Source organism: Juglans microcarpa x Juglans regia, chromosome 5D (genome assembly GCF_004785595.1).
Source record: "Juglans microcarpa x Juglans regia isolate MS1-56 chromosome 5D, Jm3101_v1.0, whole genome shotgun sequence".
NCBI classification, from domain to species: Eukaryota; Viridiplantae; Streptophyta; class Magnoliopsida; order Fagales; family Juglandaceae; genus Juglans; species Juglans microcarpa x Juglans regia.
Genome location: NC_054602.1, coordinates 18,557,097 through 18,629,185, shown reverse-complemented (window position 1 = coordinate 18,629,185; position 72,089 = coordinate 18,557,097). Strand labels below are relative to the sequence as shown.

General features: G+C 37.1%; 2 protein-coding genes and 2 pseudogenes across 2 annotated transcripts; 3 read left to right on the top strand and 1 right to left on the bottom strand.

Moving 5' to 3' along the window:
* Positions 1–17,455: 17,455 nt before the first annotated feature.
* Positions 17,456–17,992, top strand: LOC121265774. Its single transcript, XM_041169444.1, has one exon. It carries the CDS (start codon positions 17,456–17,458, stop codon positions 17,990–17,992), a length of 537 nt encoding a protein of 178 aa, XP_041025378.1.
* A 9,730-nt stretch (positions 17,993–27,722) lies between these two features.
* On the top strand, positions 27,723–36,638 carry LOC121265773 (annotated as a pseudogene).
* A 9,140-nt stretch (positions 36,639–45,778) lies between these two features.
* On the top strand, positions 45,779–49,069 carry LOC121265772 (annotated as a pseudogene).
* Positions 49,070–64,058: 14,989 nt separating this feature from the next.
* Positions 64,059–65,241, bottom strand: LOC121265770. Its single transcript, XM_041169441.1, has 3 exons — positions 65,148–65,241; positions 64,723–65,090; positions 64,059–64,613 (listed from the first exon to the last, which is right to left on the bottom strand). Exons 1-3 carry the CDS (start codon positions 65,239–65,241, stop codon positions 64,059–64,061), a joined length of 1,017 nt encoding a protein of 338 aa, XP_041025375.1.
* Between the last annotated feature and the right edge of the window lie 6,848 nt (positions 65,242–72,089).

Below are 72,089 nucleotides of genomic sequence, written 5' to 3'. Positions count from 1 at the left end.
CTTACAACGTCATTAGTTACATTTTGACTATGAAAAGTCGCAACAACTTCCTCAAACTCCCTAATATGCACATATAGATTTTCATTTTCCAAGCCATGAAAAGTATGGAGTAACTGTATCATCCCTATTTTAAAATCTAGTTGGCGAGTATTAGCTGGAAAAATAATGCATGATTGTGTGGCTGTGTGTGTTGGGTGGAAGGAATCATAAAGAGTTCTAATGGGTTGATCCTCGTGTTCACTCATTTATTTAGGACTAGATAGATTGTCAAATAAACAATTTAAAAAATTTGATTCTAACTCTTCCATAGGCCTACAAGCAAATCTACCCAAGGTGTCTCTATATTTGTACATGCAAGCTAATAAAATAGTAAAAGAATAAAAATACAATAAAAAGAAGGAAGAAAAAAAAATAATAATGCAGCAAGCTAAAAGAAGAAACGAAATTACCCCCTTTACAAACAGCTGAAAAGAAAAACAATCTAGCAATTCTTCTACCGTCTCCCCAGCAACGGTGCCAAAATTTAATTACACCCAAAGATTAATACGGTAGTTATAGCACAACTTTGGGTGTCAATTCAACTGAGAGACAAATTAAAAGAATTGTAGAATGAACAAAAAAACTAAAGAAATAGATTAAATTATTAATGAAAAACAAAGATTAATTTTAAATGCAAAGTAAACTGAAGCAAAGTGATTAATAGAAATAGTACTCAAGTTTGACAAACAGTAAAGTGTTGGGAATCCCTTGCACAAATATGATATTTTAATTATTCTCAATTCATTGAATAACTCAATTGGGAACTCAATTCCTAATATTCCTAATCGGAAGGTATATATTTATAAACTATGATTAAACCAAATGTGTCCCTTTAAAAAATCATTCACCACTTTTTAAATACGTAAATTATTATCACTATTGAGAAAATCCAATGACGAAAATATACTCAGGAAGCGATATTGCAGCAAAGAATTAAATCAATATAGAAAAATAATTAATCTAAATATAATCAAAGAGTCAATCCATTCAACAGAAAAAGCATGATTGAATCTATAAACAGAATAAATTCTATGATTATTTGGAGAAGAAAACATCAACAATGAATTGAGAATGATAAAACATAAAGTATTTTCAAATACATAAATCAAAAATAAATTAAAAATACCATCTAATGTGCAAGTTCATCCCTAGCCCTACTTGAAAATTTAGTTACCCATAAATATAATGAACAACCAAAATCTCTAGAGAAAAATAGAGCAAACGGAGGCCATGAAAATTAATTTCTGGTCTTCCTCCTTCAAACTGAGCCATCTCCCCTCCTCTGCACTCTCCAATTTCGTGCTAATGATACGCTTAAATAGGATAGGAAAGAAACCCTAATGTCTTCATATTCCCGCACATAAAATCACCTAAATTTTAGGACTCAACTTGGCAGCCACGTATGTACTTCAGAATTTCGAATTTGGAAATCCTTATTAGAGATAACTTTGTAGCCCTTTAAGATAGATTTCCAACGCATCAAGAATTGCATCAATCCGATATTTGAGCGAAAAGTTGTGGTTAAAATACTAAAGTATGTCCATTTTGTCTCCTAGCGCATTTTTTACTCTGATCCAAATTATTCTCAAATCCCATCATTATCCTTATTTGAAGAGTCCTACATTCGTTAAAAGTTCTTAGGTTGTTCCAACGTCTTACCCACTTGAAAATACTTTGAATTTGAATGGGTTTAGACTTGCTCTTTTATAGACTCTGAAATTAAACATAAAAATCTGCTTAGGAGTATCCCAAAGTAAATAAAAACTCAATTCAAGAATACACATTAATTTCAATACGTTTCCCGTTTCAATTTTGGGCTTATATACATGAAATGTTCGAACGTCATTCTGAGTCACGTTCGAACGTTTTATGATTTAATTCCCAAAAATATATTAGTAATATATTTTATTATTAATATATGTTTTATATTATAATGCATATTATAACATATCTAATCTAATATTATATTATATTATAATATATATACTATATATATTATATATATAACGTATATTATATATAGTTAATAGTATAGTATAGTATATATAGCATTATTGTATAGCTATACTATATATAGCATTATATATAGTATTGTATATTGTTGTTGTTAGTATAGTAATACTATATAGTAATGCTAATAGTATATAACATATAATATTAAACTAATACTATACTAATATATTATAGGGTATAATGTTATAATATATAACATAATATATTAAGTATTATATATATTATAGTAAATACTAATTAGTATTTATTCTAATACTATTAGATATATACTAATAGTATACACTAATACTATATATATAATGGAAAAACAATTCACAGCATAATTAAATTCATGTATGCATTTATAACAAGACATACAATCATTCTTATAATCTTTTCGTAGAACAAATTTTATTGACTATAAGTTAGATTATTACTAACAACATTAACATATATAATTTTTCGTTGTTTTGTTAAAAATGTAAAAATTAATTCCCAATAATTGATATTTGATTTTAAGAATATATTATGTTCTTAATAAGTTGTCTAAAATAACATTACATCAAACACATCAAGTGATTTAACATAAATATGTGATATTATTATTATATTCATAAAGCCTAGTATTGCTATTTTTATTAATTATATCGTTTTTCCCATTAACAAACCTTAATTCTCGGTTAGTTGTCTAATATTACTATTAGTATTACTATATAGTATATAATACTAATACTATATAGCAATGCTATTAGTATATAACATATAATATTAAACTAATATTATACTAATATATTATACGGTATAATATTATAATATATAACATTATCCTAATACCATTAGTACTTATCCTAATACTATTAGATATATACTAATACTATACACTAATACTATATATATAATGGAAAAACAATTCACAGTATAATTAAATTCATGTATGCATTTATAACACGGTATACAATCATTCTTATAATCTTTTCATAGACCATATTTTATGACGATAAGTTAGAATATTACTAACAACATGAACATATATGTTTTGTTAAAATTGTAAAAATTAACATATATATTTTTTCATTGTTTTACATGCTTTTATGCATATGGCTGGTTATAGCACCTATTATTATTAAGCTATTAATAGTAGTTATTTATTACCTGGGATTTACCTCTTAGGTATCAGAATCATTGGCGATGATGCCCAAATATACACCTTGAGTAAAGAAGAATTTAAAATTAACAAAGAATATATCAAATAAGATTATATGAAAGCAGAAAATAGTCACAAAAGATTAGTATTTTTCTCAACTTTTCAAAAATAAAAAGAGATTATATTCAAATGTATATTATAAAAAGAGATTATATACCCAAATATATACATTCACGTTCAAAGGTACATTATTGGAGTTCAAACGTAAAATAAAATGCGGCATTTTCCCGCCCGATTTCCTCAGATCTGTGATGAGCTTTTCACGTTCGAAGGTTCCAATTTAACGTTCGAACGTGGATCGATGAAATATGAGAGAAAATTGATTTACGTTCTAATGTTAAATTATAATACATTTGAACACGAGAAGAAAAATGCGAGAAATTTTCCGCTCGATTTTCTCACCTCTGAGATGAGTTGAAACATTCAAACATTAAAATTTTTAGTTTGAACGTGAATCGATGAAATTTGCAAGGAAATTGATTTACGTTCGAACATTAAATTTTTGTACGTTCAAACATGAAAATAAAATTGTGAAAAATTTCCCGCTCGATTTCAGGCTCTGTCATAGGAAGTAAAGTTCGAATGTGTATATTTAACGTCCAAACGTTATCTGCCTAAAATTTAGCATAAATTTATTTATATTCGAACGTACAACTTCAACGTTCAAATGTTCTATCTAACGATGATTTAGTTTTTGATAAATACACGCATGGGAGGAAGCATAGTCATTTCTGCTGCTTCTCCCGTGTGTGAAAATAACCGAGAGAGAGAGGGTGAGAGAGGGTCGTGGGTTAGAGAGAGAGAGAGGGTTAAGAGTGAGAGAAAGTTGAGTGAGAGAGGATTAGAGTGAGAGAGAGTTGAGTGAGAGAGGGTTAATATTTTGGAACTCTAGCTCCATTGATTTTGGGAAGGAAAGATTCTTTTTCTTTTTTATTTTTTTATTTTTTTTGAATTTTATGATATTTGTCTTGTGTTTTTTTATATATATGTCTCTAACAAGTTAGTGTTGTATTTTTTTGAAGGATTGGTTGTCTGGGCAAGTTCAAAACTTTTGATTTGTAAGAGGATATTGTGAGTGCTAGGTATATTTCTAAACTTTAGCAATATCTTTATACATTTTGTTGTGATTTTATTGTGGATAATGATGAATATGGAATGTGTATAATGAAAGTTTCTTTAAGGACTTTGATGAATTGGATATGTGTAGAGTATTTTGAGTTAAGTACTGAATTTTGATTGTATATATACATAGTGAATATGTATCAATTGGGTATTGAGGAATGAGAAGGAATTAAATTATTTATATTGATGAATTAGAATGAAATATTTGTGATATGGATTGTGTAATATGATGAATTAATATGGAAAATTGTGTTATGTTTATGGTTACTATTAAAATGAAAAATTGTCCTGTGTTTATGCTTACTCTTGAAATATTGTGATTATTGTTTGTGAATTTTGTGAATATTTTGTGAGTTTATGGTGTTTATTGATAAATTAATATGTTTAGAAATATTGAAAAAAATTTAATAAACATTTAATATGAGAATTAATATTTAATATTTAATAAGTATATATAATATATTCATATTAATTTAGTTAGGATATGATTATTATGCAAATTATAAGTATATAACTTAACCATATATAAAGTATAATATACATATAATAACTATAATTAATAATAATTTAATTAAATATTCTTACCATTGTGAGGTTTCAAACTATTATATTATTAAATATATATATATATATAAATAAAGAAAGTAAAATACTCTTCAAGAAAAAAGTCTTGAACACACCAAATAAGTAGAGAGTTGGAATAATAAAATATACTTATTTAAAATAAAATAGAGAGTAAATAAATAAGGGTCAAATAAATGCTTATTTAGAAATTATATAGTTATTATCGATATAAATAAATAACTTACTCAATTAAGTATAACAATTAAAGTTATAATTTAGGAATGATAATAATTAAAATTATATAATAACAATTATAAAAACAACTATATAATAATAATTAAAATTACATAGGTATCAATTAACAATGTCCTAAGATATATAATAACAATTAAAATTATAATTTAGGAATGATAATACTAAATGATCTTGACTAAATTTTAGTCTAATTGCTTGACTGTCGTAGTCTCTCCGACCTTGAGAGTTGTCAAGGCCAGAGAGTTTGTGATAGTTAAGTAATTAGACTAAAATTTAGACATTTCTTCAATATCATTCTCTCTCGTTATCTACTCATGATAGAAAACTTGTGAACATATTCTTCCATCTCTCCAGTTTAACAATATAACACTACTATTTGTTTGACATTGTTAATTCAAACAACATGGGGATATTGTTTGTAGTGTTTTTTTATAGATATTGTGTGACATTGCATAAATAACCTTAGACTCGTTGGGAAATTAGTGTACATTTACATGTCCACTAATTCCTGAATTGTCCAGTGTGGACAGTTTGGGATTATATTATCTGTATTGTACATTTTTGTTGCTCCTACTCTCCACGTTTAATATGAAGTTTCGGTGTCTTCCTCTACTATTCTTTGGGTATACTGTTCGTAAGATCACAATCCCATTATGTGAACATATATACTTGGAGAACTATGAGGAGGTGCTGCCGAAAATTCTACTAACGTGGAAACTAGTAGAGTGACAAGATTTGTGCAATATGGATAATATAATTTCGAATGGGATAGGACCAACTACCTTATAAAAAAAACAATGAGAATTGGAGCATGACATGCATGTGAATTTTCTATGTACGTGTTATTAATAAATTGATGTTTTTAGAAATAGACAAAAGTTGGATGCGTCTGGGCGATAGACTTGGAATGGATTACGTACCTATGCGCGTGGAGTAAGAACATTCATTGATTTTCACAAGCCTCTACTGATAGTTGTGGTTACATTAAATGTCAATGTCGAGGGTATTTATGAGCGATAGGATTGGATGAAGTTGAAATTCATATATTTGTGAACGGTATGAATCTGGGATATACCCGATGGGTACTGCATGGTGAGCCGTATGAGCAGTCAGCGGATGTCTTGATTGATCATCCAAATTATTTGCAACACATGAATGATGATTATGAGTAGAATGAGATGGAGGAGATGTTGGGTGAGATTGGAGCTGGGATGTTTATGGATGAGGTTGACAACAATGCCTCAAGTGGCTGATGGACTGATTGTGAAAATTTCGTTGCAATGTGGGAAGATACAAAACACGAGCTTTATCCAGGCTGTACAAAACATTCCAAAATGTCGTTTATTGTGTGGTTGCTTCACATTAAGTCATTGTGTGGGATGTCGACGAAAGCAACAAATATGGTATTGGACTTCTTTAACAAGGTATTTCCTGAAGGATCTGCATTGCCGAAGAATTTTTATGAAGTGAAACAGTTAAGAAAGAGATTAGGATTTGAGTACAAGTCCATACATGCATACAAGAATGATTGTGTTTTGTTTTGAAAGAAGAACGAGGAGAAACAAGCATGTCTTGTATGTGGAGAGTCGAGGTGGAAGGGTAAGAAAAACATGCCGGTTAAGGTGTTGTGGTATTTTTCCTTGAGACCTAGGTTGCAAAGACTATATATGTATAAGAAAACAGCTCACGATATGAGGTGGCGCGAGGATAAAAGAGTTAAAGATGACGCATATATGAGGCACTCAGCTGACTCACTTGCATGGTAATCTTTCGATAATCAATATCTAGAGTTTGGGATAGAAGCTCGGAATGTGCGCTTGGGACTCACAACCGATGGATTCAATCCTTTTAGAAATATGAGTACAAGTTATAGCACTTGGCCCGTAGTGTTGATTCCGTACAATCTTCCACCATGGAGGTGCATGAATGTACCCAACTTTTTGTTAACTTTACTTATCCCAGGCCCGAGATCACCTAGGAATGACATTGACGTATTCATGCAGCCATCGATTGAAAAGCTAAAAGAGTTATGTGAAACAGGCGTCAGAACTTATGATGCATCCACGTCGACATCTTTTCAAATGCATGCTGCGGTAATGTGGATGATAAATGACTTTCCGGCATATGAGAATCTTTCCGGCTGGAGTACGAAAGGGAAGTTAGCGTGTCCGACGTGTAATAAGGAAACTGCTAGTGAGTGGTTAAAATATTCTTAGAAGTTGTGTTTCATGGGTCATTGACGTTATCTACCAGTAAATCATGCATGGAGAAGAGAATGTGCTAAGTTTGATGGGAAAGTAGAGGACAGAATTGCACCAAATGAGTTTTCTGTGGAAGAGATAGTGGAACAACTGGTACATGTTAGGGCGAACAATTTTGGCAAGGGTCAGGGAAAGAACAAGAGAAAACGAGGCGCAGCAGAATTGAATTAGACAAAGCGTAGTATTTTTTTTGACTTATCGTATTGGTCATCCTGCATGTTGCAACATAGTTTGGATGTAATGCACATAAGGAAGAATATTTGTGATAATATACTGGGTATATTGATGAGTATTAACAAAAAGACGAAGGATACGATCAAGACGAGGAAAGATCTTGAGAGAATAAAAATTAAGCATAATCTACATTTGCGGGTGGATGGTGATGCCGCATGCATGTTTTACGATGACGAAGGAGGAGAGGATGGACTTCAACAAATGGTTGCAAGGTGTGAAGTTTCCATATGGTTATGCTTCAAATATTGGTAGATGCGTGAGTCTTGATAACTGGAAAATCAATGGATTAAAAAGTCATAACTGTCACGTATTTTTGTAGAAGTTATTACCTGTGGGAATTTGTGGGAAGCTGACATCTAATGTACGTGTCGCCATATCTGAACTTTGTATGTTTTTTAAGGATTTGTGCGCTCGGGTAGTAAATCGAGATATGTTGCAGAAACTGGAAGAAGACATTGCTACTATACTATGTAAATTCGAGCAGGTCTTTCCACCATCATTTTTTGATGCCATGGTCCATTTAGCAATACATTTACATTGAGATGTACTGTTGGGTGGACCAGTACAGTTCCGTTGGATGTATCCAGTTGAAAGATATTTGCGTTGACTGAAGCGTACTGTTGGGAATAAAGCCGGAGCTAAGGGTTCAATAACAGAGGCCAACATACACGATGAATGGTTAACATTTTTCTCTCTATATCTTCATCGTATTGAGACACGATTTAATCGTCAAGAGTCAAATGCTAATCTTGCTGCTCTGCCCCTCGTGAGCTATCAGTATTTTTCCAGAATGTACGATCATTGAGTGTACAAATGGGTTACGATTTAATTGATGAAAAGTTGGGTAAAGTTCGGTGATATGTGCTAAATAATTGCAGGGAGATTGATGACTATCTCAGGTATGTCGTTGCATGCTTCGAATAATTCTAGTTTCTTGAAGTTTAACTATAACTGTTGTGCTCAAAATATACTTCTTTTGAACTTATATATAATGAGCACATGGACAAACTTAGGATGGAAGACGTAGAGAATATAGAGGCAAGACACGAGGAAGAATTTTCTGGATGGTTTGAACAACGTGTATGAACTAAAATTATATATATGTTACATTTTGAAACTTTTAACTCTGGGTAACTTTTAATAAATATATACTATTTCAATTGTTAGATTTTGGAACAACGTGCTCGTGGTCTCGAATCAGTTTCTCTTGAATTGTATGCATTGGCCCATGGTGCCTCAAATAGAGCACTTCGATACATTGCATGCATGGTTCGAGGTTATAGATTCCATACTCTGGACAGTGACTGTAATAAAAAGACTCAAAACTCTGGTGTGTTGGTCGAGGGGAGTCATGGAACAAATGATATTGACTATTATGGTGTCATACGTGAAATTATCGGATTGAAATATTTAGGTAGGTCTGTAACATATCATTAAATATGATTGGTGAGATCTAGGCAGTGGTCAGGTTTCGATACATAGGGATAATTACTTTACGAGTGTCAATATTGCATCTAAATGATATGAAGATGATCCATTCGTATTGGTTTGCAAGTTACCCAAGTCTATTACTTGATTGATCCAATGAAAAGCTGATGAAGATAGTGGAGAGATAACTTAGCGAGTTGTACAAAAATTTGTCTCTCAAAATATCTATGAAGTAGGAGCGAGTGCAGATTACGAGAATAGTGGAGATGAAGATGACACTCCGATTGTAAAGGCATACCAGGAAGATGGAGAGGGTATTAACTTGTTTGTTAACTTCGGTGCACTCGAGTTACTCCCCTTGTGTAGAGATGATGTTGTCCATTAGTCAACATATACAGAAAAAGTCTTGAATCAGTTTTACATGAACAAAGTTCATCCTTTAAATACTTCAAAGGTTGTCTGGTCACTTGATGTGAAAGAGGATCCCTATTGCTCATAAGAAGATGGCAAAAAAATTCTTGGTCCTGAAGTGCCATATCTAAGTACAATTGTTGTTTTGATATATCTTGCAAATTGTACACAACCAAATATTACATTTTCAATTAACTTACAAGCAAGATACATCTCTGCACCAACTTGAAGGCCTTGGAATGGGATCAAAGATATTCTACACTACATTTGTGGAATAGTTGACATGGGATTATTTTATCCAAAAGGGTTGAATCCTCGACTAATTGGTTATGCAGACTCGAGTTACCTTTTTAATCTACATAAAGGTAGATCACAAACAAGATACCTATTCACTTGTGGCGGTACTGCTATTTCATAGAAATCTATCAAGCAAATATTAGGTTCTACTTCTTCGAACTAGTCATAGATTATTGCAATTCATGGAATAAGTCGGGAATGCATTTGGTTAAGATTAGTAATTCAACACATTTGAGAAAAGTGTGGTTTATTCATAATAAAAAAATAGTCCACCAACATTATATGAAGATAATGCTACTTGTATCACACTGATCAATGGAGGCTATAACAAAGGTGATAGAATCAAACATATTTCACCAAAGTCCTTTTATACACATGAGCTTCAAAATAGTGGTGATATTGATGTCAAGCAAATGCAATCAAGTGATAACTTGACAACTATTCACTAAAGTACTACCAACTGCAACATTTAAGAAGTTGGTACACAACATTGGAATGTGTCAATTCAAATATCTTTTATTATAAACTATTGAAGCTCTACATACTTTTGCGGGAGAGAAAATGATTGTAGCGCCTTGTCCCTCATGTAGAGGTTCTAGTGAGGTTTTGTGGTGCCAAGGTTGCCAGCCAAATGGTCAACACCCAAGGTTTGGTTGTGAATTGGCGTGTATCATCCAAATGGAAGTGAACGTGTTGGATACCGATATAAATTTGCAGTGGAAAAGATAGAGGTTTAGTTGGTAAACTAGACCTTATAGTACCTAAAGTGTAAAAAGCATCATGGAAATAGTTTTTCGACATTCCTTATAAACAAGCAGCAGACAAAATACAAGTGGTCACCCCTTGGCAAGTACTAAGTAAAACTCAAAATGATGCACGACTCCAATGATAGAGACAAGCCTCCATCCTTAGGGTGCAGGTATGTCTGGCTCTTTTTCATCGGGCATCACTCCTGGTTCTAAATCTGCATCAAAGTTTATGGCTCTGAGAATGAAATTGTATGCAGGTTAGGTAGCTATGACAAAGACTGCTAATAAGAGATAATGTTCCTAAAGATACAATGAACAGTTCATGTAGACAGGGAAAAACACACACATATATACTTGGCGAGGAATCACCCTTTCTTGCATAAATACATGGCTCCATAAACACAGTGAGGAATCACCCTCATAGTGAAATACATATATGTAAGCAGGATGAAGAGTCACCCTATGAGGAATTACCCTCTTATGTAAGGTATCCTTTAAAGTGCAATCAATAATATGGCGAGGAATCACCCTTCGCTCCAGTAGATCAAATATATAACTTGACATTGGTTCTAGGGGCACAATCATCATCACATAGACATTCGCCGCCTGATGGGTGATTAGGGGATGAGCTGCTCCATCGTCAGACCTAGGGAAATCCCTTCTACCCGTCCAACCTGGTGCAAGTCTGTTCTCCATGACCCCAATGCAAGTTAACTCTCACACAAAGATCACATGTTGCACAGGGGAAATGTCTACCTAGCCAACCAACTCAAAGACACCATCAGGTGATGCTAGGGGATTCTTCATCCCGTCTATCAGGGGAGGACTAGCATGATACGGCACCACCCCAATCACTCGTGGGGAATCCCCTCTACCCATTTGAAATTTATGGCATTGTCACGCAGGAATGGAGAACTTCATTCCGTCCCATGATAATTAAAGCACAATACATTTACTCACATAGAGATACAAATATTCACACCTCGATTATAGTTCAGTGAAAAACAACCCATTCAAAGTCTCAAAAACAGGAAATGAACATAAGATAAACATAATGATTAGAAATAGATTTATCCATGTACAAAAAGAGGAAAGTTATAGAATATACAAATGCCTCTTGCATACAATATTCACTCCATATTCTCCAGTATTGTCTTAGAAGCTAATCTACCGAACAATGTCAGGTTCATTAAATCGTTGCGCCACTCCTTCCTTGCTTCCATAGGAGAGTCTGGCTATCAGACGTCCTCCAGACATGCTTATGACTCTAGGTATGCTAGGTAGGAGTCCTTTAGCCTTGACTATTATACTGCAGGATGACAGAGACAGATAACAAGGGCATAGTCTGCACTTCCTTATGGTCTGCATACTCATCAGTCCTTCCTTGAATGAGTGTCTTCCACATGACATTGGGCCATACCTCTGGTTTCAGAAGATATGACTTCCCGAGTCGTACTCCCTTAATAGACCCACAACGAATGGTCATCCATCATATATCAACTCTTGAAATTTTCCTTTGAAGAACAAAAATATTATACTCTTTTTCCTTCGCCAATGGTTTTTTCCCCATCGGATTTTTCCATAGGAAGATTTTAACTAGGTATGTTCTTTGTATAAATATATACATGAACTTGGTGGATGACCATTTAGATTTATCTCTTAGAATTCTAGCCAATTCATATATCAATTCATACATTGTTTTGGATCAATGTATAAAGTAATCTCCACAACAATCGTATGCAAACATAGTGGAGCTCAACTCAATCCTAATCCTAGATGCTCAACTCAATCCCAATCCTAGAGATTCCCTTGCCTTTAAAATAGTCTCATACCAAAAAGGACAAGCCGACAATCTAGAAAGTCTAGTGACCTAAAGCAACATTGATATCTACAATTATTGCAAAGTTCTCAAAGGGGAGGCCACATATGGATGCCATCTGAAGCCATCTTATAGAAAAATGGAACCATGATCATATCAAGGTCCCCCTACTGTGGGACCCAACAATTCACAACATGTTCTAATTAAATTTCAATTTGTTGAGGATCTAGCCAAAGATTGGACTCAGCGATACTCACATCAAGGAGGGCACCATATCTAGATTGTTCGCATGGACAAGATTTTACATCAAAAGAGGAATCACCCATTGCTCCAGCTTAGATATGACTTCCCCTACTCCCTCTTAAAATTTTTGTTAAATCTTACTTCAAAGCAATTGTTCACCTTGTTGTCAAATTCTTAATCACGGATTTGCTAATAGTTAAGCATGCTCACCTTTGGCTTGTGTGTATTTGTACTGCAATGGTTCTTTCTGTCACCAAACAAGACATGATGATCTGATTGGAATAAGGGATAAGGGCTTGTGGCAAAAGATCGACTATGAAAAGCTACCTAGTTTTAGTAAGCATTGTACATTTCAAGGAAGCGAAATCATTGTAGTGAGTTATATAGAAATGTCTCCATGATAGTGACTACCACGCCTGTCGTTGACAACCTGGTGGCCCTAATGCAAGAAAACACCGGCACCCACGGACAAACATGTTGTTCCTCCTACTGCCTCATCCACTCAACAAAATACTACTAGTGGGAGCTTTGACTCCCTTCCCCATCCCTCCCTCTCTTCCCCTCCCTCATTCTCTGTGTAGTGTTTTGTTGTGTGTTTTTGTCTTTTATTAGGCCAAATAAGGGAGAATCAAAGATCTGGAACCTTCCGTCTACCAGAGACCAACACGCGCCCTTCCATGGTGTTGCCCAGCCACCAATCTTCAAGACTGCCGAATGCGGCACCAAATGGAGCGGTGAGTAGCCCACACATGCAGGTTGAAGTTCTTGGAGACGTTTCTCGAGTGGCTCTCATGCGCCACCGAGAAGCCCTCTGCTAATGCCACGTGTGGCGTTTCTAGAGCCTGTGAGTTCGGGACTTCCAAGATCGACTGTTGGCTTTCCTCCCAGAGTGGCGTGTGTACTGCACACGCTACAGAAGCCTCTTTGGGCATTATTTTTATAGTTTTCACTGTGTTTCCCAATGTATTTTATTTTGTATCCTGTCTTTATTATTTAGAAAAATAAAGATCCAAAAAATAGTGCACTTGGACCTTAGTCCGAATGGAATGGTCCCCCCTTGCTTAGGCGGTGCTTATGGTGGGGTTTGGTGCACCCTACTCCGCTTAGTTGGGGTATGAGGTTTTGTCACCTGGTTACTGTGAACTCTGTCATAGACAGAGTTGTGCTATCTCCTAGACTTAGGTCTTTAGAGATCTGCAGTCTGGACTAGACCATGTCAGTCACGGAAGTGTGTTGGGAAGGTATTAACGATTGTAACTGGCTTGTTTTTAAGTCAACTTTGTAATGTTCCCTTTAATGAATGGAATGTGATCCGTTATTATCAAAAAAAAAAAAAAAAAAAAAGATGGTGAGAAGGTAGGGTATGTTCCTTCCTCTCAATATTCTAAAGTTGATTTTTGTAACACCCGGACAAACCAAGCACTATTTTTACCTATTTATTTATTTTTAGTTCTTTTATTTTATTATATTTTCTTCACATGTTTTTTTTATTTATTTTAAACACCAGATTTAATTTTGTTTTCTTTTCTTTCCATTTTTATTTTTCTTTTTCCCCTAGGTTTGCCTCTCATCCTCAGCATGCATACACAAGCATTTTTCGTTCACGGCATGCATGCACCTACACATCTCTCTCGTCTCTCTAGGGTTTCACCTCACATATATATAGATGCATATGTTTTTCCCATGTAATGAGAAACTATCCAAACACTGCCGCCGCTTGAAACTCCTCCACACGCAACAGCAACCGCAGCGTTGCATGCCCTCCCACCGTCCAACTTCAGTGCCTCCTCTCACCCGCTTGAAGACCAGCCGTAGCGCAGCATCCCACCCACTGCCTCGATCAAACCCAGCCCGAAACACACGAACCACCGTGCGATAGCACTGCCCAAGCCCCACGAGAAACCGAACAACCACCGCACTGTCTTAGCCTGCATCCTTGAATGTTTGCAGCAAACTCCTCCGCATCGCCACCTCCATCTCCGCGTAAAACCGAAGTAACCCGTGCACACTGTGTCTCCACGGATCGCAGCTCCACCTCGCCGTGCATCACCTCCACTTGACCATCACTGGAAGTCCAGCTCCCCCGCAGTACACCACTGCACCACCACCAAAGTATCGAGAACAACCATCTCGAGAGTGATCCGAAATTCCCCTGTTTTAGCCACCAAAAGTAGAGCATCACAGCCCAGAGCCTCCACACAGTTACCACTGGCACAAAGAACTCCGATGATCACCCCCACGCCAATCCTTTTCCGTCGTGTCCCTTTCGGTAAGCCACCGACAGCTCCTCCGTGTCATTCTCTCGGCTTACTCTTGTCGTTCATTGTTTTTCCTCGTTCGTTGTCTCTCTCTCTCTCGTCCAGTGCTCCGCAGTTATCACCGCCGTCTGCTTGGCCCCTCGCTACGTTGCACGTTGCCGCATGATTTCCTCCGTGAGTAAGCCCCGCCGTGCATGTTCTGTAGATTTACGTAGGTTTTGTTTGGTTTTCAAAGAATTACTTGAAATTACCTTATTACCCTCTAATACAGGATATATTAATTAGCTTTTAATTTATATTATGTAATAGTACACTCTTATATATTTAGGATTTCATAAAATTACTTAAGTATTTTTCAACATGTTATTAAGTAAAGATTTATTTTAAGAGTAAATAATATTGGAGTAATGTTGCTTTTACACTTTAGATATGATTTAGTCTATTTAAAAATAGTTATGTTTATGTTAAAATATTTTAGGATAATTATATATTCTAGTATGAAACTTTATAGTTTGTTTTCAATAATAAATAGATCAAACTTTTAAATGTGTTAATCATAGTTATTAAAGTAACAATGACAATTTTAGAAAGTGATTATTTGAATTTTAGGTTTTGAGGATTTTAATAGGCTATTTTAGAAGTTTATGATTAAATATCGAAATGTGTGATTAATTGGAAATTTACGAGAATTACGTGATTATTTTATAGGTGACAATTAATTATTTTTCGACATTTTGAGGAAAATTCTGAAAAAGCTATGAAGTCCAGGTAAGCGGGGTTCCTATGCTAGACTTTGCATAAAATAAAATCAGTTGAGGTCCTTTTTGGGAAATGTGCTTGTTTTGTTATGAAAAGAAATCTGAAAACAACCTCGGATATTTGTTCTGCATTACTCATGAGATTCTGTTTAAGAAGAAATTATTTTCTGTCATGACTGGTGTAGACATGAGCTTATTTTTTACTTTTTGTTTCTGAACTATGAAAAGAGAGCAAATATGAAATTTGTGCATAAATATTGTAAATATGGTTTGGATCTGTTTTGATTACGAAGATAATATGATTTTGTTCAGTACTCTGTTTGGATAGGATGTGATCTGTGAAAACATTTGGCATGACTCTTTGATTCTGAATTTGATTCTGTTTCCGTTCTGTTTAGTACGGACCTGCAGCGGGTTATAATAGTGGATATGGCCCAACTACGGGTAATAATAGTGGATACGGCCCAACCACGGGTTACAACAGTGGATACGGCCCAACCACGGGTAATAATAGTGGATACGGCCCAACCACGGGTTACAATAGTGGATATGGCACAACCACTGGTAATAATAGTGGATACGGCCCAACCATGGGTTATAATAGTGGATACGGCCCTCCACGGGTTATAGTAGTGGTCTTTGTTTTGAATGCACACCTTGGTGACAGAGTGATTGATGTTTTGCTTGGTTATCTGCAGATTGCACAACCCTTCCACGGCGGTTATACATGGCTTCTGTTCTGATATGATGTTCTGATGATGATGATGATCATTTATGCTATGCTAAAAAGGATATTTTGGAATGAAATTATTTCTAAATCTTCGCTCTGATATTTTGATAACATGTTTTGCTTCCGCACTCTGAAAATGAAAATGTTTTGTTATACATTCTGATTTCTGTAAATGTTCATGTTTACATACTAATATATGTCCTCTGCTTATTGAATTGTTGATAACTCACCCCTTATCTCCATATATTTTTCAGATAATTTTGATGGTTCAGCTGGAGAACAAGAGTTGGAAGTTTTAGCAAGTTGTGATGATCGATGTGGAATAAGTGCCTGAGGGTACATAAGTGCATGAGGGTACAAGTGCTTATTTCAGAGTCGTAGTTAGTAAACTGATTTTATTTTTTGGGTATTTTGATTTGATGAGTTAAGGACAATTTCGCGTTTTGGAGAATTTTTAAGTTATGTTATTGAGATTCTCTTTATTGTCCCCATCGAGAAACTTAGACATTTGGATTGATTAAATGAATTAGCATTGTTTCGAATTTTCTGGATTTTTAGTTGTTATTTAAGTTGATTTTAGATATTAAGAGTTAACTTTCCGTACCTCCAGGATCGGAGTGTTACAGTTGGTATCAGAGATAGGTTTGAATTCTGCATACTATAAACCATGGAGGTTTAGATATCTGTGGGTTTAGGAAGAAATTTTCAGAGTTGTGGTGTGGACATTTGTGGACTGTAGGAGGTGATCTTTATTGGTACTTAGGGTATTAGAAGTTTCAGGTGTTAGGCAAGATATCTTATGGAATTTGAAGGGTAGGATTTTTATAGATATTCTGAGTTGTTCATGTTGATTGAGGTTCGTTTCGGTTTTTTGGATCGCTTATAAGGCTTTTGGCAGGATGGAAGGTTTAGAGTCTGGAGTTATATAGAGTTACTACTGTTGCTTGTACAATTTTTTTATATGTACTTATGTTTGTTTTACTATTATCATCATTTGCTTATTTTGTACAAACCCTTTATTCTTGTACTATTTTTTAATAATCCAAGTTGTCAGGATGCCACCTTGTCGTCGGGAAAGAAGTCTGTCGGGTATGAATGCGACAAATGATGAATGGGGATGTACCGTAGAACAGTTTAATCGAATGCATCCTCCCACTTTCGATGGTCGGGGTGACGCAACCCTAGCAAAAGACTGGATCCAAGATATCAAGGAGATACTCTGCGTTATAAACTGCACGGACGAACAGAAGGTTCTATACTCTACTTTCAAACTAATGGGAGAAGCAAAAAGATGGTGGATTTCTGAAAGAACCATCAGAGAAGTAGAAGGGATGGAAATAGTCCGTTGGGTGCACTTCAAGCAGATCTTTCTGGAATGCTTTTTCCCAACCTCAGTTCGAGATGACAAGGCTATGGAGTTCGCTAATTTGGTACAGGGAACTTTGACAGTACACCAGTACGCAGCTAGATTTATCGAGTTATCACGTTTTACTGCATATTTGATCCCTCATGAGGAGAAGAAGGCTCGTAAGTTTGAACAGGGGCTGAATGAAAAGATTTATGAACGAATTGTGGGCTTTCAAATCCGGAACTTCTCAGAGTTGGTGAATAAGGCCACAGTTTTTTAGCGGAGTCTTCAAAGAGGCGCAGCACTGCTGGATCAAAGGAAGAGGACTGCGTCACAGGGGTCTTATTCTGTGATGGATCAAGGGCCATGGAAGAAGAGAAATGATGGGAACAGCTCGGGGCAAAAGCAAGTGCAGGGGATATCGATCAAATAACCCCTGGAAGTTTGGTAACCACATACACACTGGGGAGTGTAGAAAGGAAAATGGGTCATGTTTTCGATGTAGAAAGGCTGGCCATTTCATCTTAGAATGCCGATTACTGTTAGACGACAAGAATAAGTTCAAGACACCCCTAGGTCCCCGACAAACGACACAGGGAAACAATCAACGTCGAATGGGACCAGTTTGAGTGTATGCATTGACAGCTGAAGATGCTGAGGGCGATAACAATGAGATCACAGGTACCTCACTCTGTTTATCCGAGATCACAGGTACCTCACTCTATTTATCCTTGAAATCCTTTTATTTGAGTCAAGGTTAATCACGCTTGCATGGTACTGTTTTAATCATATAGCTCAGAATATTGAAGTTGGTTGAGAGTAGATTTTCTAAGGATTTGAAATTTGCGAATCGAGGTTAGTCAAGACTTAAGCTCGAAACTTTTGATTATACTATACTGTTTTAGGAGTTCTCTATTAGTTAGTTGTGACGAAAAAAAATGTACGGACTGCTTAAATGTGGAGGTTAGTTTTTTTCTGATGTATGAGATTCAATGTTTGTAGGACTATAAGTTGTTAGAGTGAGCAGCGGAAGTTTGGATTTTGGTGAGTGATAATTAGAGAGTTATTTCATTATTTATTGAGGTTTTATATTAGGTGGAGATTTTGGAATTTATTATTTGGTTGTAAATTGCATTATTGAGGTTTTAATTTTGGACTTGAAATGGCAGTGTGCGCGAACGTGTATGGCTAGGGAAAATATGGAAGAATACGATCGATAATATTGGAGAGTTAGAATTTGGAATATTAGGTTCGACAATTCTGGAATATTAATTAAGTTCGACTATATGACTGACTTTTGGGGTATGCATAGAGTGTTTTTAGCGGATAAATATTTGGGCTTTACTTGTGTTACTAGCAAATTTCGAGGACGAAATTTTTTTAAGGGGGAGAATATAACACCCGGACCCAACCAAGCACTATTTTTATCTATTTATTTATTTTTAGTTCTTTTATTTTATTATATTTTCTTCACATGTTTATTTTTTTTAAACACCAGATTTAATTTTGTTTTCTTTTCTTTCTGTTTTTATTTTTCTTTTTCCCCTAGGTCTGCCTCTCATCCTCGGCATGCATACACACGAATTTTTCGTTCACGGCGTGCACACACACGTCTCTCTCATCTATCTAGGGTTTCACCTCACATATATATAGATGCAAATATTTTTCCCATGCAATGAAAAACTATCCAAACACTGTCGCCGCTTGGAACTCCTCCCCACGCAAACAGCAACTGCAGCGTTGCATGCCCTCCCACCGTCCAACTTCAGTGCGTCCTCTCACCCGCTTGAAGACCAGCCGTAGCGCAGCATCCCACCCACTGCCTCTATCAAACCCAGCCTGAAACACACGAACCACCGTGCGATAGCACTGCCCAAGCCCCACGAGAAACCGAACAACCACCGCACTGTCTTAGCCTGCGTCCTTGAACGTTTGCAGCAACCTCCTCTGCACTGCCACCTCCATCTCCGCGTAAAACCGAAGTAACCCGTGCACACTGCGTCTCCACGGATCGCAGCTCCACCTCGCCGTGCATCACCTCCACTTGACCATCACTGGAAGTCCAGCTCCCCCGCCATACACCACTGCACCACCACCAAAGTATCGAGAACAACCATCTGCGGAGTGATTCGAAATTCCCCTGTTTTAGCCACCGAAAACAAAGTGCTCTTGTCTTTCATCGCCACCACACATGGTGCCAGTGCCTCCATGCAGTTACCACCGGCACAGAGAACTCCGACGGTCACTCCACGCCACTCCTTTTCCGCTGCGTCCCTTTTAGTAAGCCACCGACAGCGCCTCTGTGTCACTCTCTCGGCGCACTCTTGTCGTTCATTGTTTTTCCTCATTCGTTGGTCTCTCTCTCTCTTTCTCTCTCTCGTCCAGTGCTCCGTCGTGATCACCGCCGTCTACTTAGCCCCTCGCTATGTCGCACGTTGTCGCGTGATTTCCTCCGTGAGTAAGCCCTGCCATGCATGTTCTGTAGATTTACGTAGGTTTTGTTTAGTTTTCAAAGAATTACTTGAAATTTCCTTATTACCCTCTAATACAGGATATATTAATTAGCTTTTAATTTATATTATGTAATAGTACACTCTTATATATTTAGGATTTCATAAAATTACTTAAGTATTTTTCAACATGTTATTAAGTAAAGATTTATTTTAAGAGTAAATAATATTGGAGTAATGTTGTTTTTACACTTTATATATGATTTAGTCTATTTAAAAATATTTATGTTTATTTAAAAATATTTTAGGATAATTATATATTCTAGTATTAAACTTTATAGTTTGTTTTCAATAATAAATAGATCAAACTTTTAAATGTGTTAATCATAGTGATTAAAGCAACAATGAGGATTTTAGAAAGTGATTATTTGAATTTTAGGTTTTGAGGATTTTAATAGGCTATTTTAGAAGTTTAGGATTAAATATCGAAATGTGTGATTAATTGAAAATTTACTAGAATTACGTGATTATTTTATAGGTGACGATTAATTATTGTTCTATATTTTGAGAAAAATTCTGAAAAAGCTAAGAAGTCTAGGTAAGCGGGGTTTCTATGCTAGACTTCGCACAAAATAAAATGAGCCGAGGTCCTTTTTGGAAAATGTGCATGTTTTGTTATGAAAAGAAATTTGAAAACAACCTCGGATATTTGTTCTGCATTATTCATGAGATTCTGTTTAAGAAGAAATTATTTTCTGTCATGACTGGTGTAGATATGAGCTTATTTTTGACTTTCTGTTTTTGAACTTTGAAATGAGAGCGGATATGAAATTTGTGCATAAATATTGTAAATATGGTTTGGATTTGTTTTGATTACGAAGATAATATGATTTTGTTCAGTATTCTGTTTGGATAAGATGTGATCTCTGAAAACATTTGGCATGACTCTTTAATTCTGAATTTGATTCTGTTTCCGTTCTATTCAGTACAGCCCTGCCGCGGGTTATAATATTGGATATGACCCAACCACTAGTAATAATAGTGGATACGGCCCAACCACGGGTTACAATAGTGGATATGGCCCTGCCACGAGTTATAGTAGTGGTCTCTGTTTTGAGTGCACACCTTGGTGACAGAGTGATTTATGTTCTACTTGGTTATCCGCAGATTGCACAACCCTACCACGGGGGTTATACATGGCTTCTGTTCTGATATGATGTTCTGATGATGATGATGATCATTTATGCTATGCTAAAAAGGATATTTTTGAATGAAATTGTTTCTAAATCTTCGCTCTAATATTTTGATAACATATTTTGCTTCCGCACTCTGAAAATGAAAATGTTTTGTTATGCATTCTGATTTCTGTAAATGCTCATGTTTACATACTAGTATATGTCCTCTGCTTACTGAGTTGTTGATAACTCATCCCTCATCTCCATATATTTTTTAGATAATTTTGATGGTTTAGCTGGAGAACAAGAGTAGGAAGTTTTAGCAAGTTGTGATGATTGAAGTGGAATAAGTGCCTGAGGGTACTAGTGCTTATTTGAGAGTCGTAGTTGGTAAACTGATTTTATTTTTCGGGTATTTTGATTTGATGAGTTAAGGATAATTTCGCGTTTTGGAGAATTTTTAAGTTATGTTATTGAGATTCTCTTTATTGTCCCCACGGAGTTACTTAGATATTTGGATTGATTAAATGAATTAGCATTGTTTCGGATTTTCTGGATTTTTAGTTGTGTTATTTAAGTTGATTTTAGATCTTAAGAGTTAACTCTCCGGACCTCCGGGATTGGGGCGTTACAATTTTAGTGAGTTTAATAATGATAGTTCTCTTTATGATTTCTTGTTCTTGGGCTCTAAATTCATTTACCTTGTAAAATAGATGTCCTTTACTCCTAGGAAAGGCTTAACCAAGCCTTTGTTAGCCATTCTTTGATGTTCAATTTTTCTCATGTCATTTTTACACACTTAGAAAAGAAAAATCCATCTGATCAGTACACATTTTTGCTTCAAAATAAAAAATGCTTCTAAATTTGGCCCTTTCTCCTTCAAATTTCGAACTTTGTTTCTACTAACAGGAGATTTTTTTTTAAGAAGAGGACGGTACCCCAATATTATTGATAGCCCTCACTTATAGCGGAGGAATACCGTGGTTACAACCGGATGCCGAGGGGTTACATATAATCATGAAACCGATACCCAAGCATCAAAATAAGATATAGACTAGCTCAAACACTATACAGTATTAAATAAAAAGCAAAACTGAATTTAGACCTTAATAAATCAACTAAATCTAAATAAATCTGCATAAAACCAGATAATAGTCGAATAGCTGTCTAAAAACCTGCATAATCCAATTTGATCTTGTCAAATAGCTCCAATAAAGAATAAGAATAGGAAGATAGTTGTGGTATTAAAGAATCACAAAACCAGCCAGCTACAACTTGCACGCACTAAATAATCCTCAATCTCAAATAAGGTAAAGAGCATTTGTCAAGGCGCAACAAACCTTTATGTCTTTTAGGAATAAGACTATGAGCACGAAGATCCATACAACAATTACGGGCTCCTTCTTTGGCAAAAAAATCAACAACCATATTGCATTCTCGAAAAACATGACAAATGAGACAATTAAGAGTCCGAATAAGCTCAATCACCTATTCCCAAAAGTCTCATAAATACCAGTGGGAACATTCACCACGATGAATCCATGAAAGCAACAACATAGAATCTGTCTCAACTAATATATCTGATAACCCCAGTTCTTTACAAAGTCTAAGTCCATCTCTTAATGCCCAAAATTCAGCTACAATATTAGTCTGAATTTGATAGTGATGAGAAAATCCTGCAAATAGATCTCCTCTATGATCTCGAATCACACCACCACCACCAGAAAAAATGAACTAATTTGGGCAGAGATAAAATGCATGAAAGAGAAGTGCAAGAGATAGGAAACAGTTAACGTCGGCATGAGAGAACATAAGATGAAGGGGGGTTTTGAGAATTAAAAGAACAAGAGAAGGCAAATGTTTTTTTTTTTCTTTTTTTTTTTTTGAGTAACGGTTGAGATTAGGGTGTAAAAAAACTAGAAAACCGGTTGAACCAAACCGGATCGGACCGAAATCATTCGTTTGGTCCGGTTTGTAAGTGGTCTCATGCAGTACTGGTTCTTAAGAGTCGAAATCGGTCGTAAATTAGTGCAGTACGGATTTTTATATTTTGAAAATCGGTTTAAACCAAACCAAACCGGTATATATATTTATAATTTTTTGTATTATATTATATATATTATATACTAAATTGCTAATTAATATAATATGAAATTCTAATCTTATTATTCAAGTATATTATTCTTTTAACATGAAATTAATATAACATGTCATATAACATAAAATTAATCTAATAATTTTTAATATAACATTTGATATAATATATAAATTTTAATTTTATAATATAACATAAAACTTTAATGTTATACATCAACATTAATATTATATATATTATATACTAAATTGCTAATTAATATAATATGAAATTCTAATCTTATTATTCAAGTATATTATTCTTTTAACCTGAAATTAATATAACATGTCATATAACATAAAATTAATCTAATAATTTTTAATAGAACATTTGATATAATATATAAATTTTAATTTTATAATATAACATAAAACTTTAATGTTATACATCAACATTAATATTAAGTTATTACTATAAACTGACTTTTGTTATTTATATATAATGCATTTATACTATAATATAAATAGACTAATAGTTTAGTATATGTAAATATCATATTATTACTAACATAGATATTCTGTAAAATCAGAAAAATTAGATTGGACAGGACTGAAACCAAAAGTTTCGGTTTCGGTAGTGAATCGGTCCGGTATTGGTTCTTAAATTTTCAAAGTTGTAAAAAATGTACAAAATCAGAATAAACTGAATCGGTTACACCCTTAGTTGAGATGACTTAATAAGAAGAAAGGAAATGTTGTCCATGAACGACGAAGATGACAAGAAGATCAGAGCCGCTGATCTCAAGAATGATATCTTGCCTGATCTGGGCTAACGTCGTAGGTGTTGCATGCAGATTGAGTTTCAATTAAGGTGGCATGTATAACACACGGGCTCTAGGCCCAGCCCGTTTGGAGTCAGCCCGGATGCTTGGAGTCCAGCCCACAAGCGAATGATGTGAGACCCGAGTGACGTCGTTTGGGTGAAGGTTACTTTTCCCTTTCACGCTGCACTGTTCTTCGTCTTCACGGTTACAGCCTCTGCATTTCATTTTCGTATCTCACTCACCCGTGCGCACCAACCCACGACTCCAGCAGTTGATTTTCATCTCCTTTCACACTCAAGGTTCGGTTTCACTCACTTTTACAGATTTCTCAATCGGGTTCTCTCATTGTTTTCTTCTTCTTCATCTCTTCACCGTGCGCTCAACTCAAGGTTTTGAAACTACAAATTGTTTTTCCACTGCAGATTTGTTCGACTTCTTGAACAGAGATTGGTAACTCCTCTCTTTTGTTTTATTTTATTTTACTTCTTCTCCTTCCTTCTTCTTTCGGTTTTACTCGTACGGGTCTCCTTACTATTTTCGGTTCCTTCCCTGTTTTGATCACACGCACACACTCAGATTCTCAAACTTTCCTTGTGTAGGTCACTTTCTCTTTCACTAGAGATTGCTGTGAATATTTTTGGACGTGAATTTGTAGTGACCCATTCGAAGCGGTTTGGAGTTTTGGGATTTGTTTTTCTCTTGGGGTAAGTTCCCCGAAGCTTTTGGTAGCTTTTGAATGATAGGTGTGGATTGTGAAATGTAATAGAGTTACTGTTTTAATGGTGGTTGAGTGTGATGGAAATTTTTATGTTGAGGAGTATGATTTTTGGATGGATTTGTGAGAATGTTTTGGACTATTATTTGAAACTATTTAGTGTAAATTGATGGGTGTTTTGGAGCTAGTTGTATTGGATTTTTATGCAAGTCTTCAATTGTTCAATGACTAGAATATTGATGCTTGCACTGAAATTATTTTATTCGAAGGTTGGAAGTGAAGTTTGGTTTGGGTTATGTTTTAATTATTGGAGTTGATGTTGTTGGTTTTGGAAATAATTATAGTTGGTTTGGTGTTAATAGAAGGTGATGGCTGTTTTGGGTTTTTAATGCGAATGGGTGAAGAGAGTTGTTCGGGTTTAATTATTAGGATAGTTATTGAGTTGTGAATGGACTGTTTTGATTTATTACTCAATAAATAGCAGTCTACTAGATTGATTATTAATTGTTGGATATATGTTCTTTTTGGTTAGGTGGTGTTACTATTAGAGTTCCGGCTCAAGGTGTTGATAATACGAAGAAGTCAGGTAAGCGGGGTTCATGTACTAGTTTTGCATAAAATAAATAAAAGGAGGTTGACTTTGAGAATAAATGTGTTTATTTTCTTTTAAAAGAGATGATCTGAAAACAACTTCAGATGTTTATTCTGCATATGCATAAATTCTATATAAGAGAGAGTGTTTTTCTGTCATGACTAGTGTAGACATGAGCTAGTTTTGTGTACTGTACTTCTGAACTATGTAAAAGAGCGAATAAGGAATTCTAAAAGTTTTGTTATGAACAAATGAGAATACTTTGTTTATGTTTATCTCGAACATGTGAAATGATCTGAAACTTTTAGTGATTTGTTTTGATATGATGTGTCATCTGAAAATCTTGGCATGGAGTTCTGATTCTGTATATGTGTGTAACTGGATTTTCGATGAAATCCGTTCTGTTTCTGTTAAGGCCCAGCCACGGGTATAATGGTGGTTTATAACCTTACCACGGGGGTGAAACATGGAATATGGCCCAGCCACGGGTATAATGGTGGTTTATAACCCTACCACGGGGATGAAATATGGAAAATGGCCCAGCCACGGGTATAATGGTGGTTTATAACCCTACCACGGGGGTTAAACATGGTATTGTCCCGTTGTGTTATTAATCGATGATAAGATTATAATATTTCAGTTTGGAAATGCCAACGGATGTTCTTTCTGGAATACGTATATTATTTTTTTTTTTTGAAAGTTCGCTCTAATGTTTTGTACAAGTTTTGTTTCTACATTCTGAAAGTAAATGTTTTGTTCGGCTTATTAAATGTTATAAATGCTCATGTTTACATGCTAGTATATGCTCTCTGCTTGCTGAGTTGTTGATAACTCACCCCCTTATCTCCATAATATTTCAGATGACATTGAAGGTTCAGCTGAAGATCAGTATTAGAGTCTATGGAGAAGATTAGCATTGATTTGTTGTTGGGTATCTCATGATATTAGTGTTGGTGTTGGAGATTAATTATCTTTCTTAAGTTTACTTCAATGGATTTAGACCATTTATGGAGACTATGTTAATGTTTTATTATTTCTAATTGTTATTTGAGACATGAAGAAGAGTTGATTTTATTTGGGTTGTTGGACTGAGTATTGGATAAATGAGTTTATTTGATTTATTTAATTGAAGTATTTACGTTTGACTTGAGGTTTGAAAGATGGATATATTCTTGAATTTGGAAGTACTCTAGCCTTGTTAGAGCTGATTATCAGGTTTTATGAGTTAACTCTCCAGACCCTCGGGATCGGGGTGTTACAGCATGTCCCTTAATTAGGTCTTGGACTGTTTCAATTAGACCACCAACGTATACCGCGTGCTTAGCTTACTGGAGATGACATGAGGATTGTTTTAACTAAGATGGTGATTTGAAGTTTATGTTTGGGGCTGACGATGGTTAATATCCATCGAGGCATAGATAAGAATTGGATAACTAGGTTGATGATCTCTTAAATATAAAATGTTGACCCTTAAAATATTAAGGTTGAATCCATATTATCTACGGACACCATTAAATACTGTGTGTTTATATATTTTATATATCTATATCTCACCTATCATGGTGCGCGAAAAACTGCAGTCCTATGAAATTTGGCCAAAGGTATAAATGTGATTAGAATTCGGAGGATATTTTCCTAAATTCTACAATGGTCCAGGGGAAGTAGGTTGATACATTTATTAAGCATCATTCAGACCAAAATTAACGTGATCGAATATACCTGCAGTCAACCCATGCGACTAATATATATATATATATATATATATGAGTTCTCACTTTTATGTACTCCTTGTCCATTTCATTGATCCGATATGTCAAAGTAATTATTTTTTACTAAAAATAGTGACACAACCAATCACTTTAATAGAGTATACAAAAAGTATAAAGTGACTGTACATAGAATTTTTGAATATATAAAAGATTGTGTCAAGAGTAATGCTATCGTATAGTGATGGAATACGTAAGCGCCACACAATCATTTTGATAAAAAATAAAATTTACTATTAAAATATATATTTTTTTTTTTACAGTTGATTTTGTATTTACTCACTTTTAAAAAAGATTGCACTACACTTGCTTAAAAGTATATGTCATTTCTCATGCTGTATATAAATTGATCACAAATGAAACGAGACAGTATATAATACTATGATTGACAGAATCTGCAACTTCAGTACCGTCCATGATCATGCATTTTGTAAAAAGGTTTCTGTTTCTCTTTCTGCATACGTTGCTTCACTTCCTTCTCCGGTGTGGCACTTCGCTGGACACCATAACTATCAGTCGACCTGTTACAGATGGTGAGGTTTTGGTATCCGACAGAGAGACCTTTGAGCTTGGTTTCTTTAGTCCCGGCAAGTCCACCCACCGTTACGTCGGAATTTGGTATTACAGTCCTCCGGGACAGACCGTGGTGGGGGTAGCAAACAGAGACAATCCTATTAACAAAAAGTCTGGAGTTCTCTCAATCGGTGCTCATGGAAACCTAGTACTCCGTGTCAAAGATCAGAGCCAACACATCTGGTCCACAGATATTGTCTCCAATTCGAGGAACAATATTAGTACCATCGCTCAGCTCTTGATTCGGGAAATCTAATCTTGACACATGATGATGGGAGAAAGTTGGTACTATCCAATGGCTACCTCGCTTCCAAACATGAAAGTTGGGCTGGACCGAAGAACTGGCCTGAACCGGGTCCTAACATCTTGGAAGTCCAAAGATGACCCTGGAACAGCAAACTTTTCGTTTAAGATAGACAGTAATGGCTCCCTCAGTTCTTCTTGTACGAGGGTAAGGTTCCACGGTGGCGTTCTGGTCATTGGAATGGCCATGGATGGAATGGAGCCCCAACATTGCAGCACAGTAGGCTCTTCAATCTCAGTGGATGCGTTGGAGGAAGCGGGGGGCTGCATGAGCTGGAATGGTGATCTGATTGATACAAGAGTGTTTATGGTAAGAAAAGGCTGGCAATCACGGTGGTGGCCATGCTCGTTACTTCATTTCTCATTTTCCTCTTTGTGCATTTGGTTATAAAGAGAGAGAGAAAAGGTACCCGAATATATATATATATATATATATATATATTATATATATTTTTTTATATCGTATTTCTTTTTTACTTTCCTATACAATTTTGTTTTTTCATCTCAAGATGCATCTTTGTAATTACGATCAATTATTATGCATAGTATAGTCATGATCAATTTATAAACTAAGAACGATAGAATATTCCTCTGTTTTGTTCCTTTAATTACTCAACATTGTAGTTGCCCTGTTTTGTAACCTGCATGCATGATTATTGGAAAGGGAGGGCCAAACAATCCATGTTATTCAACGATGCTGGTTTGATACCCTTTCAAGATTCTCAAAAACATGATAAAAAAAGAGGAAAACCAGATTTACCATTTTTTCAACTAAGCACCGTAGTTTCTGCCACAAACAACTTCTCCCCTGCTAATAGGCTTGGACAAGGTGGTTTTGGCCCAATCTACAAGGTACACATCTCTCATTGCAGAATTAGGATTCGAATAGTAACGATACACACACAACATATTTCACAATATATTTAACAACACATGTTTTAAAGTGAGGATATTTTTGTAAAGTGATGTTACTTTTATATTGTAAGTTACAAAAATACTCTTCATTTTAAAACATAGTTGTGTAATGTTTTGTCAAAAGTGATGTGTTTATAATTTTTCTACTTTTTTATAAGTATTAACAGAAAGTCTCATAATGATATCATAATCTATTCGAGTCTCGTTTGTAAACGCAGGGTCAACTAGCCAATGGACAAGAAATAGCCCAATCTTAATTGTATCCAAAACCAGGGGACTACATCTTTTGTACAATATTGACTTCAAAAGTTTCTAATGCTTTTGTTGTATTTGGATTGGAATATAATTTAAACCTAAGAATAAAAAACTATACTCTTTTGTAGAACTCTTTTCACTATGCATTTGTAATGGAAGTTTTCAAAGTTTGGTTCAGATGAAATACGAAGACAACTTTTGCACTGGAGGAAGCGATTCAAAATTATTGTTGGGATTGCTAGAGGAATCTTAAATCTTCACCAAGATTCCAGACTGAAGATCATCCATAGGGATCTAAAAGCAAGCAATGTATTGCTAGATGCAAAACTGAATCCAAAAATCTTAGATTTTGGTCTAGCTAGAATGTTTGGAGATGACCAAATTGATGCAAATACAAATATACCTATTGGCACATAGCAACTCTCTCTCTCTCTCTCTCCCCCCCCCCCCCCCCCCCCCTCTCTCTCGCGCGCACATCAATGCTAAAAGTAGATGTTAATGGACTATAAGCATCAGCATTTTCGTTTGTGTCTAAACTATTTCCCTTTCCGTTTTATGGAATTGCAGTGGATATATGTCACCAAAGTATGCAATGGAAGGATGATATTCTACAAAATCAGATGTCTTCCGCTATAGTGTCTTAGCATTAGAGATAATCAGTGGTAAAAGAAATAACCACTTCCATGCTGGAAGTCCTTGCCTAAACTTGATTGGACAAGTAAGCAAACTATATATACATGCATTTTTTTTATGAGGACAGAATCTCCACATATTATTAAAAAACCCTCACTTAGGCAGAGGAATCACCATGATTACATCAATGCAAGTCCCTCAATCAAAAATCCCAAACACCCATCCAAAAAAACTCCTAACGTCTAACATAAAGTAAACTCATTCTATCTGTACGTAAAAGACCCTTAAGTCTACCCGGACCAACCTCCTCACCAACAAAATCCCAAGTCTCGCCACTCACCCCATGTTTTGATAAAAAAATCCGCTACCATATTAACTTCCCTAAATATATGTTTAAAATGAAAATTTAGAGAAAAAATAATAGATTGAGCTTCCTCCCAAAAATCTCACATATACCAATATTTCCATGTCCCTGTGATGAACTAGCCCACTACCACACTAGAATCTGACTCCACCAACACATCTCTTAATCCCAACTATTGACAAAACCGAATACCATCCACAAAAGCTCTACATTCAACAATGGTATTTGTCGCTTCACCATAGCAATGTGCAAAGCCCCCAGAACTCTCCCCTGCATATTACGGATCACACCCCCCGCCCCCCCCCACACACCAACCATCCAAGGATTTCTAAGTGAACATCCATCTACATTAAGTTTTACGAACCCCTTTGATGGTGGACTCCAAGCAATTAACTTAGGCACCCTTACTACAATGGGAATCTTAAGGATCCCTCAAAATTTACTTCCCTCAAAATTCTCAAATCTTGTTGACCCATAGATTTGAAAAATCTTAAGGATCCCGAAATATCCAAAATAAAACCTTTGATCATCCTAATAATATTCTTCCAATCATACCTTACACCTTCCATACGCGCCACACGTCTAGCTCTCTAAAGAGCCCATGAAATGAGTATGGGAATAATACCACAGAGCCAACGAACCTGCGAGGATAAAGAAGCTTGACACCACCAAATATTTACAATATCCATCCATACTCGAATATTTGGTAAGCGAAAATCAAAGATTGCGGCAAAAAAATCCCAAACCTTCCCTGGTCCCTCCCCATCACAAAGCACATGATCCACGGTGTCAATCTTATTAGAATCGCAGCAATGATATTTAGACACAACCAGTATACCAAGTTGTTGAATTATAACATCAACTGGAATAGCATTTTGCCGAGCCCGCCAACACAAAAACAACATCTTCTTAGGAACATGAGCCATAACCACTTCTTCCAAGGACACACACTCCCATGGGATCGAATAAGTTGCCAAGCCGACTTTGTAGTAAAACTTTCATCCACCGTGTGCTGCCAAATTACCAGAACGTCCCTCCCTCCCTATGTATACATACATGCATACACATATATATATATGTATTTTTCTTCATAGGGTGTGGGGATGAATAATGGCTAAGGAGAAGAATTATTCTATGCATATATATTCTCGATCAGTTTTCTACAGCGAAACTTTACCATTAAAAGAAATTGTGTCTAGGATATCACACTTCTACCGCTCCAGACATGGGACCTATGGACAGAAGGAAGAGCCCTGGACATTGTCGATTCTTCATTGGGTGATGAGGCATCATATCCTAGTCATGAAGTTTTGAGATGTATTAAAATTGGGCTTTTATGCGTGCAAGAACAAGCGACAGATCGGCCAACCATGCTAGAAATTGTCGTCATGCAGGGAAACGAAGCAAATGTTCCTTCACCCAACAAGCCAGCATTTATCAATGGAAGAATTATAGATCCTCTAAACGACGTTACCATTTCTGTGCTTGAAGCTCGATGAATGGGTGCTACCTCTAATCAATTAAGTTCTAGTATTTTATATCCTTTCAAATATAGGAAATGTTCTTTTTTCATGTACGGATTTTAAGAAGTACTATTGCAAAACTTAAGTAATGTTTTATTTTATATTTTAAAACTATCCCTTCCTAAATAGGTCCAACACTTCATAATATATTTTAAATAGAACAAAGTGAAAAGTTCTAGTTAGAATTCAGACCCCTACTTTGATATTTTGTTAAATAAACACTGTTGCAAAAGTTTAAGCTAATATGAAGAATTATATTTTATTGTTTACTTTATAGCTTGACAAAAAATAAAATTCCTAGAGATCAAATTGGCACTTTTAAGGTGTAAAGTCCATAGAAAGTTTTATTTATGCCACCAAATAACTTTCAAGTCTTACACTACACTACCAAAAATGGCAGTGCACAAGCTTAAGAAGGTTCAACATGTAACAACCTCCATAAAAAATAATACATGTAACACCCGAGTCATGCTCCCAGGCCCAATTACGTCAAAAATCCGCTCCCTTCTTAGTCTCCATATCTCCCTCCCTCTCTATGTTGCCAAGCCGTTATCTCTAGACTAAGTCGTCGCCAGTAAAAACTTTGCCCCTCTGCGGCTCTTTTCCATTCCCGGCCACCACTGTCTTTACCCTCATGGATTTCAATGCCACATCGATAAGTCCTCCACCCGTATCTCCCTTTCTCTCTCTCCATTGTGAGTGTCGCTGCCCTCGCACCCTAAGCACTTTGTCACTCCCTCCGCTACTCTTAAGACTTTTGTTTCTTTTTCTTCTCTGTGCATCAAACTACAAACCACAATGACTCCATTGCACCATCATCGTCCCCTGTGCCACGACACCACCATCAGTAAGTCTCACCCCCCCTTCCCCCGTTTACTGTCAGCCCCTTCCTCTTGTCCATCTATTACTCTCTCAATTTGAGTGTTTTGTTCATGGTCCAGAATGCTGCCCGGCCGCCGTCAGTAACCCCACTCTATGCCACCGCAACCATCGTCTGCTATATGTGGGTAAGTGTCAACTAGAAGTTTGAGAAGTTTGCTTTACCTTTGTTTGGAGTTCTCTTTGTTTGTTTGTTTTTTTTTTTTTGGAATTTTTGGATTGTATGATCTTATGGTTGGTTGATGTTTGAGGGTCCCCATTTATAATGTCAATGTCATGGATAGAGGCTGAGAGGGTCATAAAAATGTTAGATATTTGTTTGTTGGGGGTATGAATGTAAATGTGATGTGTGTTGGAATGAGATTTAAGTGAATCAGGCATTGAACTAATCTATCGATACCAGTGAATTCTGGACATTGTGCCTGGGCCATCATCAAATTTAGGCACCATGATTAACTGTTTTCTATGGGTTATATGGAGCTATAGTTTGGGCTTTAGAATTTTATTAGCTAGTATGGGTATTAATTAAATACTAATATGTTAATGTAATTTTCTGGATTAGGTCATGATAGTGGTCCTATTCGAGTTCAAAGCTTAGATAATGTACTACCAAAGTCAAGTAAATGGACTTTGTCTAAAACTGACTAAGGCAATTGTTTTGAAAACTTGTCTAAAACTAACTAAGGCAATTGGACTCCTGTATTGGACTTTGTCTAAAACTGACTAAGGCAATTGTTTTGAAAACTTGCATATTTTATTGTGAAAATAGTCTCAATTATTTTCTGCACTGGTCTTTATATCTGAACTCTAGAAATATGACATTTTACTATGACTGGTGTAGACATGAGCAAATTTTTGTACTTTGTTTCTCTACTACATGAAATATGAATATGAAGTCTCAAATGTTTATCTGTTTATATCATATCTATCTGCTCAGAACTCTATTATGATATGGTATTGCATGTGAAAACCCCGAGGCATAAGATTTTGTTCTGCTTTGATTTATGGCCTTCCCACGAGACATAATAGTGGCCTCTAGCCCCGCCACAAGACATAATAATTGCCTCTAACCCCACCATGGGATAGAATAGGGGCCTCTGGCCCCACCACAAAATTTAATAGTAGCCTTCGGTGCTACCACAAGATACAATATTGGCCTTTGACCCCGCCATGGGACAAAATAGTCTCCTTGATTTTGGGTGGAATCATTTTGGTGACAAAGTAGTTTATATTCTGCTTGGCTATCTGCAGAATGCACAACCCTGCCATAAGGTTAAACATGGCCTCTGGTTTGAGTGCATCACCTTGGTGACAAAATAGTGATATGTTCTTCTTGGCTAACCACATACATGCACAACTCTGTCATGGGATTAACATGGTCTCTACTTCTATTTCTGATGTTGTTTTGGTTATGCTCATGTGTAACGCTCCAGTCCCGAAGGGGTCGGAGAGTTACTTCCTTTCATTTAAAATCATATATCACAGTACATATATAGACTCCAAATTCTCAATGCCATATCAAAATTATTGTTTCAGACCAAGTACCTCATTATAACCAACCTCCCAAAATACCAAATCATCAGAACACGACAAAATTTCTTAACAAAAATCACCAATACTCATTGAAACCTTCTATGCTTAATCTACTATGATTAAATCATCTCACCCATGCTCTATAATCTTGATCTTCAGCTGAAATATTCAAATTATCCTACCAAAATATTGTGAAGATAAGGGGTGAGTTATCAACAACTCAATAAGTATAGAACATATACTAGTATGTAAACATGAGCATTTATAAAGTTCAATATGCAGAACCAAAACATTTACTTTCAGAATGCAGAATCAGAACATTTGCTTTCCAAATGCGGAATCAAAACATGTTATCAAAATATCAGAGCGAAGTTTTCAGAAAACATTCTTATTCAAAATTCCTTTGGCATATCATAAATTGAGACATCATCATCATATCATATCAGAACATCACATCGAGACATAAACCATATTTAACCCCTGTAGTAGGGTTATAAACCACAATTATATCCATAGCGGAGCCATATACCATGTTTAACCCCCGTGATAGAGTTATAAACCACCATTATACCCGTGGTGGGGCCGTATGCCACTATTATACCCATGGCAGGGCCGTATGCCACTATTGTACCCATGCAAGGTCGTATGCCACTATTATGCCCATGGCAGGGTTGGGCCGTATACCACTATTATACCTGTGGTAAGGCCTTAACGAAGACATAATAGAGGCAACATCAGAACCAAATTATAATCAGATACAAAATCAAAAATTCATGCCAAGGTTTTCAGATGCTACATCGTATCAAAACATAGTACTGAACAGATTTAGATCATTTTACATATTAAAAAAAAACCGATTCAGAACATCCTCGCATCATATGCACAAATTTTCATAAATTTCATATTCGCTCTTTTTGCATAGTTCAAAAAACAGAATGTTAGAAATAAGCTCATGCCTACATCACTCAGGAAATAAAATACTTCATTCTTATACAGATTTCATGATTATGCAGAACACTTATTTGAGGTTGTTTTCAAGTTTCTTTTTAAAACAAATATGCATATTTTCAAATCAACCTCAATCATTTTCTTTAATGCAAAGTTTAGTATAGGAACCCCGCTTACCTGAATTTTTTAGCCTTTCAGAAACAATTGAGATGGGGATTTTTTAGTTCAAATCGGAGAATGTGTTCCAAGTTTGATTCTTTTCACTTTTCTGCTTCCACACCTATGGTTCCTTTTTCTCCTCGAACATTCTTTTTCAAATGAGAATGGATGTCACCAAAATTTTAAACAAAAATAATGGCCTACTTTTTTCTGTTCCTACAGGGATGGCCTAAATTTGTGTACATGGGTTTTTTGTTTTTCTCATGTACTCGTTAATTTCTCCTTCTGAATTATTTTTTTTTAATAAATAAGATAGGAGAGGTCAAATGGAGGTGGCCTCCCTATCTAGTCGTGGTTATAGTAATACCCTATTTGTTGAGAATTGAATAGGATATACATTGATATCATGTTAATATATAGGATAGACATAAATTTTGTTGAACAAGCTTTTGTTCATGTACAAGGCACATGCCACACTTGCATGCTTAGTCTATATATGGAAAAAGCTACACACAATTACCTCATCCCACTCTTATCTCACTATGATGAGGTGGCATTATCCATCAACCTTTGAATTTGTTTTTTTTTTTAAATATAATCTAAGGGTGATGAAAAGTGTCACAATTACAAGGGGATAAGAGTAAGATGGAATGTAGTATATAACATTACTCTACAAAAGGTTAATTTGTTTTAAGCCAGTCTGGTTGCTTGAACATAGGTCTAAAACTAGTTAGAGTTTGATTATAACTATTGCATTATTTGTAATCGAACAGAACTGTTGCTGTAATGTGTAATCCCTTATCTCAGTTGGTTCCTCAACCTTCAACTTGCATTCGCTAGCAAACCTTTGGCTTTGCATTTGTGTACTTTATCTAATAATTTTGTTAGTTTAACAACTCAGCAACTGGGAGCAAATAATCTGAGTCTAGATTACAATTCTAGTGCTGCAGAGGAGGACCAAGCGTTACCTCTATTTGATGTTTATGCTATTGCAACAGCCACTAATAAGTTCTCTTTCACGAACAAGATAGGTGAAGGAGGTTTTGGTCCTGTTTACAAGGTATCTTCGGGTTGTATCTAGAAACTTCTCTCGTAGTTTCATTTTAGTGATGATGAGCTTTACACCGATATCTTGTGTTGACTGAATGTGGCCTTTTCACAGCAGGGTGTGCTCCCTACTGGACAACAAATAGCAGCGAAGAGGCTTTCCAAAGAATCAGGCCAAGGCCTCAGAGTTCAAGAATGAGGTTGTCTTGATCGCGAAACTTCAACACCGAAATCTTGTTAGGCTTTTGGGATTTTGTGTTCATGGAGAAGATAAGATGTTGGTCTATGAATACGTGGCAAACATAAGTTTAGATTTATATATATTCAGTTAGTCACTCTCAACCCTTCTAAATCTTCCATATCTTTTATATTAATTAATGTTGACTTCACAAAAAAGGATTAGATCAAACAAGAGGTACTGCACTTGATTGGGGAAGCACTTGGACATTATAGTAGGGATTGCTCGAGGACTTCTTTATCTTCATCGCAATTCAAGGCTAAGAATCATTCATAGGGATCTTAAGGCTGGTAATATTCTCATAGATAGTGAGATGAATTGGAAGATATCAAACTTTGGCTTGGCAAGAACATTTGGAGGTGATCAAACTAAAGCAAATACAAGTAGGGTCATTGGAACATAGTATTTAAAACAGCAAATTTGCACAGTGGAGGCTAGATATTAAAAACTCTCTTACTATTATTTTTTTAGGTAAACCCCCAATAAGATACCGAATGAACATAACAAAAATAATTTTTATTTTCCTTACAAATTCTAGTTGCTCATTAGAATGTACCTTTTTTTTTCTTTTAAGAGAAGTGATCACATGTCCAAGAGTGACTCTCTCCTAATTTTATTAAAGGACCCTCACTTATGGCGGAGGAAAACCTTGTAATCATTCAATCCCAAAACAAATAACAAGTGTAGCAATATACCCCCCCCCCCCCCCCCCAAAAAAAAGACTCAACACTGCAGAAACGTTTATACGAAAAACCAAACCAGCAATACCTAGAAAATAAATCAACGAACCTAGAAAAAAAACACCTATACATATTCACTTAAGTTTATAGAGACTAGGTAAGCCTAACTTATCCGTACGTAATATCCACGCAAAGGAGTTGGGAGACTCACTTCCGCACCCCATCTGCAGACCAACCCAGATTCACCCCAACGTGCAAGCAAATCTGTAGCTCTATTTCCCTCCCGAAGTTGAAGCACCACTTCGTAGCACATTCCATCCAAAAACTCAAGAAGCTCCTTCCAGAAGTCCCATAAATACCAAACATTACATTGCTTTCCAATCAACCAATCACATATCACCCTTAACATCACCATAATGATCCTGAACAACACCACCACCTCCACAGATACCTGGATTTCCCCTACAATTGCTATCAACATTAAGTTTCCACCAACCAATTCGAGGCCTGGACCAAGCAACTGGAATAACTCTCTCAATCGGACCCTCTGACAGATTAATATCCAATTCCCGAAGCACCTTGGCATCAAATGAAGACAAAGCCTTTTTATCAAGCATCCCATTCGCCAACCTGCCTAGCCAAAGCCGAACTGAGCTCCATACACGACTCTGCAGACTCATAAGCCCTTTCCATCCTAGCATTGCATCTCCTCTGCCACAGCCTCCAAGTAATAACACTAGGAAGGACACCAATCAGAATTCCTCTTTTGGAAGACTTCTTCGCACAAGACAACCATAGAGATACACTACTCCACCATGTTACAACTTGCATACAATACACTCCAAGGGCCACTGAAGCAACCCTCCATACCTTAGAGGCAATCTCACATGTAGCAAAAATATGAACCAAGATCTCCTCATGTGGACCAGAGCAGCAATCACACCTTGAGGCCAAAGCAAGTCCCCGAGTTTGCACTTTGACATCCACAGATAAACAATTAAATCGAGCTCTCCACATACGTACCGAGATCTTCTTAGGGAGTAACTTGTGCCAAATCTAGTCAAGCCAAGGAGAAGGCTGGCCCTTAACTCGAATCAGCTCCCATGCGCTAGCCGAAGAGAATAAGCCATCTTTAGCAGCTTGCCAAATTAAAACATCATTACCTTGCTGCCCAACTCGAAAACTCCTTAAAACATTTTCAGCAATTTCCTCTCTCACTAGCTAAACTAACAACTCCATATTCCAGTCATTCCCAATCCACACTTCTTTAATAAATAGGCCCAGATTTACAACTAGCTAAACAAACTCACACAAAGGGCCCTCAAAGAGCCATCTGTCAAACCAGAAGGAAATATGCCCTCCTCTCACTTTGTACTTCATCTGTTCACACACTACAGGAGTAGCCGAAACTATAGATCTCCATAATCTGGACCCATTAGTTGGTCGTGACAGCAAAGAAACAGGACACTGTCTAGCATATTTAGCCAAGAAAAACCTTGACCATAAAGAATCCATCGACATTAAGCGCCAAGCTAACTTCATATGCATTGCAAATTGAACCTCTGAGAAACCCCTAATCCCCAAACCACTTTAAGTCAAAGGCTTGCAAATTCTTGACCAAGACATTCATTTAGTCTTCAATCTCCCATTTTCCTCCCCCAAGAAGAATGTGGCAAGAATAGAATTAATCTTACCTATAACAACTTTTGGCACGTCCATGACTGCAAGAATATGATAGGCCATACTCGATAATACATGTCTAAGTAGAACAGCTTTACCACCTTGGGATAGAAATTTCGCCTTCCATCCCGCTACTTTGGACCCGATCTTAGCCACCAAAAACTCTAAATGTGATGCCTTAAGCCTCCCATTCACAAGGGGAGCTCCCAAATAACACACCAGAAATTGCCCCTCCACAAAACCCGACACCCTTGTCAATCCCTTTCTTCTTGCTACGCTGATGCGATTAGAATGAAAAAGTACAGATTTTTCTTTATCAACCATCTGTCCAGACCACCACTCATAAGTGAGTAATGTATCAACCAGTCTTCTTAAAGATCTTTATCCACCATTAATAAAAACCAGAACATCATCTGCATAAAGCAAATGCGAAATCAACGGCACTCCCCGTGGATGATACAACCTCCCGATGCATCCCTCCTCAAATTGTTTCCTTAAAAGACAAGACAAGACCTCTTCCATCAAAATATACAAAGAAGGCTAAAGGGGATCACCTTGACGGAGTCCCCTAGTTGCCTTGAAAGAACCTTTATAAGTCTCATTCATCATAACAGAGTACCAAGGTGACTTCACACACTCCTCTATCAATTTACAGAAATGCCGAGAAAAACCAAAACTCTCAAGCACTGCTAAAAGAAAATCCCAATGCACCCTATCATTTGCCTTCGCCATATCAATCTTTACCATGACATTCCCACCCTGGACCCTTTTATTTATGGAAAGCACCATTTCCTGGGCGAACGAGATGTTCTCAAAAATGCTACGCCCAGGAATAAACGCTCCTTGCTCAAGGGAGATCAAACATGGGAGCAAACCAGATAATCTTCTTACAATAATCTTGGAAAATGTTTTATAGGCCACTAAACATAAGCTAATTGGCCTAAACTTGTCAAAGCTTTTTGGCTCAGCAACATTTGGAATAAGCACAATATAAGACGAAGCATAGTACCTCGGCAAAGCATTCCCACTAAAGAACTCCCGAGCTGCCTCCACAACATTAGTTTTGATAAAATCCCAACAAGTGATATAGAACATGGAACCAAATCCAGTTGGCCCTGGACTGCTTTGCTGGGGAATAGAGAAAACTACCTCCTTAACCTCCTCCTCTGAAGGCTCTTTGCACAACTCAACATTATCTTCATTCGTAACTAGCTTGTTCAGCAAAGATGAAAGATTAGCCTGCTCCACCTCCGGAACTAAAGAAAAAAGATCCTAAAAATAATTTACCGCCCCCTGATGCACCTCTTCAAGACTAGATAGTACCGTCCCATCCCCCAATTGCATTTGAGAAATCATGGAAGCCTTGCAGCATTGATTCACAACTGCATGGAAAAACTGAGAGTTTTGATCACCCTCAGCCACTCACTTTTCCTTTGCTAACTGAGACAACCTCACCTTTTCTCTTTTTTCCCACACATCCAGTTCAGTTTTGGTAAAAAGAAATTCAGCTTCCAGTTCAACAGAAAATTCAGATTGCAATTGTACTTCTAGCTCTTCAAGTCTGGTCTCAAGCCTTTTAATATTCAGTTCCACCTGACCGAATACCAGCCTATTCCAACTTCGAAGTTCAATCTTAGTCCTTTTGAGCTTTGCTGCCAATTTAACTAAACTAGAACCTTCCCACACACTTTTCACAAAACTGAGGAAAGTGTCATGTGAACACCACATGTTTTGAAATCGAAAAGGCGTTGGACCATACCTCAACGTCAACTCAGCAAACCGAATCACCATTGGACTACGATCAAAGGATTTTCGTTAGTGGTAGAGTAAACTTGCCGAAGCAAACCTGGAATACAAAGGCATATTAACCAGAGCCCTATCCAGCCACGCCTACCTTCTAGATGTTCCCTCCTGGCCATTAGACCAAGACATGCTATTACCAAGGCATCTGCGTTCCAGCATACCACAAGCATCAATACACTCATTAAAATCGTCCATAGCCTGAGAAGCCCTTGGACAACCACCAATTCGTTCACTATCCTACCTAATGATGTTAAAATCCCCTACAATAAGCCAAGGATTAGCATCAATCTGAACTGACCTAAGAAGATCCCAAAACTCTCATTGTTCTAGTCTTGTGCATTTAGCAGACACAAAAGAGACCAAAATTCTAGTATTATCCAAAGAAATCCACCCAGAGATCATTTGATTAGAAGAGACCAAAACCTCAAAGCCATATGGCTCCTTCCACAGTAGCCATATTTTACCCCCCAACTCCTCATTACTGCAAAAACTAGTAAAACCAAGAAAACTTACTAACTAGACTAGCTTACTATCTCAAGCAAAAGGTTCAAATAAAGCAACCACATAAATTGAATGTTTATTGATCAAACTCCGCAACCGTCTCCTAGATCTGCGGAAACCCCTTATATTCCATGCAAAAAAACCACTCATCATAAATTTAGCTTGGTAGTACAAGTAGAAACTCGTTGAGAATGACATATACTTTGCACTTCTTTCCCCTTTTGTTTCACAGGCAGATTTCGACTAGAATCCAACTCATATCCTTTGTGCTTTGCTAAATCAGTCATCCTCTCCTCCTTCTCAATATCCAAACCATACAATACCTATGCAAAAAAATCCTCCAAAAGAGGCACTAAAACATCATTAGAAGGGGACCTTTGTTTTGTCAAAGCTAACTCCACAGTACCACCCTCACCCGTCCCTCGCAAACCAACTGCTTCCCCAACCAGGACCCCCACCTCCTCAGATGCAACTCCCAACTCCACACCTTGACAAGTCTGAATCACCCCTTCAGCATCAACAAGCACTGCCTCATTTTGGATCGAAGGTAACTCTACATTATTCACTGCACACTCACCCTTTTCTAGACCATTTGCACAATCAATCACCTTATCACCATCTTCTGTCCTCCATACCTCACCTCCCAACTCAACATTGTCTTGCGCAACCAATGGGTCACTTATCAGCACAACATCATGCGACACTGCCCCCTTCCATACTAAAACCCCCTTGTCTGCACAGCTAACACCCCCTACCTGTTCCTCCAATTCCCCTTCAACATTAGATGGGCCATTCTCTGCACTCAACACTTACTTCTCAACGAAAACATCATTTTCCACTATCTCCTTTACCTCCTTTTTTTTTGCATTCCACACCTTCGTCACCCCTCCTCTCGGCTCATCCTTCTTAAACTAATTCCTAGGCAATACGTTCTCACCACTCCTACAAACCACCTTGGTATGGCCCTGTTTATAGCATTTATGGCAATAGAATCCCGGTTTTTCATAACAAACCTCCTGCCAAAGTTTTCGATTAGCAGAAACAACAATTGGGAAACCTTGCACAGGTTCATCCGTAAGGTCAATTTCTACACATATGCGGGCCCCCGAAGCCCATGTCCTGTGCGACGTTGCATTGTCCATCCCTAAGTATCGACCAAAACGGGTAGCCAGAATCTGTAAACAGTCCGTTCAATACATATGCATAGGCAAACCAAGGAGATATATCCACTGAGGAGCAAGCGAAGATTCCTTCTTGAGATCGAAATCTTTAGTCCACCGAAAAAGCCTGAAAACACACCTAGCGATAATCCTCCTTTCTCTCGCCCAACCATGGATGAAATCCCTTTCATTCTTCAATTGTACAAGAACATGAAAATCATCCACTACACTCATTGTAGGAATCTCCAACAAAACCCATGATCTAATAATCGCAAGAAGCACATGATCAATTGTAGGGAGAAGACGCAAAAATTTGAGCACAAGTGCAAAGCGAAACTCCTCTGCCACCTTTGACATCTCAGGCTTCGTGAACACAAACCCAGGCTTACCATCAATGTCCATAGCGTACCGCATAGGAAGCTTGAAAGGAGAAGGAAAGGTAACGACGTTAGACACAATCTGAACATACGAGAGCTGGCCCCCATCCCGGCCACCCCTGCCGACGAGGAGGGTTTGGAGGGCGCCGCCATGGGCAACCTTAGATGCAAGATAGAGAAGCCTAAAATTACGGAGCAAAATATCAAGTAAAAGTCTCCCTCATCTCGTTGAAAGAGACATTTGTGTCCATCATTAGAATGTACCTGAACATGAGTGAGTCGAAATAACTGGCTTGTCACCAACCATAGATTTGCACAATCATCGAAATAGCAACTGATATTCCATTTTTCTTACCAAACTAATTTTTTATTTTTATTTTTTTTGGAATGACTTTTTTTTCTTTCGATAAATAAAGTTGGCAAGGGTGTGATAGGGTTGACTTGGTCAAGTTGTTCTTCAAGACGTGGACAGTATCTTTTTATTATCTTGTTAATAATTTATACTCAGAGAATACTTCTTGAATTTTCTAATCACCAACGCGTTGACTCACAATTAAATATGATGCCATTGTTTATTAGAATTATGTCCTCAACAGATTCCAGGAAATATGTGAAAGCAGAGGGGCGTTGGTAGGACCCCATGTTTTGTGGCTCATGTTCAAGCCACTAGCCATGTCAGCCACATGCCTACTAGCCGTGCCAACCATGCCCATAGCCCATGCTATGGGCCAGCCTAGGCCACCAAGGGCCAAAACATGGGCCACATTGGCCATACAAGGCCTTATCATTTTATCATTTTTATTTAATTATTATTTATTTTATTTAATAATATTCCAAGGGACCTATTGGGGGTTTCCACTTTGTAATCTATATAAATAGGATCCCTAGGCATTGAGTTGAAAACTTTTGATCATTTGACATTTTTTCCCATTGTGGACGGTTTAGGCTTGTTCTTGTAAACACTTCGGTGCTTTTGGCTACTTGGGTGACATTCGTGAACCCCAAGGAGAGGATCATCACCTTGTAATTCTTTGAATATGTGTTGTTCCATCTATCTATCTTTTGATTATTGTTTCATCATCACCTTGAAATCCGTGGATATGTGTGATTCTATTTTTATTCAATATATGAGGTTTATTCAACTCTTGTGAAATCCGTGGATCAATTGTTGAATTATTATCATTTGGTTTATTCAAGTTCTTAAGTATTATTACTTTTGTTCTTGGGTATTCTTCATTGAGTTCTTGGTGTTCTTTTCATCGTTGCTCTTCCAATCCATCCAAACCTAATTTTCGACCAACCCAAGTGTTTGTCCATTTTCCATAAATCATTTGCTCCATACACTTTTTCCTAGCCGTAACCCACTTTCCTTATTAGTCACATTCAAATTCGGAAATCACTTGCCTTATTGAAATTGCCTTAGCCGCCTATTTCACTTCCCATATTAGTGTTCCTATAATTTAAGAACCCTAATTGCCCTCATATTTTCATTCTCTTACTTACCATATTAGGCCATCATAAGCCTTCCCTCTATCAAACTCTAGCTGCCCACCTCAAGGCCTATAAGGAAACTCATTCCTTTTAGAAGTCTTGACTTCCTTACATTCAAATTCAAAGTCCAATTCAAATTCCTAAACTCAAGGAACCACTCTTCCCAAATTCTAATTCTAATTCTAATTCAAATTCCTAAACTTAAGGAACAATCCTAGACTTATTCAAACTCCATCTCATCTACATAATCCAATCCCAATGTCTCAACTTCTTCCAATCCATCTTGTCAACCAAGATCATCTTCCAAAACCGAACCACCCTAACATTAAGGGCGAACCAAAACCCAAAGTCGGCCAACCCTAGACACAAACCCTAGTCTCATCCATCCACATCATCCTCAAACCCTAGCAACTCATCCTAGACTCCAACCCTAGTCCATCTCTTCCAATCTCGAAATCCTCCTTAGCCACCACACAAAACCTTAGCTACACTACTCCATTCAAACCCTAATCATCATCCAAGAGGCCCCAACATCAAGGGCAACCCTCAAGCCATCCACATTGCATCAAACACTCATAATTATCATTTAGAACACCCATTCCATCATCATCATTATCATTCCATCACTCAAACACCAAACCTTCATCAACTTAGAAACCCTTCATTGCCATTATTGTTCAAAGATCAAGCAAGAGGGCAAGGTCACTCGATCATCATCCTCATCAGGGTAAGTTTGTGGACTTGATGTTTAGGGACAAGATCGGGGTCCCTAACAGGTGTTCTGCACGCACCATCGTTTTAAATAGAAATTTCAAAATTCTCACTGTGCAAGTCGTAAGACTTGATTGGTGATAATCATCTTTTGACAATAATTGTTTGTTTTTGTTGTGTTGATACCATATGCTTGTTTAATTTCTTGTGTTGTTTGGTTCATGAAGAGATCCGAGAAGAAACAAAAATAGTATTCACACATAACTTGTGTAATGCTTTAATGGAAGATCCAAACCACATGGTCTATTCCAAATGGACTAGTCAATGATACAATTGGAGCCCCATTGGAACCTTATAAAGAGCAAGAACTTCTCATTCCCAAGCAATGTGGTATCCCATATAACCATATACCCTTATTCTAATCATATGGGATATCACAATCTACCCCTTAAATTCCCGACGTCCTCGTAGGGCCAGTCCATCGTAGGTGGCCCGGCTTAAGTCCAGCATTTCTGATTGTGATAGGCTTTGATACCATTTGTAACGTCTCAATAGAAGATCCAAACCACATGTCCTATACTCCAAAAGGACTAGTTAATGATACAATTGGAGTCCCTTTGAAACTTTATAAACAGTAAGAACTTCTTATTCTCAAGTAATGTGAGATCCCATACACCAACTACCCTTATCCTAATCATATGGGGTATCACAACTTGGTTTTTTCTTTATGTCTTCTTGAATCTTGGCAATTGAAGGGTTTGTACACATCATTGTGCGTTTTGCTTCCCAACCGGGCCCGAGATATTTACAACTGCATAAACTTTGATGAGTTATCTTGCATTATTTGACAGGAAAATTACATCCCTCAAGTCTTCCACTCTGTACAAGTACTTGAGTTTTATTTAAACAAGCAAAACGAAAGATCGTGAAACTTATAGAGAAGCTGAAAGACAGCCTCTTGTTTTTGGCTTTTGGCTGCTCTTTGATATCTTCATTTGCAGAACCTTCAATTGCAGCTGACACCATAACTGCAACACAATCCTTGAAAGATAACCAAACATTAGTTTCACCTGGTCAGAAGTTTGAATTGGGCTTCTTCAGTCCTAGAAACTCGAGTGGTTGGTATCTAGGAATATGGTACAAGAATATCCCAGACCAGATTGTCGTTTGGGTAGCAAACAGAGACTACTTTGTTCAGAATTTTACAGGTTTGTTAACATTCAGTAATGATTCAAAGCTTGTGCATCTCAATGAATCTGGAAACATGATCTGGTTTTCAAATACGTCAAGAATAGCAAGAAATCTTGTTGCACAACTTTTAGACTCTGGGAATTTTGCTTTGAAAGAGAATGGAGATGACAACCCAGAGAACTACTTATGGCCGAGCTTTGACTATCCATCTAATACTTTATTGCTTGGTATGAAGCTTGGGTGGAACTTGAAATCTGGTTTGAATAGACATTTGAGATCACGGAAAAACTCAGACGATACTTCTCCTGCTGACTACACTTACAGTGTGATACCCCCATATGATATGGATAAGGGTAGGTGGTGTATGGGATCCCACATTGCTTGGGAAGGAGAAGTTCTTGCTCTTTATAAGGTTCCAATGGGACTCCAATTGCATCATTGACTAGTTCTTTTGAAATATAGGCCCCGTGGTTTGGGCCTTTCATTGGGGTGTTACATACAATGTTGATCCCCGTGGGCTTCCTCAACTTGTTCTTCGGAAAGGATCAACAAACGAGTGTCGAAGTGGGCCATGGTTTGGGGAACAATTAAGTGGTAAGCCAGACCTGATTGCCAACATGGTTTTCAAACCCATGTTCTTCTCTAATGGTGATGAAGTATATTACACATATGAAACCATCGACAACAGTACTTCTAGGTTTGTGTTGGGGGAATCGGGCATGGTTCAACATCTCTCTTGGAATGATGGGCACTGGACCTTTTCATACAACGTTCAAGGAGACCGTTGTGATAATTATGGCCGGTGTGGTCGTTACGGAAATTGCAACCATGGCAAGATCATAAACTGCGAGTGCTTGAAGGGTTTCAGGCCCAGATCACCCAAAAATTGGAATATACTTGATTGGACAGGTGGATGTGTTCCAAATGATCCAAATATTTGCAGAACTGGAAAGGGATTTATTAAGGTAACAGGATTAAAACTACCGGATGCATCACAATTTTCTGTGAATGTTAGCATGGATATGAAAGATTGGAAGGTAGAGTGCTTGAAGAACTGCTTGTGTGGCTTATGCTAACCTGGACATCAGCAGCAATGGCAATGGTTGTGTGATCTGGTTTGGAGAATTAATTGATATTAGACAGGTAGCTAAATATGGCCAAGATCTCTATGTAAAGTTAGCAGCTTCAGAACTTGGTAATATCAATTTGCAGGGTAACTGATGAAGCAAATAGTAACATTTCAAACAGTTTTATCCATTGCTTATCTTACAAACATTTTACTTCACTAGCTTCTCTGTGAAGATGTAAATGTAGGTAATAACATTATGGTATATCATTCTTGTAATTGTAGGGTGAGCTTCCATCGGGGCAAGAAATAGCAGTAAAGCGGCATACAGAGAATTCTGGACAAGGCTTGCAGGAGTTTAAGAATGAGGTCATCTTGGTCTCCCAACTTCAACATCGGAATCTTGTAAAGCTTCTAGGTTGTTGCATTCAAGGAGTAGAAAGAATGTTAATCTATGAGTACATGCCCAACAGAAGTTTGGACTACCTAATCTTTGGTCGGTATCTCAAATATAGGAACAAGACATGCACACACACACACACACATATGCCTGGCATTGATTCATATATCAATGTAGCATAGCATAATGATTAGTTGGTCTATTTTTACATTTAAACCAAGGGAAGTCAAAATGTGACCAAGGTAATAATTGAAACAGATGAAGCGAGCCGTTGTTCCCTCAATCGGCAAAAGAGATTAGATATTGTTATCGGGATAGCTCGAGGACTTCTTTATCTCCATAGAGATTCAAGACTCAGAGTAATCCACAGAGATCTAAAAGCTGGCAATATTCTGTTAGATGGTGAAATGAATCCCAAAATCTCAGACTTTGGAATGGTAAGAATCATTGGTGGGGATCAAACTGAAGCAAAGACGAAGAGTGTAGTTGGAACCTAGTAAGTAAATAGATGCTTACTTTAGGTATATCTTTTTGGGTGTGCTGCTACCAATATCATTATCTCTTTTGTGATTGATGTAGTGGCTATATGTCTCCAGAATATGCCATAGATGGACATTTTTCTTTGAAATCTGATGTCTTTAGCTTCGGTGTAATTCTGCTGGAGATAGTCAGTGGGAAAAGGAACCGGGGCTTTTCCCATCCAGACCACAAACTAAATCTCATTGCGCATGTGAGTACAAAAAAAACACAATTCCTAGCTTTTAAAACATAGTAATGTAGACTTTACTATTTGTACTTTTGACACAACTCGAGAGTTTGAAACTGCTTTAGGCATGGAAACTTTGGAATGAAGGGAAGGCCTTGGAATTGATGGATGCCTTGCTAGATAACAAGTTCTTCATCTCTGAAGCGCTGAGGTGCATTCAAGTGGGTCTTTAATGTGTTCAACTACGCTTAGACGAGAGGCCTACAATTTCATCGGTGCTCTTGATGCTGGATAGACAAAATGCATTGCTCCATCATCCTGGACGCCCTGGATTTTATTCAGAAAGGAGCCTTCCAGAGACGGAATCATCATTAGCTGGAATAATGAATTCCAATTCAAATGAGATAACAAATACATAATTAGAGGGTCGTTAGAATGTACTTCTTGCGACCATTCTGTCCTAGAAGTGGGAAGTACTTATTTCTCTCTGAATTAACAATGTAGCAGGTATACCAATCTACCAAATTAGAACTACACTCGAACTTTATTTTGTCTTCACCAATTCCACTAGGCGATGCTCTGCTTTTGTTCTCATACTAAATTCGGATCACCTCGGCATATGACAATTGCTGCCTTCGAAATCCCCCCTGCTTTTGAGTTTTACAGGAACGAGTTCACTAGATCCTTGGATACTATAATCACAAACATTTATGGAGATTTCCCACGTTTAAGGAAATGAAATTTGGTGTAGCTTTTATGTAACGCCCTGTACCCGAAGGTGTCGGAGAGTTAGCCTTTGTCACTTACAATCATATCTCCCAAACACAAATATCATTCTCAAAGACTCTAAAACACGAAAACATAAATTCATCTACATCAACTTAAAGCATAAATTTATCCACAAGGTCATCAATATGATAAATCCAAGAAACACAAATATGTGTTTCGAAAATCTCTAGTAACCCCAATCATAACATTCAATTAAGTACATAAATCTCAATATTCCATAACAACTTGAAAACCCATCAACCGAATAAAACTTCTCTAATCATCAATAGTACTCTTAGGTACTTAATCTTCCTATCTTTAGTTAGTCTTGCTCTCAATCACTTTTCCTGGTCCCCATTGGAACCGTCAACATCATCTAAAAATATTATGAAGATAAGGGAATGAGTTATCTACAACTCAGTAAGCAAAGAAAATATACTATTATGTAAACATGAGCCTTTTAGAGAGTTCAGAATGTAGAAACAAAATATTTTAGTTTCACTATATAGATCCCCAAACGTGCTATCAGAAAAAAATTAGAGAGACATTTCAAACTGTTCATATTCAAAGACCCTTTGGTATAACATGATCGAACATCTTCATCTTATCATTCATATCATATCGTATCGTATCGTATCGTATCGTATCATATCATATCACCATATCATATCATATACCATATTTAATCTCTATGGTAGGGTTGTGCCATCCCTATTCACTTATTCATTCTCAAAGCACCAAGTGTGCACACAAAAAAGAACAAACATAAAAGCCACTTTGTTTCCAAAGTGGGTGCAACAAGGATCCCTATCCGACACAATGGATATGGGTACCCCATGCAACCTCACTATTTCTTATACATACAGCTCAACTAGTTTCTCCAGCTTATAAGAAATTTTGATTGGCACAAAGTGAGCTGTCTTCGTCAAACGGTCCACTATCACCCATATTGCATCTTGGCAAGTCAGTGCCCGTGGTAAGCCTGTAACAAAATCCATAGAAATATGCTCCCACTTCCATTATGGAATCTGGGGTGATTGCAATAATCCTACTGGTCATTGATGTTCCACTTTCACCTGTTGGCAAGCTGGACATTATTCCACAAATTTGGCAATCTCCTTTTTCATACCATTCCACCAAAAAGACTCCCACAAGTCCCGATACATTTTTGTACTACCTGGGTGAACAATGTAAAGAGAGAAGTGCGCTTCTTTGAGGATGATTTTTTTCTATTTCTTTATTGTCCGGTACACACAATCTACTTCCAAACCTTAATATTCCATCTTCAGAAATACTGAACACGGATCTAATCCTTTTTCTACTTCTTCCACCAATCTCGCTAACTCTGAATCTTTTTTCTGGGCATGCTTAATTCTGCCTATCAAAACTAGTTGAACCGTCAAACTAGATACCAATGCCTGCTGGTCACGAGTAACAACCTCAATAATAGCTATTTCCAAGTCTATTAATAACTGGTGCTGAGTGGTAAGAGTTGCAACTACTGGTTCCATTGACTTCTTGCTAACTGCATCAACTATGACGTTAGCTTTGCTTGGATGGTAGTTAAGGTTGCAGTCATAATCCTTGATTAAATCAAGCCATCTCCTCTGCCTCATATTTAGTTCCTTCTAAGTGAAGAAGTAGTTCAAACTCCTGTGGTCGATGTAGATTTCGCACCTTTCACCATATAACTAATGCGTCCAGATCTTAAGTGCAAAGACAACAGCGGCTAACTCGAAATCATGAGTGGGCTAGTTTTGCTCACATGTCTTCAATTGCCTTAAAGTGTATGGTATAAATTTCCCGTGCTGCATCAATACACACCCCAAACCCAACCGTGAAGTGTCACTGTAAACCACAAATCCTCCTCTCTCGATGGGGACTATCAGAACTGGCGCTGTCACCAATCTCTTCTTCAATTCCTGGAAACTTTCTTCACACTTTGCAGTCCATTCAAACTTATTATTCTTCTTGGTAAGGGTGGTTAGAGAACCACTATTTTTTAGAAACTGTCAATAAATCGACCGTAATATCCAGCCAAACCCAAGAAACTCCTACCTTCATGTACATTAGTCGATTGTGCCTAGCTAACCATTGCTTCAACTTTCCCAAAGTCTACAGAAATACCATCCATTGAAACTACATGTCCCAAAAACGAAATGGACTCGAGCCAAAATTCACACGTCCTTAACTTAGCAAATAACTTCTTATCCCTGAGTGCCCTAAGTACTTGTCTTAGATGCTTTTCAAGTTCAACTTTGTTCTTGAAGTATATTAATATGTCATCAATGAAAACCACCACAAATTTATCTAAGAATTCATGAAATACACAATTCATGAAATCCATAAATATGGTTGTGGGGTTGGTTAGGCCAAAAGGCATGACCAAGAATTCATAATGACAACACCTGGTCCTGAAAGCTGTTGTAGGCACATCCTCTGCCTTGATCTTCAATTGATGATACCGTAATCTGAAATCAATCTTGGAAAATACTTGAGCACCTTGCATTTGATCAAATAAATCTTCTATGCGGGGTAGCAGATATTTATTCGTTATGGTCACTCGATTAAGTTCTCTGTAGTCGATACACATTCAATCTTGGAGAATACTTGAACACCTTGCTACTCCCCTCATTTCTCTTCTTCCATGGCCCTTGATCCATACTAGAGGATCGTTGTGGAGTAGCTCTCTTCCTCTGTTATTGTAATTCAACACCTCTCTTGAGGTTCTGCTCAACTAGCATCGCCTTGTGCACTAAATCTGGAAAATTCTGAATCTTTAGGACCATCTCTCGTTCATATATCTTATAGTTCAAACCTTACTCAAACTTCCTGGCCTTCTTCTCCTCATCAGGAATCAGTATGTGGCGAAGCATGATAACTCCGCAAACCTTGTAGCACACTAGCGCACAGTCATAGTCTCCTGTACCCAGTTGGTGAACTCTCATGCTCTAGCTTCCCTATCCACTTTAGGGAAAAACCGGTCAAAGAAATTCTGCTTGAATTGAGGCCAACTAATCACTCCAGTCCCCTTAGCTTCCTTGATGGCTTTTTCAGAATTCCACCATCTCTTCGCTTCTCCAGTTAATTTAAAAGTTCCAAACTGGACTGTTTGCTGATCAGTGCATTCCAAACCCTAAATATATCTTCGATGTCTTCAATCCAATCCTCCATTGCATTTGGATCGCCTCTTCCATCAAAGGTGGGAGGATGCGTGTAACGACCCGATCTTATACTTTTATTTTTTTTAAGAATAAATTACGAATAATTTTGTTAAACTCAATAAATGAGTTAAAGCCCATTAGAGAATTTATCGATAGATTATTATTATTTTTTAAATTAAGGCTCCATTATTATTATTATTATTTTCTCTCCAAGCTCATGAGTCATTTTCCATAATAAAACTCCTCCCTACCAGATTTTTCTTCTATAAATTTCAAACAATCCACTCACATGCACATGAACGTCTCTCCCCTTTGTTTTCTCTAGGCTTTTCCACCATGTTTTTTATATACATACAAGAACTTTTTATTGATTGTTATCAAACTATGGTTGCCGCAACTGCCCTCCATCACCTAGACTCCTCACCTTGGTAGATTTCTCTTCATGCACGGTTTAGTTACTGTCCGTCTATCACTGCATACACGGCTCCATCGTACCGCTTCCTCTGTATACACGTTTATCACCTCTAGAGCTTTTTTTTTTTTTTTTTTCTCTTTTGTTTCTCATCCACCTATATTTATAAAAATGCTTTAGCCCGCATAGAATAGCCACTGCCACCCAAGCTGTTTCCTCTCCGTGAATTACCATGGGAAACCAAACCCACGCACCCACACAGCACCAACCAGTACGCACGACCAATGCGCCCCAACTCCTCTCATCTGCTTTAACCCCATGGCAATGGATCATTGTCACCATCCAGCTTCCACAAGTGGCACCGTGTTTAACACCCAGACCCAATCAAACTCAATTTTTTGTATTTATTTATTTTGTTCATTTTATTTTGTTTTATTTTCTTCACACGTTAATTTTTTTTGCCGCATGTTTATTTTTTATTTTCGTCTATATTTCTTTTTAACCCGTAAGTCTCCCTTTCGTCCACTCCATGCACACATACGACACAACCTTTCATCCGCACACACGTCTCTCTAGGGTTTCACCTCATATATATATAGACGCATATGTTATTCCATGCTATTAAAACTACCCAAACACTAGCCGGTACACCACCTTAGAATCGCAAGCCTAGCCTCCATCCCCTCGGTCTCATGCACTCCTATACCGAGAGTCACCCCACATAAGCCAGCCCTCCGTCGTCCATACTGCCACCACCAGTGCACCCCCACATAAGCCTATGATCAACCAACCCATCTCCACCGTGCACCGACCAGAATTCACGCTGCCCTCCATACAAATCGACGCAACCGTGCATGCACTGCATCTCCACGGATCGCAGCTCCACCTCGCCGTGCATCACCTCCACTTGACCATCACTAGTAGTCCAGCTCCTCCACCGTTCACTGCTGCACCACCACCAAAGTGCCGAGAACAACCATCTACGGAGTGATCCGAAACTCCTATATTTTGGGTCTGAAAAACAGAGTAGTCCTTGCTCAAGCCGTTCCACTGAGCTCCTCTGCCAGCCTTTCCCTCTCCCTGTGCCCCTTGGTTTTTCAGCCTCGTTACACGACGGAAACCACCGCACGTAGCTCTCGACCAGTCGCACGCCCTCTCGCTATCCCTCGGTGAGTTCTCTCCCCTTCTGTACGCCATAGTCTCTTCGTCTCTCACTCATACCTTCACTACGTTTTTTTTCTCACTCTCTCTCGCTTCCAGTGCTCTACCGAGATCACCGCCGCTACGTTGCTAAGCCCCTAGCCCCTTGCTGCAGCCACATGATTCCTCCGTGTGTAAGCCCCTACCATGCAAGATATCTATTTGCGTAGGTCTTGGTTGGTTTTCAAAGAAATGAAGGAAATTACATGAGTGCCCTTTTACTAAATGTTTTATTAATGTGCTTTTAATTTTTTTTATTTACGTATTAGTACACTCTTATATATTTATGATTACATAAATCACTTAAGTATTTTAACATGTTATTAAGTAAAGTTTTAACTTGTGTACTTACTAGTTTTGACCTAATATATATATATATATATATATATATATGGAAGGTAGGTTTAACCTAATGTTTTCGGGTGAGAAGTTTTTTTTGGGGTTTATGTTTAAATGAGTTTTGCTTTAAGTTTCAATAAATATTATATTTGTATTTTAAAGGAAGCAAACCTATTTTTTAAGAGAGGAGTTTTTCATGACTTATTTTATGGAAATTTTAGTAACCAATGTATTCTTTTTATTTATAAAATGTTCCTCGTATTTTATATATTTTGAATATTGATTTTTATTGATTTTTATATTATTTTAATACTTGCTCGATAAAATTCTTATTCGGTACGAATTCGATTAAGTGGATATTGATGGTTTTGGGAAAATGAGGGTATTTTGGGAATTATGAGAATTTTAGGTTTTGAGGAATAATAAAATAGGTCATTTTAGCATCATAGGCTTAAATATTGAAATATGTATTTGATTGGAAATTTATGAAAATTTTGTTATTATGTTATAGGTGGCGATTAATTATTGTTCGATATTTTTTTGGAAACTTCTGAAAAAGCTAAGAAATCCAGGTAAGCAGGGTTCCTATGCTAGACTTTGCATTAAAATAAAATGAGCTGAGGTTATTTTTGAAAAGTATACATATTTGATTATGAAAAGAAATTTAAACTACCCCAGTTATTTGTTTTGCATTATTCATGAGATTCTGTTTAGGAAGAAATTATTTTCTATCATGACTGGTGTAGACATAAGCTTATTTTTGACATTCTGTTTCTGAACTTTGAAAGAGAGAGCGAATATGAAATTTTGTGCATAAATTATTCTGTGATATAATTTTGTTCTGTTCTGAAGATTTTCTGTACTCTGATATGATCTGATGTGATTTCTGAAAACCTCTGGCATAACATTCTGTTTCTATTTTTGTTCCATTCTGACCTCACCACTGGTGTAAAACTGTGGCCTCTGTTCTAGTTGGTACCAACTTTTCTGTTTCTAGTGCACCCACTTTGGAAACAAAGTGGTTTTCTGCGTGATCTTTCCTATGTGCACACTCGGGGCTCCGAGAATGAATAAGGGTAAGATTCACATTTTATTTCTGCTAGGTTAGCTACCGGGATTTGCACAACCCTACCACGAGGTTAAACATGGTATTTGTTCTAATATGATAAGACAAGATGTGATGTTTCAGTTTATGCTATGCCAAATGAATTTTGACTATGAACATTTTTGAACTTTTGCTCTGATATTTTTGATAACATGTTCTGACGCTGCATTATGAAAATGTTATTCTGATTCTACATTCTGAAATAAAATATTTTGTTTCTACGTTCTGAATTCTATAAATACTCATGTTTACACACTGGTATATGTTCTCTGCTTACTGAGTTGTTGATAACTCACCCCTTATCTCCATATATTTTTTAGATAATTTTGATGGTTCAGTTGGAGAACAAGAGTAGGAAGTTTTAGTAAGGTGTGACGATCGAAATGGAATAAGTGCCTGAGGGTACAAGTGCTTATTTGAGAGTCGTAGTTAGTAAACCGATTTTATTTTTCGGGTATTTTGATTTGATGAGTTAAGGATAATTTCGAGTTTGGGAGAGTTTTTAATTTCTGTTATTGAGATTTTCTTTATTGTCCCCATGGAGGAACTTAGATATTTGGATTGATTAAATGGATTAATATTTTATGGGATTTCTGGATTTTATAGTTGTGTTATTTTAGTTAATTTTAGGTATTAAGAGTTAACTTTCCGGACCTTCGGGATCGGGACGTTACACCGTGAGCCATCTGACGTCCATCCAACAACACCACGTTTGCTCCCCAACCCCACGAAGACCACACTGCAGTACTTGGTCAATCCACATCCCATGCAGAAGCGATGAAATCGTCACCCAGTCGTTGAGAAACCACACCACAAAATACTCAGTTTTACTACACCGAAATAGAGGAAATATTCTTCTCCACCGTGAGCCACAAGCCAGCCACCCATGTCACGACCACAGCTTGGTCGTGCTACCCCAATGCCACCATTGCCTCAGACCGCTTTGTCCCTCACAATGAGCCATCGCCGAATGACCCCACTACTTCTCCGTCTCTCCCCTTAATCTCTCTCTAAGATTCAGTTTCTCTCTCTCTCTCTCATAACTCTCTCTCACTCTCAGTTGCGTAGCCGCCACTGGTTGGGTTGCCACCGTGCCCAGCCACCAGAACCACCATCGCGGCTGCCTTCTTCCTCTCGGTGAGTATTGCATGTCTCTCTCCCTCCCGAGCCTTCTATTTCTCTACAAAATATATTTACTTTAGGTTTTAGTTTAGTAGTGCAGGTTTCTAGGAGATTACAAAAATGCCCCACTATATTATTCTCCCAAAATGCCCATGTCTAGTATGCTGTTTTTCAAAAATATCCTTGCTTATTTAAAACTAACAGGTAAGGATATTTTAGTGTTAGGAAGCATTTAGGTTTAGGAAATATAGACTATTTTAGTAGTTTAGGTTTTAAATAAAGTCACAGGTTTAATTAGAAATTTATGAAAATTTCGTGTTTATTTTTATAGGCAACCAACTATGCGCTGAAAATAGTGGATTAGCGTTGCAAGGTAAGTAGCATGATTATACCCTTACACGTATGTACGGTAAACTGCTTGTCTTTTTATAAAAAAAAAAATAAAAAAATATGCATGTATGCCCTTCATTGGAACCCTTTTTTTTACGTACCTAAATGCATGATTTTATGTGAGAGTTATTTCATAAAATTATTTATGAAATGCATGATTTTATGTGAGAGTTATACATAAAATTATTTCATGTGAGAGTTATGCATAAAATTATCTATGAAAAGTCACGAATTTATGTGAGGCAGCATGTATCACGATATTTATGAAAGAATACGATTCCATTTGAAATCTATGATATGATATGACAAGTATGTATGTGATTTCTTTTGAAATCTATGAAATGACAAGTATGCAAGTATGATGATGATAAATTATGTAATAGCCTATGTTATGATATGAAGACGGTACCTACGTTATGGACATATTGCATTGCCAGGTCGTGCATACTGGTAGTGCACCCAGTATGTCTTCCTTATGTATGGATTCCATAACCCACGGCCATGGGCAGAATCGGAATCTATTTAGATTCGCTAACCCTAACTCACGAGGGTCAACAGTGGGTAACAGCCTATGATAAGTGAAAGATAAGTCCATGTTCATGTTCATGTTAATTACATATGTATTTGTGAGTATGCACGTTTTTCAAGAAACCCTATGTTTATTATGTTTACTGTATGATGTGTTGCTTATTGAGTATTCGACTCATTTTAGTTTGTTTTTATGTTTTTAAACTACCCCAGGTGATGATATTTATGAGGATGAGACTGCAAGACAAGACTTGATCCCGGGAGGCAAGACAGAGGCCTAGACATATTATGCTATGATTATATTTGGTTTAAAGTTTAAATAAATTGTTTTGATAAGCATATGAGACTTCCGTATTTGTTTAAAATAAGTGCTTCCGCAGACTCTATTTTGGATTTTCAGTAGTTATTAAAGTTGTTTTATTTATGGAAACTTTCGCATCTGACGCGTTGTTAAAAAGAAAAAGTTTTTTTTTTTTTAAGTTGAAGTTTAGTAGTAGCACAGAGGGAAAAAATGAGAGTGAGATTGGATAGTGGGAAGAGAGATTTACCAACGCTAGGAGTTCCGATGAGAGGGCTCGATGGCAACCCAAATATCTGTGATTAGATGCAAACACCTAAAATCTCAAATCTATCGAAAAGAAAAAAAAGGAGAGAAAACGAGAGAGAGAAAGAGAGAGAGAGAGAGTGTGTGTGTGTGTGTGAGTGAGTGAGTGAAAGAGGTGCTAACCTTGGTTTACTTCAATGGTTGAAACCTAGGTGCACTACAATCACCGAAATTGCAGGAGAGGGAGGATAGGGAGGTTGGCACTTTAGAGAGAAAGAGAGGGAGAGTGGTCAGTTAGGAGGTTTGAAATTGAGGCAGGAAGGTAACTGCACAACGTGGGAGAAAAGTGAAACTGACATAGAGCATCTATCGGGAAGAATGAAAGTGACTAGAAGGGGGAAAAAAGACTTGCCAAAATGGCACCGTCCACTGGGTCTTCTGTCAACTTTGAGCTGCTCTCATTCTGGCTCGAATGGTCCCTATCTTCTCTGGTTTTTTCTATATGATTTCTAGACCCAAAGTTTGTCTTTCCCCCACCTCATCCCAATACAAAGGAGATTTACACCTCCTACCTTAAAGTGCTTCATAAGGTGCCATCCCATTGCTAGCCTTGTAGCTGCTATTATAAGCAAACTCAACCAAAGGCAAATGTAGTATCCAATTTCCCCTGAAATCCAGAATACATGCCTTCAACATGTCTTCCAAAATTTGAATAGTCCTTTCTGACTTACCATCCGTCTACGGCTGTAAAGCAGTACTGAAGTTTAACCTACTGCCCATGGTGATGGGCACCAACATGGACCTAGTCTTAAAGATTCTTTGCAAGTTTCAGATGGGCCAATTACAACAAGTGTTAAGAAGATCAAGGAAGCAATGCAAGGATTGGTGCAATCCACTTGGGATGAAGCTAGCAAGAGCCTAACACACAAGATGGACTTTAAATAAGAAGAACCAATTTTGATCCACTTGATACAAGCTGTCGAAGACATGACTTCGAGTTATTATTTGGACTTCTTGTTATTGAAGGATTTCAATTTGTTTAAATCATTTAAAGGATTTATTTTATTAGTTTAGAATAATTGGGTTTGAGGATGCTTGGCTCACATATGTTTTATGTGGTATGAACTAGGGTTTTAAGAGAAGTTTTTAAGGGTAGTTTAGGGATTGTTTAAATTTTCAGCTAGGGTTTGTTTTGGGAAGGCCTTGGATTTCGCCCAATGGTATTTTGGGAATAAAGGGGCCTTATTTTGGCCTAGGGTTTATTTTGTTTAAGGGAAGGGATATATAAGTTACTATAGCCACAATATTGTTCATTAGTTTATAAAATTTGACGAATTTATTCGTTGTGAGTTAAGATTATTTCCTCTTGTTCTTGAATGAACTTTTGAACTTATCAAAGGTAAATCACAACCTTTGTGGCGTTCTTCCTTATAATTTAGGCTCTTGAGATAGGTTTTTTAACGGGTCTAGATTTTCATATAATCTAGGTTCTTGAAACGAGTTCCTCAACGGGACTAAATTTTCCATTGGCTTGATTTTGGCTTTCTTGGGTGAGTTTTCAAATTGACTGTGGGTTCAAGGGATTCCATTCCCACAGGTTCAGAGACAAGTTTCCAATCGGGTCTGATTCTATCTTTTAATTCTTGCATCTTTAAATTTAATTCTAAGGCATCATTGTTCTAGGGTTGCAATAAAAACAAAAAAACAAAAGAACAAAAAGTAGGCTACAGAATTCTTAGGATTTTTGGTTTGGCTGAAATTTGCATCACCTAGGGTTTCAAAATTCTAGAGTTTCTTGCATCTCTAAGTTTGTCAATTGCTTGGAGTGTCATTCCATTTATTCTCTTCTACTTCGTTGTCAATTCCTATATGTTTGAATTCAATTGCTTGATTTTCACAATTAAATATTGTTGTTTGTGATTGAATTAGAGAAAAGAAAAAGAAAGAAAAGAAAAGAAAAGAAAGGAAAAGAAAAAAAAATCGAAAAAAAAAAGAAAAGAAAATATAGTATATTCAGAGGTTGCTACATAATTACAACAAAGAGAAAGAAAGACATTTGTTGATTGAGTTATATTATCAAAGGGGCTGATTACATCTTTCTAGTTAGTATCTTATTTTATAATTACTCTTACCATTGTATAAGCTCCTTGAGTCTCGTGTCATTTTATTCCCTTGTTTCTTGAACCTATTGTTAGTTGGAATAATACAAGGTTGTATTGTCTTGATTTAGTTCAACTAGTTCTTGAAGAACTTGAGCAGGAAAATTATTGAGATAAAAGGTAAGAGAGTATGAGACTACTATCGAGAAGCCAATTAAGAGTGAAACACGAGCGGAGTGCCATTATTTGAATATAAACACGTAAAGGAGTGTGTGAGGTTTTCCACAAACATTCTTTTTGTATAGCACATTATGATGTCTCATAGGAGTGACTTATCACCAAAGAAGATGGCAGATAACTCTTTTTTTGTGTTGCAAGACATGCAATAATAGTTTGAGTTGTTGAACTTGGTGTTGGGTGAAGTAAAGGATAGGATGGATCATCAAGAAGCGGTAATTAGAAATCTACAGGGCATGAGAGATAGAAGGCGACGTGAGCCTAGTGTTGAAAATGGATATGAGAAAGAAGAATATGGTGATGATGAGGAACTCCAAATTTATCCTAGAATTCATGAAATGCCTGAGTCATGAAATCCATAAATACGATTGGGGCGTTGGTTAGGCCGAAAGGCATGACCAAGAATTCATAATGACCATACCTGTAATGCTCCGTCCATGTGGGTCAGGAGAGTTAACTTATGTTACCTGATAATCAACTCCAACACTGGTAATATACTTCCAAAAGTTTCAAATCAAACATAAATACTTCAAATTCAATTAACCACATATACTCATATATCAAATCCTCAACACATCAACCCAAATAAAAAAATATCAACTTCTCTACATGACACTTAAACTCACATTTCAACAATATAATTATAGACTCCAAATTTCTAATATTATAAAGAGATTTTGATTCAAACAAATTTCCTCAATATAATCAATTCATAAAAAATGCCAAGTCATCAGAACACAATGAAATTTCTTAACAAAAAAATCGCCAATACTCGCTGAAAACTTTCTATTCTTATGTCATCTTACCCAATGCTTCGTAGTCTTGATCCTCGACTGAAATATCCAAAATCATTTGAAAATATTGTGAAGATAAAGGGGATGAGTTATCAACAACTCAGTAAGCAGATAACATATACTAATATGTAAACATGAGCATTTATAGACTTTAGAATGTAGAACAAAAATATTTTTTATTTTCAGAATGCAGAGTCAGAACATGTTACTAAAAATATCAGAGTGAAAGTTTTAAAATATTCTTATTCAAAATTCCCTTGACATAGTATAACAAAAACATCATATTAGAACTTAATTCCATGTTTAACCCTCGTGGTAGGGTTGTGCAAATTCCGGTGGCAAAATGAGCAAAAATAAAATGTCAATCTTCTTCTTATTATTCTCGAAGCCCCGAGTGTGCACATAGGAAAGACCACGCAGAAAAACCACTTTGTTTCCAAAGTGGGTTGACCAAAAACAGAAAAGTTGGTACTAACCCAAACAAATGCCACCGTTTTACACCTGTGGTAAGGTCATAACAGAATGAAAATAGAATGTCATGCTAGAGGTTTCACAGATCGCATCATATTATATCAAAGTACATAACATTTTCAGATCATAATAGAATCAGATCACAAAAATATGATTTATGCACAATTTTTCATATTCGCTCCCTTTTGCACAGTTCAGAAATAGAATGCCAAAATTTTACTCATGTCTACACCAGTCATGACATAAAGTACTCTATTCTTATACAGAATTTCATGTGTCATGCAGAATAAATAACTGAGGTTGTTTCAAATTTATTTTCATAATAAAACATGCATATTTTTTCAAAAATCAACCTCAATCCATTTTATTGATGTTTGTGCAAAGTCTAGAATAGGAATCTCGCTTACCTGGAATTCTTAATTTTTTAAAAATTTCATTAACAATGCCGAACAAATATTAATCATCACCTATAAGATAATCATGTAAATTTTCATAAATTTCCAATCCATCACGTATTTCAATATTTAAGCCTAAGCTTCTAAAATAACCTATTTTTAACTCTTCAAAACCTAAAATTCTCATAATTCCTAAAATACCATCATTTTCCAAAATCGTCAATATCTACTTAATCAAATTTGTACTGAACAAGAATTTAATTGAACAAGTATTATGATAATTACGGAACTCAATAAATACTAATATTTAAAATATCTAAAATACTAATAACGTATTATAAATTAATAGAATACTTTGACTACATTAAAAATGTTATAAAATACATCATGAAAAACTCCTCTCTTAAAAATAGGTTTACTTCCTTTAGTTAACAATATTATTAAATATTACTACACAAATATAATATTTTATGTGACTTAAAACAAAACCCATTTAAACATAAACCCAAATAGACCACTCATCCGAAAATATATATCTAGAACATATACTAAGGGTAAACTGGTAATAGTACTCAACTATTAGCTTAACAATTTACATATATATATATATATATATATACACACCTTATGGGGAAAACTAGCAATGAACAAAAACAAAAATAAAGAAGTAACAGAAGTGCAGCGTCGGCAGGGACTTACATCAGGAGAAGTTAGAGCCCGCATGCGACGGCTGGGCTGGAAAACTGAGCTGGCGTGGCTGTTGAGCTGGGGAGGGAGTGCTGCGGCGAAGCTGCCTACGCTGGGTGGCGAGAGATAGAGAGGCAGAGAGAGGAATAGCATGCGGTGGCGAGGGGGTTGTGCTGGTTGGCATATTCTATGGCTAAGGGTGGTTCTGTCTTCCTTGAGGTGGAGTCGGCGTCTCCAACTGATGGTTGCTGGCTCACGGGGTGGAAGACCCCCTCTGTTTCGTGGTGTAAAACTAGGGTTGGTGTTTTTACCGATAGTTGAGAATTGGGCAGGGTTCGCGGAGGGGGGATGGTGCACGGCTGGAGTGGTGAAATTAGAGTGGCTGAGGTACCATGTGCGGACTGTGTTCGGTGGAGTTGCGGCAAGTGGATTGGCTTTGGGGTGACGGTTTATTGGATGCAAACTGAGACTTTTAGTTTGGTGTTTTACGGAAAAACGATGGCTTGCTACGGCAGTGAGGTCTGGACTGAGGTTCACATGGGGTGGACGAACTAGGTAGCAACAACTTGGCGTTGTAGTTGGTCTCAGAAGTAGATTCACACTCTATTTTTGGTGAAAGAAAATGGAGGGTGTAGGAGGCTATTTTCGTCGCGCGGTGGTGATCGCGATTGAGGTAGTGGTTGGTGGCAAGGGTCCTCGCCAGAGGCTGTAGCGTGGAGATCTCAGTTTGACCTTCTGTGAAGAGGAGGACGAGCGGCAGCTTCTAGGGTTGAGGATGCTTAACACATGAATAAGATATATATAGAAAACAGATAAAACCTAGAGAAAAATGAAGGAGGGACGTGCATGAAAAGGGAAACGGATGTGAAACCGAGCATGACGGAGTCTAGAATTGTTTTCATGGGCCTGGGCTCTTTAGCCTAAAAATATTTGGCCCATGTCTTGGATCTTGTACGGGATTAATACATGGGTTTTTTCCCTTAGTTTTGGGCCTCAACTCAACCTAAAAAAAATTTACACTTGTCCCATAAATTTTTCAAGTCAAAATCCACTTGGTCCATTAAAACATTTTAAACCTAATTATCAAACCTATTGAAAAATCATATTCCACCAAAATAAAGAAAATTTGGGCTCGTAGTCCATAAAAAAATACTTCTTAATCTGAAGTGGGCTTTTCTTACCTATAACCCAAAGATTTTGGAAAGTGGGCTAGGCTGGGCCTGGGTGTTACAATACCTTGTCCTAAAAGCTGTGCCATTCAATGAGGAGTTTTGGAAAGAGGTGCCGTGCTTAGGGCTAGTTCAATGGCAAACTCTACTTTTGGCTCGGGTGGTAAGCTAGACAAATCTTTAGGAAACACCTACGGATATTCTCTCACAGTAGGAATCTCCTCTAACTCCAATTCTTGCTTTGGTTCATCCACCACGTAGGCCAAGTACCCTTGACACCCATCGCGTATTAACTCGCAAACCTGAAAAGTAGATATAACTGACGGAAAGGTATGCACTCTAGAACCCATAAACCGAAGCTCCTCTCCCTCCGAAAATTTGAACACCACCTCCTTCTTAAAACAGTTAATACTGGTATAACTGGAAGCTAACCAATCCATTCCCAATATCACATCAAACCTAATCATAGGAAAGACTATCAGGTTAGCTGGCATTTCGCTCCTGCTAATTGTTATTGGACACTTGAACAAATTCTTGTTCCAGGTCACTGTATCTCCTGCTGGGGTTGAGACCATCAAATTGTAATCCATCTTTTTAGCTTCAATGGGGCAAAAATTGACATAATCCATTGAAATGAAAGAGTGGGTAGCCCTCGAGTCAAATAAAACAATAGCCTTATTGAGAAAAGGGGAATATTTCTTGTGTTTACGATCATATAATCCATACAGATAAAAATATAAGTAGTCCTAAATTTTCAACAAAATAGTAGCTAAATAGGAGAATCAGAAGGAGTATACTTGTGATTACATCATTTTTTTCCTTAGCTCCACCCGGCATCAAAGCAAACACTCGTACCGGCACAGTCCTCCGCTGGTTGTTGCCTTGGTTGTTCGGCCTAAAGCTCTGAGTTGGGTTGGGCTTTCTGTTATTTTCCGCAAGCAATGGACGTTCTCTAATGACATGACCATCCTTCCTGCATCTGAAACATGACCCCACTTCCTTTCTGCACTCTCCAACATGCACGCGGTTATAGAACTTATAGGGGTTAGTTGTATGATTTCCCTGAATCTGTCTCTGGCTTGAGCTGCTCACCTCATTTCTCTTCTTCCATGGCCCATGATCCATACTAAAGAATCCTTGTGGAGTAGCTCTCTTTCTCTGTTCTTGCAATTCAACACCTCTCTTGAGGTTTTGCTCAACTAGCATCGCCTTGTGCAATAACTCTGAAAAATTCTAAATCGGTAGGACCATATCTTGTTCAAATATCTTGTAGTTCAAACCTTCCAAAAACTTCCTGGCCTTCTTCTCCTCATCAAGGTATGCGGCGAAGCATGATAACTCCCCAAACCTTGCAGCATACTGGCGCACAGTCATGGTCCCTTGTACCAAGTTGTTAACTCTAGGGCTCTAGCTTCCCTATCCACTTTAGGGAAAAATCGGTCAAAGAAATTCTGCTTGAATTGAGGCCAACTAATCACTCCAGTCCCCTCAGCTTCCCTGATGGCTTTTTTAGAATTCCACCATCTCTTTGCTTCTTCAGTTAATTTAAATGCAGCAAATGAAACTTTATGTTGATCTGTGCATTCCAAAACACCGAATATTTCTTCGTTGTCTTGAATCCAATCCTCCGCTGCATTTGGATTGCCTTTTCCATCAAAGGTGGGAGGATGTGTCCGATTAAATTGCTTAATGTGTAGCCCCCATCATTGCTATTTTTATTCAAATCTTCAAGGCTTTAGACTCAATGACAAGACGCCATCTTGAAAGCTTAAACTTGGTGAAACATTCTAAAATAAATAAAAACAAAAAATAAAATAAATTAAATAATGAAATAAATATTTGTGTAACACAAATATATACATATATATATATATATCAGATAACTATTTAAACTAGACATCGCTTAATACTCACATACATCTTTCGAATCTAAAACCTCAAAGTTATGAATTCAAGTCTTGACATTTGCCACATGTAAAACCTCAGATCCCATCAAAATCAACCATAAAGTTTATAGAAGCTCAAAGTTAAAAAATCCAAATGATCATCCTTATAGTCCTTATGTCCCTACACTTCCCATATGAAATTTCACTTCCTATGAACTCACAGAGACCTAAATCTCAAACGTTTATAGTTTGCAAAACCTCAAATGTAGCTCTGATACCAACTGTAATGCCTAGACCCCGGAGGTCTAGGGAGTTAACTCCTATCACCTAATAATCAACTCCAACAATGCTAATATATTTCCAAAATCGAAATATATATACTTCCAAAGGCTCCAAATCAAACATAAATACTTCTAATTTAATTAACCACACGTACTCATATATCATATCCTCAATACAGTAATCCAAATAAAATAGATCAACTTCTCAACATGTCTTAGTTAACATAATAGAATGAAATAGAATTTACATAAGTATTCATAACCATCTAAACATATTGAAATCAATCTACTAAACAAATAAATCCACCAACGACACTAGTACCCTGAGGTACCCAACTACTATCCTCAACTAATCTTACCAACAAACTCTATTACTGATCCTTAGCTGAACCATCAAAGTCATCTAAAAGTATTGTGAAGATAAATGGGTAAGTTATCAATAAATTAGTAAGCAAAGAACATATACTAGTACTAGCATATAAACATGAGCATTTACAAAGTTTCGTATGCAGAAGAAAACATTTACTTTCAGAATGAAGAAACAACATATTTACTGTCAGAATGCATTAACAAAAATCCTTCAGCATATCTAAAACTTTCTTACTCAAAAATCATCTTCATATCATATCGGAGCATCACATCATGATAGATACCATGTTTAACCCCCATGGTAGGGTTATAAACCACCATGGTTCGTTATAAACCACCATTATACCCGTGGCTGGGCCATATACCATGTTTGACCTCCTGTGGTAGGTTTATAAACAGCCATTATACCCGTGACTGGGCCGTATACTACGTTTAACCCTCGTGGAAGGGTTATAAACCACCATTATACCCGTGGCTGGGCCATATACCCTGTTTAACCACCGTGCTTGGGTTATAAACCACTATTATACTCGTGTCTAGGTCGTATACCACTACTATACACGTGGCAAGGCCTTAACAGAAACAAAACAAAACATTATCGGAACCAGATCATATTCAGCTACAAAATAAAAAATTCATACCAAGGTTTTTAGTTAACACATCATATCAAAACAGAATACTGAACATATTTAGATCATTTCACATATTCAAGAATAACAAAAACAAAACTTCTTTATTTAATCAAAACAAAATTTTTTTGATTTCATATTCACTCTTTTTCACAGTTCAGAAATAGAATGCTAAAATCAGCTCATGTTTACACCAGTCATGACAAAAAGTACTTCATTCTTATACAAATTTCATGAGTAAATGCGAAACAAATAGCTGAGATTGTTTTACATTTCTTTTCAAGATAAACATACATATTTTAAAAACCAACCTCGTTTCATTTTTGTTTATGCAAAGACTAGTATACGAGCCCTGGTTACCTGACTTCCATGTATTATCTACGCCTTGAGTCTGAATTCTAACAGTATCACCACCTAGTCAAAACATATACCAAACATTTAATAAACCAACCAAGTAAGCTACTATTTACTGAAAAATAACCCAAACCATGCATTTTTTAACTCAATACCTATCATAAAATTAAACCCGAACAGTCCCCTCCTCAAACCATTAGCATTTAAACCCCAACACAACCACTAAAATCTCAACCCAACAGCTAAACACAACCCATACAACTTACCTCTTACCAACATACATTTAATCAAAGACAACCAAATCCCAACCATGCAATTACAAATCCCACACAGCTACCACATAAACTATGCGTTATCCACATTTCAATCCCACCACGTAATTCCAAATATACCACGCTCACTATACAACTAAAACATAAAAGTTTTCAAATAAAATTTAAAAATACAGATCATAATATCAAGTATATAAAAAAAAGATACTATCGCTATAGATTAACTTACCTAAATTCGTGAGTTTAGTACAATGAAAACAAAAGCAAGCAGACATTGCCTAAAGATTATGTCAATGCCATGTGACACAATGTCACTGTGTTACTTGTGATTTACATTTGCAGTTAATGAACATCACTATCTAATGTTTCATAAAAGGCATTACCTAATAAAGTCTCAAACAGCTTTGCACAACCCCGATTCAAAGCAACCCACATAATTCTAAGCCCAAAACTCGCTGAAATCTAGTGAAAGAGATAGTGATCTGCACAATGAGAGATTGAGTGGTCTGAGTGTGTGCATGGTGAACCAAAACAAAGAGGGTGTGGGTGTGTGAGTGAAAATCAGAGGAAATGAGAATCTGTGAATGCGTGAAAAATTGAGGGAAGAAATGAGAGTGAGATCGGACAGTGGGAAGAGAGATTTACCAACGTTAGCAGTTCCGGTGAGAGGGATCGATGGGAACCCAAGAATTTGTGATCAAATGCAAACACCTAAAAGCTCAAATCTACAAAAAGAAAAAAAAATAAGGAAAACGAGAGAGAGAGACAAAGAGAGAGATAGGTGCTAACCTTGGTTTACTCCAATGGCTGAAACCTAGGTGTACCACAATCACCAAAATTGCAAGAGAGGGAGAATAAGGGAGGTCAGCACTTTAGAGAGAAAGAGAGAGAGTAGTCAGTTGGGAGGTTTGAAATTGAGGCAGGAAGGTAACTGTACAATGTGGGAGAAAAGTGAAACCGACATAGAGCATCTATCTGGAAGAAGAAACCGACTGAAAGGGGGGAAAAAGGACTTACCAAAACAGCATCGTCCACTAGGTCTTCGAAAGCTGAAAATTCCTTCATGTGGGCTTGGGCTCTGGGGCCCGAGTATGACATGCATTGGTTGCAAAATTCTCAAAAGGGAGGCCACATATTGATACCATCCTAAAAATTCTTAATATGAGAAAGATTATGGGCAAAAGGCAATTAGTCTAGAAATGTTGGCTCTCGAATTTTTTTTGTAAAACTAGAACGAGTACCGTGAAAATTGTAATGAGCTATACTAAGTTTGAATTTAGTATTATTTATCTTGGCACCCCACTTGCTTATAGAAACTTTGTATTACTATTTATGATGTTAGTCATACTAGAATTTCAAAGAAAATTGCCGGGTGGAAAGGCAATCCCTTTTCTATTCAGAGAAAGCTAACCTTGATTAAATTTGTAATACTCGGGTCCAAACCCCAGCCTAAACCAAGATGAAGCCCAACTCATGAATGATCAAAACGACACCGTTTCAGTAAGTGAATTCTGTCTTTCTCTCCCTCCCTTCATGTCTGTTTCTTCCCCCAAAACCCACCCTGCATTTTCTTCTTCCTCTTCTCACCCCGACATTTTCCCCCCACTTCCAGATTCTCTCCCCATTCCTCTAACTCCCACGTTTATTTGCAGTTCTTTTGCTTACCTTTCAACATCTCTCTACAGACCACTTGCATTTTCACTGTTTGATGCGATTTTCGTTGAGATTTGGTGCTGCATTTTCATGGGTTATATTTTTCCAGATCTGAGTTGCCAACTTGCGTCCTCATTGAAGCGAGTGTTTGAACAATGTTGAGCCTTCTTGCAGATACTCACTAATTCTCACTCACACACACACTCATACACAAGAAACACACAAGCTTCTTTACAGACCTTGTGTTGTGCAGTCATAACGGTTAACATCGTCGGAGGAGGACTCTCTTCTTGTCTGTAAGCTCGCATTTCCCTCTCTCTCAGTGGTTCATCCTTTTGTTTCTGATAGCTATAGATTTAGTTCAAATGTAATGTTTCTGAATTTTTATTTTTTCTATTTTATTTCACTTCTGTTTTTTTCAACAAAATAGCCATCCAGCACCTCTTTGTCTGAGTGTTGTTAATTTTCGTCAACACCTATTGCCGGAATTCTGGTTGAACTACAGTTGGCCTTTCTTCGACAATTGTTGGAATTCAGCAATTGAGGTTATTACTAGTGACCAGTTGGCACTGGTAGCCAGTTTGACGGTTGAACCAACTTTGATAGATAGAATTAAGCATGCCCAGAAAAAAAAGATTCGGGGTTAGCGAGATTGGTGGAAGAAGTAGAAAAAGGGAAAAGGTAATAAATCCAAGTTCAACATTTATGAAGATGGAATATTAAGGTTTAGAGGTAGATTGTGCGTGTTGGACAATGAAGAAATGAAAAGAATCATCCTCGAAGAAGCACACCGTTCTCTTTACACAATTCACCCAGGTAGTAGAAAATGTTTCGAGACTTCAGGGAGTCCTTTTGGTGGAATGGAATGAAAAGGGAAATTGCCCAATTTGAAGAACAATGCCTAACTTGACAACATGTGAATGTGGAACATCAGAGGCTAGCAAGGTTATTGCAACCACATTAGATTCCAGAATGGAAGTGAGAGCATATTTTTATGGATTTCGTTACAAGCCTACAATGGACATTGACTAGGCAAGATGCAATGTAGGTAATAGTGGACCATTTGACGAAAATTGCTCACTTTGTGCCTATTAAAATTTCTTATAAGTTGGATAAACTAGCTGAGATGTACATACAAGAGATAGTGAGATTGCATGGGGCACCAGTATCCAGCGTATCAGACAAGGATCCTTGTTTCACTGCAAAGTTTTGGTGAAGAGTACAGGAGGCCATGGGCACAAGTTAAATTTCAACACCACGTTTCACTCTTAGACAGATGGATAGACGGAAATGACCATTCAAATTTTAGAAAACATGTTAAGGGTGTACATATTGGACATTAGAGGGACTTGGATGCTACACCTACTATTGGTTGAGTTCGCTTATAACAATAGCTATTAGGCCACTATTGGAATGGCACCTGACGAGGCATTATATGGTAGAAGGTATATATCTCCCTTGTATTGGGATGAGCTGGGTGAAAGACATAATTTGAGACCATAAATCATAACATAGATACCATTCGGGCTACAAAAGTAGCTCGGAGGCGACAAAAGAGTTATGTAGATAATCGTTGTCGCCAGCTAGAGTTTGAAGTTGGAAACAAAGTTTTCTTGAGGATTACAACAATGAAAGGGGTTATGATATTTGGAAAGAAGGGCAAGTTGAGGCCTAGATATATCAGACCCTTTGAGATTTTGGATTGGATTGGACCAATGGAATATAGAGTAGCACTTCCACCAATACTTGCGGGGGTGCATAATGTATTTCATGTTTCAATGTTGAGGAAGACTATTGACTGTGGCCCCTTCAGATTCAGGAAGATTTGTCTTACATGGAAGGACAGGTGTGAATTCTAGAGCAGAAAGAACAAGTGCTACGAACTCAGACCATCCCCTTGGTTAAAATTCTATGGAATAATCATGCTATTAGGGAAGCCTCTTGGGTATTAAAAGATGAGATGCGACCCAAGTACCCACAGTTGTTCGACAGGGATCTTGATAGCTTGTGACAAATTTCAAGGAGGGAATTTTTATAACGGGGGAGGATGTAATACTCGAGCCCAATCCCTAGCTCACATGAAGGCCCTGACCCAGACGAAGCCCAACCCATAGATGATCAAAATGGCACCATTTTAGTAAGTGAAGTCTCTCTTTCTCTCCCTCCCTTCACGCTAGTTTCTTCCCCCGAAACAACCCCCCCCCCCATGTTTTCTTCTTCCTCCCTTCCCCCTAACATTTTTCCCCCACTTCCAGATTCTCTCCCCGTTCCTCTAACTCCCTACGTTTATTTGCAGTTCTTTTGCTTACCTTTCAACATCTCTCTACGGACCACTTGCATTTTCACACTCTGATGTGACTTTCGTTGAGATTTGGTGCTGCAATTTATTTTTCCATATCAGAGTTGCTAGCTTGCCTCCTCATCGAAGTGGGTGTTTGAACAACGGTGAGCCTTCTTGCACTCACTGACCGATTCTCACTCTCACACACTCATATACAAGAAACTCACAAGCTTCTTTACAAACCTTCTGTTGTGCCATAACAACGGTTAACAACGTCGGAGGAGGACTCTCTTCTCTTTGTTAAGCCCACAGCCCACGTTTCCCACTTTCTCCCTATGGATCATCCTTTTGTTTTCGGTAGCTATAGACTTAATTCAAATGTTTTTTTTTTATTTCTATTTTATTTCACTTCTATTCTTTTCAATAGAGTGGTCATGCAACACCTCTTTATTTGAGTGTTGTTAATTGTCATCAAAACCTATCGCCGGAATTTTGGT

What these genes read in the sequence shown, in the direction of transcription:
- LOC121265774 (XM_041169444.1), top strand. Translation starts at nt 17,456, where the DNA reads ATGAATGCGACAAATGATGAATGGGGATGTACCGTAGAACAGTTTAAT.
- LOC121265770 (XM_041169441.1), bottom strand. Translation starts at nt 65,241, where the DNA reads ATGACTGTGCGCCAGTATGCTGCAAGGTTTGGGGAGTTATCATGCTTC. An exon ending in GGCCAGGAAGTTTTTGGAAG is followed by an intron (nt 65,091 to 65,147) that starts GTTTGAACTACA and finishes AGAATTTTTCAG; the next exon opens with AGTTATTGCACAAGGCGATG. An exon ending in ACCAGCGGAGGACTGTGCCG is followed by an intron (nt 64,614 to 64,722) that starts GTACGAGTGTTT and finishes TTGAAAATTTAG; the next exon opens with GACTACTTATATTTTTATCT.